This window comes from Cibotium barometz, chromosome 49 (assembly GCF_041138505.1).
Source record: "Cibotium barometz isolate CiBa-2024 chromosome 49, ASM4113850v1, whole genome shotgun sequence".
Lineage (NCBI taxonomy): Eukaryota > Viridiplantae > Streptophyta > Polypodiopsida > Cyatheales > Cibotiaceae > Cibotium > Cibotium barometz.
In genome coordinates this window covers 12,996,645-13,068,733 of record NC_141094.1, presented here as the reverse complement: position 1 = coordinate 13,068,733, position 72,089 = coordinate 12,996,645, and the positions used below count along the sequence as shown (strand labels likewise).

At 38.9% G+C, this 72,089-nt stretch overlaps 1 protein-coding gene across 1 annotated transcript; it reads right to left on the bottom strand.

The window, feature by feature from the left end:
• Nucleotides 1-46,505: 46,505 nt before the first annotated feature.
• On the bottom strand, nt 46,506-47,339 carry LOC147610308 (calmodulin-like). The gene is made up of 2 exons (XM_086786135.1): nt 47,207-47,339; nt 46,506-46,952 (listed from the first exon to the last, which is right to left on the bottom strand). Exon 2 carries the CDS (start codon nt 46,928-46,930, stop codon nt 46,595-46,597), a length of 336 nt encoding a protein of 111 aa, XP_086642261.1. The 5' UTR covers nt 46,931-46,952; nt 47,207-47,339; the 3' UTR covers nt 46,506-46,594.
• Between the last annotated feature and the right edge of the window lie 24,750 nt (nt 47,340-72,089).

Sequence of the window (72,089 nt, the reverse complement as noted above, 5' to 3'; positions counted from 1 at the left end):
AAGACAGTCAAAATGCTTCCCTAGCATTATTGACATAAGATAGTCATTTAAAAACAGGTCATAAATACAGTTTCTATAATGAACTCTCATCTTTCACATTGTTCCACATCTGTCCACATTACTTAATCCATATCCAATTCATATGTATTCCTATTCTCATCCAATCACATCATTTTTCATCTCATCACATCTTTCCTCATTTATCCTCATCACATCTCATCCACTCGCATCTACCCATATTCACATCCCATCACACTTCATTCATTTACATCACATATCATTCATTCACATCTATCTCAATTTACATCACATCTCATCACATTCATTTCACATCTCATCTTATTCATTCTTATCCCAATTCACATCACATCACATCTCATCCATTCATATCCCATATCATTCATTTACATCCGATTCACATGACATCACATCTCATTCATTCACATCCTGATTCACATCACATTACATCTCATCCATTCATTCACATCGACATCACATCATTTCACATACATATCCACATCCATTATTTCACATACACATCCACATCCATTCTTCCACATACACATACACATCCATTCTTTCACATACACATCCCATCCATTTCCATTACATCACATCTTATCACATCTTATTTTCATCTTATCACATCCATTCACATCATCCTATCACATCTCACACATCTTATCGCATCCTGTTTACATCTTATCACATTCTATTTTCATCTTATTACATCCATTCACATCTTATCGCATCCTATTTACATCTTATCACATCCATTTCACATGCTATTCCCATTTAGTAGCTTTTTTTAGTTTGATTCTGATAATGGGACTTTTTCTGAATTTCTACCAATTGCTTGGCCTAATCAAAGGTTCCTCTTCTCGAATGACTATTTCTATATTCCTTCTCAATTCCTCAATTGAATTATATTCAATATTCCCCTTTTGAATAAAAGAATTCATGGGATTTACAGAAATCAATTCTACCCATATTTTCACTTTTGATAAATAAGCATAAATTGAATTATACTAAAAATTCCTCTTCTTTCCATTTAATTTCTTGGATCTCAAATACCATGGGAATTCCTTTTTTGCATTTAATTATTTGCATTCTAATTTCATGGGAATTCCTTTTTTATCATCAAATGTTTCTCAAAAAATAAATTCATCTAAAATAAAATATCCATTATTTCAATATGCTAGGAATTTCTCATTTCCCATCTAAATGATGGAAATCCTCTTTTAACATTTAAATATTTCTCATAGATAAAATAAATTTATCTAAAATAAAATATCCATTATCTCAATATGCTAAATATTTGAATTCCAATATGGTGGGAATTCCTCTTTCATCATTTAAATTTATCTATGCAAAAAGATAAATTTAGCTAAAATCCTTCTTTAATTTTTAAATAAAATATACATTATTTTAGCATCCCAAATTTTCTCTTACTTCATTGTAATACATGGATTTCCATTATCACGGGGATTACTCTTTTGACATAAAAATGAATTACTAGAAATTTCTCTTTTTTCTAATTAACTATTTATGCATAAACATAAAATCAATTTTTCCATGATTACAATGAGAATCATTCAATTAATCTAGGATGATTAATCCTAGAATATGGTAGGAAGTCCTCTTTTCATATTATGAATGAAAATGATTTATGTGTTAATTTTTTAAAAATTTTACCATAGCTCTGCTACTATTACTGATAATTCTCAATAATTTTAAAAGCATAAATTTTAGTAATATCATATGATAGAATAACCATTAATTAGATCACTATCAAATTATGGACTTGATTCCTAATTTTTCCATGAATTAAATAGCATAAAAGCATTAAAAAGCCACTTATTTGGCCTCAATTTGACAAGCATAGAAATTACTTTTAGATTAGAGAATTGCTTCATGACTGAGAAGCTTTATTTGAATAGAGAATAGGTCATAGGAATGACCATTCTTTGGGGGAGAGAGAGAGACATGATTTAAAAAAAACATTTAATTTAAGCATAAATGGAAATTTATGTGTTTTATCACTACAATTCATTAAAGAACTTCAATTGTATTAAAAAGCCATTCAATTGAATGCTTCTCAAGCTTGAGAGGGGTTGAGAAGAGAGAAACATTTGGAGATTTGAAAAAAAATGTACATTGGAAAGTTTCTTTTTGAATTTCTGTTTCAGGGGAAACCATTTTAGACACTAGGAGGATTTTTATATCCAAAAATATCTCAATTTTGGATTACCTCTCTGGATTACCTCTCTAGACATTTTCTCTCTAGGTCAAAACAGAATCTTTCTTTTATTTCAAAGAGGGAAATAATTCCAAGATCAGAAAGGGAGGTTCTTACACCTGTACATCTCAAAAGCTGGAGGGAGGAATCTTACACGACATGAAGTGAAATTCCGTGAGATGGAATTCTGCGAGATTTAATTCCGTGAGATTATAGGTTTTTGGTCATGAAGAGATATTCCGTGAAAGTTAATCCTATGAAATGGTGTTTCTGTGAAAGTGCAGGCCGTGAATTAGAATTCCGTGAAATGGAATTCCGTGAAAAGGAATTCTGTGAAGCGTAATTCCGTGAGTTGAAATTTTGTGAGATGGAATTTCGTGAAGTGCAATTCTGTGAATTGGAATTTCGTGAGATGGAATTCCATGAGATTTAATTCCGTGAGTTGGAATTCTGTGAGATTGCAGGGTTTTTAAAAATATATATAAAGGTCATGAAAGGTTATTCCATGAAATGGCCTAAACCCTGACCCCAATTATTTTTTATTAAAATGATTCTATGGGTCAGCAAGAGCATGACATGCAAGCAACAGGTTCTTGTGCACTTATGCTTCACATCCAGAGGGGTGACAAGAGCATTGTGAGTTTATCTTTGATGCACACATAAGTCTTCGTTTACAGACGCGAGAATTGATTCCTGAATTTTTGGCTCACATGTTATCAAGGTAGTAGATAAGATTGCTCGTTGGTTACCATTGGGGTTGCTTGAACACACAAGCTCTTATGTAGGTGCTGAATGCACGAGAGTGGTTGAGTGACTTGCTTGGTGTTGCTTGCGCCTCCACTCTTATCAAACTTTAGGTGAAGATGTTGGGGTTGAAGTCCGTGTTGGGGAGGTTTTCTTCATGTTGTTTGATTTTGGCAACCATATGATGGGATTACCATCATAGTATGCTTGTTGTTGAAGCACATGCATAGGCACCCATCTTTGATGAACATTATAAACTGGTGGTTGATATGCTTGGTACTGAGGCTTCCTTCTTTGTGCAAGCTTAGGGGACTTTGTGATGCACTTGGGAATCCAAGCTTTGGTATTTTGGTAGTACCCTTGTGCTTGCAATAATCGTTTTGGTACCCACACTTGTTGACTTGGTGGAGTTTCTGGAGAAACTCGCATGGGCTTTTGTGGACGGTGTTGTGGAGTACGTTTCTTTTTCCTTGGCCTTTGAGTGCTACGCGTTGAGGAAGAGTTTTTGACTACTACTGAGGCACCCAAATTTGACTGCCACCTTTATAGTAGCCTTGAACTACAAGTAGCTGCTTCTCCACCCACATCTTGATACTATTAAGATACCTTGATTGTGGTTATCTTGGTAGTTTTCTTTTGGGTTGATGTGGAAGGTTTGGGGCCCTCCTTGACTTTGGTTGGCACAGAGGCTACAGGTTTGAGACTCTTGGGATTGTTGAAGATGATGAGGCTAGAGTCTCTTATGGAGTGGCTGTCAAGTGACGAGGCCTTTGAGAATGTGGTTGTCTCCTTTGGTGAGGTTTATTGATGAAGATGCGTAGGCTCTGGGGGCCTTTCCTTTGAGTTCCTTGTTAGAGATAGATGGTTAGGCTATGGGAACTTGTTTAGGAATAGGTTGATTGTGTGAGGTTTTGGCATCGAACTTTGTATGTGAGGATGGGGTTGAAGGAGTAGATGCTCTAATGGAGTTGGTTGTTGATGCAAATGGTAGGTCATTGTGTAGAGGGGATTTTGTGGAACAGGCTTGTAACCTTTTGCATTCAGCATCATAGAAATCCATTAAAGTTGGATCCTCTTCCTTGCAGTATGGTATTGTCAACTTTTTGTCATTGACCACCATGATGACTTTATCGCTAGAGCAAAGTACAGTGGTTGTTGGGTAGCAATAGTCCATTTATGTCCCAAGATCAAATCTGCTTCCAACACATACTCAACCAAAAAAAACTTGCAAGTAAGGGGGTTAGTTTCAATATACATTGTGTGTTCAAAGTACTGTGACATGAAAAATTGATATCTTTCATTTTCAATTTTGTGCATATTTTGATGGTTTCTCAATGGTAATAAGGTGGAAGCTTGTCCAAGAAGATTGTGGCACCCACAATGGAATAACGGCGTGGTGATGCGACGGCTTGGCGGCTACCCCAATTAACAGCATTCTATCTTCAAATATAATGGTTTTACTTGATTTAGGGTGCACACATTGTAAATGCCACAAGTATGCTTGATAAATACTTTGGTATGGTAGATAGGCTAGTGATGTGGAAAATAAAAGTGGACCTTCATGCTCACATGGATTTTAATTTTATTATTAATATGGTATTCACCATAAGGCTACAAGTTGGGGAGTGTGGAAGGCATGTGGAGGAGTGTGTGTAGGTGCATAATTGAGAAAGATTCTTCTAGAATGCCTACATGGAAGAGGAGAATTCCGCCATGTGTAAGTGGGGTCTCCACCTACATGCCACGTAGACTTGGCTATTATCTCATCACACTTTCAAAGTCAAAAAGTCTTCAATTTAATAATCAATAGAAGACTTAGCCTAAGAGGACAATTGATGGTGACATCTACCCTTATGTCACTGAAGGGTTGAAGATTTTTATGTTGTAATTTGTAACAATGGTGGAAGAGAGGGTGATTCTCCACCTATAAAAGGAGCCCTCCTCTCCCTTTCAAATCAAGGAATGAGCCTCCTCAATTGAGTATTTTGTGTCATTGCCATTCTCTTATCTTTCAAACCCTTATTCAAACACTCTCTTTATATGTGAATATCTCATTTAGCATTAGCTCCTCATGCTTAACCCAATTTTGGACCTCTTTGATGATTCATGATAAGTGAGTTATTATCTTGGTGGTTCTGTGACTTCTCAAGGTAGCCCTTGCCTTATTGCCGCCCTCTTTTGGAGGTACCAATGGTTTTAGCGGTATAATGAGCATGTGGAAAGACTTTGGGGACCATAGGTAAATCTTTATGATTGTCCCCCGCCGCTGAGCAATGTTAACCCTTACCCTCTAGCTTGAATCACGAAGGAGATGAAAGGCAAGAGGCTATGTGAAAATTGAGGTTTCATGCAAAGAGAGGGAAGTGCAGTTTTTGTGGTCCAATACCCAAATTTCAACCGGTAATTACTTATCACTCGGGTATTAATTTCTAAAATTGATCATATGGCTAGGAAGCTCTTTATATGCTCTTTCCACTCATGTAACTAATTTCTTAATCCTTTACTTCATTGATGATCAGAATTTCTCCCAAAGTTGCTAACTTTTAGGTGAATTTTAGCAGTTTTATAGTCTTGTAGTAAAATGCTCATAACTTTTTGCTCGGTTGCCCGTTTTTGAAAGTTTTTATATAGGCGCAAAGCTCTCTTCAAGCTCTACGCATCTATATAATCCTCTCTTACACAACGTTTATGGATTTAAAACTGAAATTCCCTATGTATCTCTATTTTTATAGAATTTTGGCCATTATTTCTTCTTAATCATGATTAATTTCTCCTAATCTCTTATCAAAAGGCAAACCCCATGTGTCTTATCCTCTTGTAAGTGATTGATATATTTATTTTCTTTAATATGTTTCGTCCAAATCGCCCAATTCGAACGGATGAACCTTACTAATATTTCTCGTATGTTTCCGTTCACATAATCCTGAGTCGGAAGATTTTCTTCCAACAAAGAATCGCCCTCTTGTTTGGAGCTGCAAGACTGGTAGAAATCCTTGCTTCTCCTGAGCCTTTCATCTTTCCTTCCATGAATTATGATCTCACCTTTGATGTGTATATCTTTATCTTAACCTAGGGAGAGAAAGGGAGGTGAGGAGGCTGTGAGGTTTCATTCAAGTGTGTTTTGATTCTAAGAAGTGACCGAAGTCCAAACCCCAACTTCGTGTCACATCTTTTGGTGGAGACAGTGGGCAGGTTTTACCTAGAATTATTCTATTTTAACCTCAAGGTCCCGCATGATTAAAGGAAAGTTTTTTTAAAACAAGTAAATTTCCCGTGTTGCTACTCATCTTTTGGTGCAAGATGTTCAACATTCCGGTGTTCCCAGGATCGGAAGGAGAAGACCCGGAGAGTTATCTCCGAGAGATTAACCGAGCATGCCGCTTGACGGGTTGGTCTATGAAGGAGAGGGCAGAAATACTTCCAGATTTCTTGGAGGGTGTGGCCTTAACTTGGCATGAGGCTTTGCTAGAGGAGTCAGGCAATGTGGAGCCATTAGCCCTTCCAGGCAATGTGGGGCTGGGGGGATAGTTTTATTTGATCCACAAGGAAAAGAGGTATGGGCCAAGGGTAGGGAATTTCCAAAGGCTATATCAAATAATGTGGCTGAGTACAATGCATTAATTTGGGGATTAGAAGATTGCATAAAAGATGAAATCAAAGAGGTAGAGGTTAAAGGGGATTCGCAATTGGTCATCCGACAAATGAAAGGAGAATATAAGGCAAGGAGTCCTAATCTCCAAGGATTGTATAAAAGGGCAATGGAGTTAAAAGAAGCTTTTGGGTTTTGTAAATTTGTGTATGTTAACAGGAAGGATAATCAAAAGGCTGATGAATTGGCTACTACTAAAACCTTGGCTTCTTTCAAAGTAGCTACTCTTGCATTAATGGATACAGGTTGGCCTGAGCTCCAAGATGTTCAACACTATTTAGATACAGGATACTTCCCTCCTGGATTGAATCCTCATCAGAAGCAAAGGCTTACCAGGAAAGCTCATCCTTACACAATTTTAGGGGATGTTCTTTACAAGCAAGGTAAGGATAAGATTCTTAGGAGGATAGTGAGCCTGGAAGAATCTAAAAGAATTTGGAATTCTGTCATGAATGTTCAGGTCACTTTGCCTCAGCCAGCACAAGTCGGCGGAGGATCCTTAACACAGGGTATTATTGGCCTTGACTCAGCAAAGATGTCTATGAGTGGTGCAGAAGCTGTGAAGTATGCCATGCATATGGGCATAAGCAATTGCTTCCCGGACCCTTAAACCCTATCCGAGCATATGGTCCATTTGAAAGGTGGAGATTAGATTTTGTGGGCCCACTTCCTCGTTCCTCATATGGAAAGTATTACATATTGGTGGCCACAGATTATGCAACAAGGTGGGCAGAAGCAAAGGCCATGGTCAATAATAAAGCAGTGGTTGTGGCACCTTTTCTCAGGGAATACATATGTGCCCGATTTAGGTGTCCACATTAGAAATCCTTACAGATGGGGGGAGGTCTTTCAGGAATGACTTGATTGAAGCTTTGGTGCAGAAATTAAAAATAAAGCATGCTATGTCAACTCCCTATTATCCCCAATGTAATGGTTTAGTAGAAAAAACTAATGGACTGCTTTATGGATATTTGTCTAAGCTAGTGGATACTATGAAGAGAAAGTGGGATGTGCATTTGCCAGAAGTCTTATGGGCCTATAGGACAACTCACAAACTCTCTCTTGGTTTCACACCTTTTCAGTTAGTTTATGGAATGGAGACTATTTTGCCAATAGAATTGGAAATCACAAGCCTTCGCACATCTTTTGCACGCTTGAATAATAAAGAAGAAACACATGCCCAACGCCTAGTACAATTGGAGACCTTGGTTGAGAGGCGACTTCAGGCACTTCAAAATTTGGAGGCTGCACAACTACGGCACAAGGCAAGGCATGACACTCTCACGAGGAAGAAGAAGAAGCCAGAACTCAAGCAAGGAAGCTTAGTCATGAGGTATGATGGCCGTGTGGAGAAACGGCTAGATAAGAAGCTTCTTCGACGATGGGAAGGCCCCTTCAGGATAAAGCAAAAGTTCGAAAATAACACCTATCTTCTAAAGGATGCAAGTGGCCACCCAAGAGGTTCTCGGAGGTGCCAATGAGTACCGGCTAAAGATATTCTACCCTCGAGCACCATGGCTAGCAGACCCCCCAGACAAGCATGGAGGATCTGCTAGGGGGGGAAGATGTGACATGAAAAATTGATATCTTTCATTTTCAATTTTGTGCATATTTTGATGGTTTCTCAATGGTAATAAGGTGGAAGCTTGTCCAAGAAGATTGCGGCACCCACAATGGAATAACGGCGTGGTGATACGACGGCTTGGCGGCTACCCCAATTAACAGCATTCTATCTTCAAATATAATGGTTTTACTTGATTTAGGGTGCACACATTGTAAATGCCATAATTATGCTTGATAAATACTTTGGTATGGTAGATAGGCTAGTGATATGGAAAATAAAAGTGGGCCTTCATGCTCACATGGATTTTAATTGTATTATTAATATGGTATTCACCATAAGGCTACAAGTTGGGGAGTGTGGAAGGCATGTGGAGGAGTGTGTGTAGGTGCATAATTGGGAAAGATTCTTCTAGAATGCCTACATGGAAGAGGAGAATTTCGCCATGTGTAAGTGGAGTCTCCACCTACATGCCACGTAGACTTGGCTATTATCTCATCACACTTTCAAAGTCAAAAAGTCTTCAATTTAATAATCAATAGAAGACTTAGCCTAAGAGGACAATTGATGGTGACATCTACCCTTATGTCACTGAAGGGTTGAAGATTTTTATGTTGTAATGTGTAACAATGGAAGAGAGGGTGATTCTCCACCTATAAAAGGAGCCCTCCTCTCCCTTTCAAATCAAGGAATGAGCCTCCTCAATTGAGTATTTTGTGTCATTGCCATTCTCTTATCTTTCAAACCCTTATTCAAACACTCTCTTTACATGTGAATATCTCATTTAGCATTAGTTTCTCATGCTTAACCCAATTTTGGACCTCTTTGATGATTCATGATAAGTGGGATAAGGAGTTATTATCTTGGTGGTCCTGTGACTTCTCAAGATAGCCCTTGCCTTATTGCCGCCCTCTTTTGGAGGTACCAATGGTTTTAGCGGTAATGAGCATGTGGAAAGACTTTGGGGACCATAGGTAAATCTTTATGATTGTCCCCCACTGAGCAATGTTAACCCTTACCCTCTAGCTTGAATCATGAAGGATATGAAAGGCAAGAGGCTATGTGAAAATTGAGGTTTTATGCAAAGAGAGGGAAGTGCAGTTTTTGTGGTCCAATACCCAAATTTCAATCGGTAATTACTTATCACTCGGGTATTGATTTCTAAAATTGATCATATGGCTAGGAAACTCTTTATATGCTCTTTTCACTCATGTAACTAATTTATTAATCCTTTACTTCATTGATGATCAGAATTTCTCCCAAAGTTGCTAACTTTTAGGCAAATTTTAGCAGTTTTATAGTCTTGTAGTAAAATGCTCATAACTTTTCGCTTGGTTGTCCATTTTTGAAAGTTTTTATATAGGCGCGAAGCTCTCTTCAAGCTCTACGCATATATATAATCCTCTCTTACACAACCTTTATGGATTTAAAACTGAAATTCCCTGTGTATCCCTATTTTTATAGACTTTTGGCCATTATTTCTTCTTAATCATGATTAATTTCTCCTAATCTCTTATCAAAAAGGCAAACCCCATGTGTCTTATCCTCTTGTAAGTGATTGATTAATTTCTCCTAATCTCTTATCAAAAGGCAAACCCCATGTGTCTTATCCTCTTGTAAGTGATTGCTATATTCATTTTCTTTAATATGTTCCGTCCAAATCGCCCAATTCGAATGGATGAACCTTACCAATATTCCCCGTATGTTTCCATTCACATAATCCTGAGTCAGAAGATTTTCTTCCAACAAAGAATCGCCCTCTTGTTTGGAGCTGCAAGACTGGCAGAAATCCTTGCTTCTCCTGAGCCTTTCATCTTTCCTTCCATGAATTATGATCTCACCTTTGATGTGTATATCTTTATCTTAACCTAGGGAGAGAAAGGGAGGTGAGGAGGCTGTGAGGTTTCATACAAGTGTGTTTTGATTCTAAGAAGTGACCGAAGTCCAAACCCCAACTTCGTGTCACAGTACCCCAAACATGGCATGTTTAAGTCTTGTGTAAAGGGAATTCTTTCCAGATGTGCCGTGAGTATTGGTTGCCCTAACAAATCTCATAGCTTGAGGGTTATGAGATTGTGTTCTCGTGTTGGGTAAAAATGTGCTTGCACTGTGGTGATTTTATTTGAAATTTCCAATCCAACCAGAATCCTAGGGATCTTTTCAGTAAGATATGTTGGAAGTTCTAGCTCCTCCAAGGTCTCTTCCTCCCGTAATAGCAATTGTACATTGCTTGCAGGAGTGTTCAAGGTGACTATTTGCATGGATTCATCTATTGAATACAACGATTCACCTATCCAAGTTCTACCAAGGATGACATCATACTCAAGGGAATGTAGGGTAACATGGAATGTAAATTCCACATCTCCATCGATTGTTTGAGTATCATAGCTAAAGTAACCTAGAACTTTAATGCTTTGTCCATTGGCTCCTCTTGCAAGACCATTACTTGTAGGGATGAGTTTAAGTTGTCCCATTGACACCCAAGTGTCTATTGTCATGATGTTATGACTAGCTCAAGGGCTAATCAATGCACGTTTGTGCTTAACATCATTGCCTGTAGGGAAATCTAACCATACCATGATAGAATCTTCCAAAGGAACCATGGATATTTTTATTTCTGTTTCAACTTTAGATCCCATTTCTATTTCATATTCCTATTCATTTTCATCCTCTGTTTGGCTCTCGGCTTTTTCAAGAGTACCCAATGTGAACACTAGCACACTTGGCCCTCTGACAATTCTTGATGAGGTCTATTTGGAAGTTTGCGAATCCTCATAGTCCTATTCTATGGAGTTCTTTATGTTGCGGATGCTATGTTGACTTTACCACAAGAGAAGAGCATTCCTCCAAATGAGGTTTTGAGAGACTATTTTAGTCTTGTAAGGGAATTATCGAATTCTTCATGTGCTTTCTCAAGCATATAGTTTGCGCAATCTGTCTCAAATGACTCTTCTGTAGAGAGTATGTCTTCCTCTTGAAAGGGGAAGCGGTACTCCTCTGGGCTTTGTATTTTAGTTGCTTTTTTAGGATTGGCACATTATGAGACTCAATCACAACCGGTGACCCTATAAGACATTCAACCAAGCTAAGCATGCTCTCCTCAGCTTGATTTTTGCATTCCACATATGTCATGTGATCATTATTATCCGTTTGAGGTGGTTGGGTGGGTTCTAGTTTCTTGTTTGGTCTATGTGGTGCACTGAATGAAGAGTCAGAACTTGTTCATCCTCACTCAGTGACGTACTAGAACTTGTTTCATTTTCTAACTTTCTTTGGCTTGTCAGTTTTTCATTATGTTTTCCCATGCGACGAGATCAAATTTTCTTTTGGGCTTTTGTACCCTGTGTTGCATATATGGGTTTTGTGGTTTGTGTGGTGGCTTTCATTGTGCATGCTTCCGCATCATGTGTAGTTTTTGGCTCTTTTAGGTTTATGTCCCCTTTTGGTTCTAAGTCCTCCACAGGCTCCTTTTCCTTGTCTTTTTAGTTCACCTTTGGTTTCAATAGTTTGTTGTCCCTAGTCTTTCTTGGGCTTAGAAGGTTTTGTTTTCTCTTTTGGGTTCTACTTTAAAGCATGTTCTACCCATGTTGAGGTATTGTCTTTTGTATTATTTTTTACTGTTTCTCGTGCCTTGGCTTGTAAGCGTGTAAGCACATTCAAGGGTACCATGTTGACAATTGCCCGTTTTGTACACTCAAGATGTTAAGAGTTGTAATTTGTGAGACAAGTTACATTGAAGCAACTCGTCTTGGGAGATCTTGGAACATGTGATCAATGCCACATCGTCCACACATGGGTCACAAACTATCAGTGACTATGGGCATGGAAGTATTCCAAACTGTGCAGTCTGCCACCTTGTGAGGTCCACGACAATAGAAACACTGAAGTGTTTGATTAACTGCTTCCTGAGCAGTTTCTACCCTTTGGACTGTTTCTATTTGGTGCACGGGAGATGGGGGTTTTGAGTCAATTGTGGATGAAGTGGGACACTTTTTAGTATCATGATTAAAGGTTTTACAATATATGTAGTATAGAAAAATAGGTTCCTTGTATGCACAATGGGGATTGGGATGGTCGTAGTGATTGCACTCAACACAAGGCATTTCACTCCTCACTTGTAGAGGCATTAAGGATGTATGGTTTTGAAGGATCTCATCCTCTCTTAGAGATGTTGGCTACAAGGTTTTAAGCAAGGCCGCATAGAATTCTAGGATTGTCAATTCCGAGATCAATTTTTCTTTTGCCACCATTGCTTCACTTCGTTTAGATAAGGAACACCTCGTAGCATGATCATCTTCCAGCATGTTGTCATCTAAACATATTGCTTCGTTACAACATTGATCGAATATTTTTGGATTGGATACAATGATCAAGTTGTGTAAGCTGTTATTCTTTAAGCCCATCATGAAACATCTCTTCAATTGAATATCTTTTAATTTTTTCCATGACTCACATCGTGAGTCCAAGAGTTTTATCTGAAGGATAAAGTCTCTAATGGTTTCATTTGGGTCACTCTCAATTGAATAGAGTTATTTTGCTACACTCCACCGATCACCTTGTTTGGAAAAGCTATGTATAAAGGCTGATTTCAGGGTTTTAAAGTTAGTCCTGATTGTGGGCATCAATGTGATGAACCATCGACCAGCTTTTCCCTCTAAGAATAGGTTCAACGCATGTATCTTGGTGGGACAGTTGGGATTTCCAAAGGCTTCACATCTCTATTCAAACATTTGAATGAATTGAACAAGGTTTGTTGTTCTGTCGTATTTGCCCGTGATTTTGGAAATTTTACGGTCGTATTTCTGTATGAGTCACTCAGGCCATATGTGAGTGCTCTTGTTGGAAGAGTCTCACTAAGTCTTTGGGCTACCCCCCTTCCTAGACTAGTTAGTATGTCCAGGGTTGAAAGATCCCTGCCCCCTCTGCGCAACGGATTCGAGGGTGCTGGCAGCGGAAGTAGCACTCCTTGCGCGGGGCAAGATCCCTCACTCGGGGCCTTGCCCCACGGATATCCGGATAAGAGACTAATCCCTCAGTTCTTCAAAAATCGAACCCGGAAAAACTTCCCTCGCCCAGAAAGCACGGGCGATTCCTCCATGATATTTTTACTAACCAAACTGATCTGACTGAACATGTGAGTCTCTTGGTCAGATCAAGGAAGAAACTTACACTTGGATCATAGAACCAACACTTTTTTTCCCATCGACAGGCACAGCCGTTGATACTTTTTCCATAGAACAATTACTATCCGGGATTTACTTCATCTATCATACTATAACAGAATTGAGTCTTATTTTACAGATCCATCAGTCTAGCCTAACCCCATGGGTTAGCCAACCGTCCAACCACTGTAGTGATGGGATCCAATTAGGAACTTGGTTAGGTTTTATCCCGGGTACCAAGGAAAAGAGTTCCCAAGTCCCCCTAGCCAGATATTCATGCAAATTTAACGCAAGTCACACCACTTACACACCCAATATGAAATTGCCTTTTTCACAAATTCAACTATCTTTAAAACAATCATTTAATGAAACCATAGTGTCACTGATCATAATCCTCAAAATCTCCGGTTGAATCCTTATTTCTAATCACTCCTTCATCGGTGTATCTATGGCATCATTGGCAAAACCAGAACGCTCACCACCTGTTCTTCAGGGGCATAGTACCCGACAATATAATCGCTTATAAAAATCAAGATGGAATCTCCGTTGAAGATCAGCAAGATCAACCAACAGCTCCATATAAAAGAGCCATGGACTCATCCGTTGAGGACCAGCAAGGTCAATCAATGAGATCCATGCCCGGTTTCAGAAAACAACTCTTACTCCTTTTTCCAATATCTTCCACGATGCACGTGTGGGTATCTTCCAATATCTTCCACGAAAAGCCCCATAAAAATCACCTTTCATGAGCTCAATTTCATCCTCCAACTCTCAACCCTATTAATCATCTGATTGAGCCACTAATCTCTATCATTAAGGCATGATCTGATTGAGCCAATATGTCTATCATTAAGGCATGATCTATAAAAATTGGGCTAGGTAAATACTAAAATTGGAAAATTTGGGTTGTTTTACTTGTGAGGATTCATCATTTACCTTGAATCGGGAGTGATTTTCTTGCATTGAGTATCTCAAGTTGTAATCAAGAGATTAGATTGCTCAAGTAGTATTTATGTAAGACCTTAATGGTAACAACCACATCAATTAGAGATTCACTAAGGAAGGGTTTCACACCGGGGCTATACAAATAAAGTATCTCTTAATGGAGAAACTCCTATGGAATATGATTAAGGAAAATACACCTATTAATAAAATTGATGAGTGGGCGATAGAGAAACACAAGCGAAAGTACTTCCAGGTCGTGGACAGCATAATTTCTCTCATGCGTTCTAAGTTTTCAGGATTCATAGGCCACTACATGACCTTCCTGGATGAGTGCACCTCCCAGGGGAAAACCACTGGCATCAGTTATACTACCTCAAAGGGTAGAGAGAAATTCGACAGCTTCAGAACGGGATTGGTTACCAAGGCGGTCTTCAGCTTATCAAAAGCACTCTGGCACCTGGCAGACCATTGAAACGAGATATTCTTCTTGAGAAGATTAGTCAGGGGGAAGCTATGAGAGCATACTTTGGTATAAAAATTCTATACCGACCAGTCAATCCCAAGAATCCTATACGACCAGTCAATCCCAAGAATCCTCTGACTTCTTTCACTGTCTTTGGTTCAGGCCAATCTATGACTACTTGGACTTTTGTGGAATCTAGAGAAATTCCATCTTTGGATACCAGAAAGCCCAAGTATTCAACATGGTCAGTAGAGAAAGTGTATTTGCTCTTTTTTGCAAAGAGTTGGTGCTTCCTTAGAATCTCAAGAACTTTTCTGACATAAGCTTCATGGTCAGCTGCATTCTTTGAGTAAATCAGAATATCATCAAAGAAAACAAGAACAAAATCATCTAAGTATTCTCTGAGAATGTCCTACATTAGGCGATTTAATGTAGCTGGTGCATTTGTCAATCCAAACGACATGACAGTGAATTCATAATGCCCATACCGAGTATTGATGGCTGTCTTTGGGATATCTTACTCATTAATCCCGATCTGATAATACCCTGATTTGAGATCTATCTCTGTGAAGATCTGGGATCCACTTAGCCTATCCAGAAGCTCATCAATTATGGGGATAGGATACTTATTCTTAACTGTCAGCAGCAGCTGATTGAGGCCTTTGTAGTCCACACAGAGTCTTAGCATTCCATCTTTATTTTTCTGAAAGAGAATTAGCACACCACCCCAAGGTGAAACACTGGGTCTTACAAACCCTTGTTCTAACAGCTGTCTAAGCTATTCCTTGAGTTCGATGGCTTCAAGAACTGATATTTTGTATGTGCGCAAGGCTACTGGCTGAGCTCCGAGGGTCAATTCTATCATATGATCTACTTTCCTGAATTGGAGGCATCTCTATTAATTCTGCTGGGAATAAATCATCATAATCACTTAACCATTCAGGTTCTTTAGCTTTTAACTTTGTGTCTACTGGATTCATTTTGACAACATAAATGATCTGCTTCTTTCTAAGTCCTTTTAGTAACTTAGAAGCCTTTACTAACTGCAGACTTGGGGATCCTAAAATTCTGGTTCCTTGAATTTTATTTCCGTGAAGGTCGTGGAAGGAAATGGTTCCATTATGATAGTGAATGTCAGCTTGATTTTTGTGGAGCCAATCCATTCCAAGGATCCCGTCGAAAACTCCCAAAGGTATAACTCTGAAACTAGCAGTCAATTAAATTCCCATCTAGATTGAACTGAATACGATCTGTCTCAAGGTGAGTGAAAAGAATCTTTCCACTGCCAATTCAACTTGCATAGGTCTCCTTGATTTGTGTTCTAAGACTAGCTTACGCAAGCATCCTGGGAAAATGAAAGAATGAGTACTGCCTGAATCAATCAAAAGCTTAAAAGGCTTACCCTGATACTTAGTTGGAGTATGGACGACTGAGAATTGGCGATTTGGCCCTTGGTTTTCAATTGCTGCATAAATCTATCCTCTTTCCTCTTCCACTACTTCTGCTATTGTGATTGCTCCGGCTACTGCAGTCTGAGGCGGAACTCTTTCTCTTTGGTTGCCCCAGTTCTAGGAAGGAGTTCTGAGGCTACTCTAGACATAGGCAGATGGCTGAGCTAGAGTTCTCCTAGGATTGCCCTAATTTTGATGAGATGGACCCTGATTTGACTGATAGGAAGGGGCTGGTCTCTGCACTCTCGGTCCTTGACTTCCCTGTCCCCTTGACATGGTAGGAGTCGTGGGCAGTCTTTCAGCTGGTGACCAAAACCCTGACATCCAAAACACCGGTTCTCACTTCTGAGCTCATCCCTCTGAATCCTTGAAAGAGGTGGGGCTCCTGAGAAAGTGTTTTGTGGGAAGGGTCTTACTTCACTTCTGAATCTCCCAGTATCCTGATTCTGAATTGGGCCTTAGTGCCTCTTTGGGGGTGGAAAGTTTGAAGTACTTCCCGGGGTTTGGAATCTTTTAAAATTAGAGGGTGCAGCAAGCTTTGGCAAAGTCCTTTGCCATTCTTACTGCTTTGGCCATTGAGATAGGTTTGGCATTCTTCACGTTGTCAAATGGCTCGTTCATTCCTCGAATGAATCTGGCCATCAACTTCTCTTCATTACGAGGAATATTTGAGGAGAAGGCCAAAAGCTTGATGGTACTCTTCAATTGTCTGGCTATCCTGCTTTAGTTCCAAGAACTCATTCATTTTAGTTTCAAGGAAGCCCAGAGGACAAAACCTCTTTTTGAGATATTAAGCTTTAAGATCGGTCCAGGTCTGGGTATTCCGATCGAGACGGTTAGTCTCGCAGTGATTCCTCCAAGCGACCCTGGCCGTTTTCACAATCTTTAACTTGGTGAGAGCCATCTTGCGTCTCTCATTATAGCCAGTTACATCAAAGTATTCTTCCATAGCCTTAATCCACTTTTCTACTACTTCACCTAACTACTTCCCTTCACCCTTGAAGGGACCAGGTTGGGATCTGTGCAGTGATTTTTGAACATCTGGATCTAACTCTTCGTCTCATCGGTTAGAGGATCCGGTTGCCTTACACAGGTTGTGCGCCTCATGACTCTGACAAAACGAGATTTTTGTTAACTTAACTTTGATAATAGATTTATGATTATTTAATTTTTGAGATTTATCTTTAAACACATAATTATTTCATCATACTTCTTGAACAAGATTAACCATATTCACAATCATGAAAGCAATTTGGAATTTTTTTTTTTACAAAACCTCATTTATTATCAAAAGTTTTCGATATATACATAGAGCATCACGGCTCCAAAGTCACTGCCTCAATCGCGTACGCATAAAGAAGCGAAACTACGAAGGAGACATGCCATGGTACACACGATTCATTACAGAAAGAGGTGCTGGAATGCAAAGGCTATCATATCCTAACTCTGGGAGAGTTCAGGAATGCCAGATAAATTCGGGGTATCCATCTATAAATTTCCAATTCAATTTATGAGTTTTCAATTTTTGAAGTTCATTCCTTCCCTTAGAAAAACACATATACCAAATGCTCCCTCCAGCATTCTGGCGTAAGACAGTCCTTTAAGAAAACAGGGTTTCTATGCAAGTTTTCAGTTTTGATTTTCTTTTTAATACAATGGGTATATCTTAAATCCGTATCCCAATACTTCTAGATCGCAAGTCTAAAATTCCAACAGAATTTCCTGAATTCTATAACCTTGATCCTCATATCAGAATCAAGGGTCTTAACTTGAATTCAGATTCGGCGTGGGTGATTTGAGTGAAATTTTCTTGAACAGGTCACATCGTCTTTTCTTGAAACTGACGAAGGAGATTAAGTTTTGGTCATAGTCTGATTCAGAGTTTGAGTCTGGAAAGGTTCTCTCTGAACTAACTTTCTTGAAGGGTAATATTTTGATTACTACTTTATTGAATTTCAGTCATTGAGTATTTTGCTTAACTGAATTTAAAACTAATCATGAATTCCTATGAGGAATAAATTAATCATTTATCTAAAATTCTGACTTCAATAGTTTTTCTGATTTTTCTCATTACCATCCTAGAGAATATGAAATGGTAGAATTTTCTCTCATAGAGTATTTACTTATTCATTTACCAATATTCATGGGATTTAAACATAGGATTAAAGAGAACTCTTATTTTGATATAAAAATTCTGTATGCATCTATCTATGCATAGAAATCCTACTTCTATGGAAATAACACTTTTATATAAAAGAAAATCCTTTTATGCATCTATTTATGCATAAAAAATCAATTTTGATGAAAGTAACACTTTTATAATAAAAAAACTCTTTTATGCATCTATTTATGCATAAAAATCAATATTGGTGAAAGTAACACTTTTATAAAAAAAGAAACTCCTTTATGAATCACTTTATGCATCATTTTATGCATAAAAATCAATATTGGTGAAAGTAACACTTTTATAATAAAAAATTTCTTTTATGCATCATTTTATGTATAAAAATCAATATTGGTGAAAGTAACACTTTTGTAATTAAAAAAATTCTTTTATGTATCATTTTGTGCATAAAAATCAATATTGGTGAAAGTAACACTTTTATAATAAAAATTTTCTTTTATGCATAAAAATCAATATTGGTGAAAGTAACACTTTTATAATAAAAAAATTTCTTTTATGCATAAATATCAATATTGATGAAAGTAACACTTTTATAATAAAAAAATTCTTTTATGCATCATTTTATGCATAAAAATCAATATTGGTGAAAGTAACAAATAAAAAATTTATTTTCAATATGCATCTTTCTATGCATAGAATTTAATTCTAATGAAAATCACACTTTTATAATTAAAAATTTATCCAATATGCATCTTTCTATGCATAGAATTTAAATCTAATAAAAATCATTCTTTTATAATAATAAAAAATAACCTATATGCATCTTTCTATGCATAGAATTTAAATCTAATGGAAATAACACTTTTATAATAAAAATATTTCTACTATGCATTTTTCTATGCCTAGAATGAAAATAACACTTTTAGAACACACAAATGGTGGGGATTACTCTTCTTGAATAATGAAAGATAAAACTTATTTCACAAAATTTAAGAAAATTTTGCCATAACCTCCTTTGTATGGGTGACCATTTTTTAAATTTTTCTATGCTAAAGTTACTTAAAAATTATCCCAAATGGTTTAAAGCATTCTAAACTAATCAAATATAACTTTAAAAAGAGAAACAATATGAAAAGTTTAATTCTAACAATTTGATTACTTATCTAGGATAAAGAAAGGTTGAATTTAAGAATGAAGAGAGGGGGAAAGCCTTTCCAACAAGGGGCATAACATCATTTTTTCATTTTAAAGAAAACCAAATTAGAAAACCATTAAAAGGAATAAAGAAAAAGTAGGATTTCTAGCTTACTTGAATTTCTATGAGCTTTCCTGTGGCTTGATGGTTTGAGGGATCTACTCTTGTTTGCAACAAGAGTGGCCACCAATTCTTTGAAGAGGGAAAGGTCAAAAACTAATAAATTATCAATAAATTCTTTGTTTTTGGCTCAGGGGAGGAGTAGAGTAACAGTGCATAAAACACTATTAAGCTTCTACAAAGGGAGAGGCTTCTATTTATAGGAAAAAGTGAGCTTCTAATCAAGCAAACTGATTCTAGAATTTTTCAAATTAGTTTGGTAAATTTTTGACCATTTTTGGGTCAATTTAGCTTACTTTTTGGAACTAGACTTGAATTAGGAGAGAGGAGAGATGAAATATCTCAATATTTGAGAATTCAAAACTCCACCACACATGTGAAATAGGTGCCTCCTTCATGAGGTCCCCACTCTGAGGTGTCAAAATTTTATTTTTTTTAGTATTTCCTTTGCTCCTTAGACCCACTCTTCATCTTATGTGAGTATTTACTCATTTTTGGGGGGGATTTTCTTCATCTTATGTGAGTATTTACTCATTTTTGGGGGGGATTTTCTTTATTTCTTCAATTTATCTCCTCCATACTATAAGATTCCTCCCCAGCCTCTCAAAATGTCCAGCATATTCCCCTGTAATCAATTCCCTCTTCAGAAATATAAGAGATCTTGTCTCTGCCTGTTTTGGCATAGAGAGAGAAAATATTCTAGAGAGAGAATATTCAGATTTTGAATATTTTTGGATAGAAAAATATCTCATCTTATTAAAATGAATTCCCCTGAAACAGAAATTCAGAAAGAATTTTCCAATGTGCAATTGGAATTAATTGGAAATGGGTATAAAGGACCTTAGCCTAAGGGTCTAGATTTTTAGAAATTTTAGATTATGGTTCAATTAAGGTTCCTTTGGGCCAATAGCATCAATCCATGTGTAGGGAGGAGATAAATCCAATTTGTAAAAGAAGATACCCAAAAATGTGTAAATGCTCACATAAGATGAAGAGTTGACTATGTACAAGGTTTATTAGTAAGAAACTATGAGTAATATCAAAAATATGAGATATTTTGGGTATCCAAAAATGAGTAAATGCTCACATAAGATGAAGAGTTGAAAATGTACAAGGTTTATTAGTAAAAAACTATGAGCAATATTAAAAATATGAGATATTTTGAGTATAATGATCCCATTTTAACACATATGTAAGGAAGGGGAGTTCTTTAAAGGAGGTGCATATTTCACATAAGATGAAGAGTTGAAAATGTACAAGGTTTATTACTAAAAAACTATGAGCAATATTAAAAATATGAGATATTTTGGGTATAATGATTCCATTTTGACACATATGTAAGGAAGGGGAGTTCTTTAAAGGAGGTGCATATTTCACATGCTTGAATGAGTTTTAAACTCATAAAAATTGAGATATTTCATCTCTCCTCTCTCCTCATTCAAGTCTAGTTCCAAAAAGTTAGCTTAACTGACCTAAAAATGGTCAAATATTGACCAAACTGATTTAGAAAATTCTAGAATCAGTTTGTTTGGTTAGGAGCTCAATTTTTCCTATAAATAGAAGCCTCCCCCTTGTTGAAAAATATATAGTGTTTATGCATCGTTACTCTACTCCACCTAAGCCAAGAACTGTGAATTCATTAATAATTTACTAGTTTTTGGAGCTTCCCTCTTTCTTCAATCCCCATTAGTGGCGCCATCAACATACTTAACCAATTGATTGGTTGGGGGCCTCTACCGTGAACAAAGAATCAAGCAATTTGTAAGGTAATTAGTGAATTTTGATCATTTTCTATAATTTCTCAATGTTTCTCTCTTCTCAACCCCTCTCAAGCTTGAGAAGCTTAATTGGAATGGTTTTTGAATGCTATTGAAGTTAATTGATGAATGGTAGTGAAGAGTTACATAATTTGATGAATGCTATTGAAGTTAATTGATTAATGATAGTTAAGAATTACATAAATTTCCATTTATGCTTAATTCTAATGGTTTTTATGTAATTTCTCTCTCTCACTCAAGAAATGGTCATACTCATGACCCATTCTCAATCCAAATGAAGCTTTTCATAAAGCTTTTCCTTAATCCAAGATTAATCTATGCTTGAGGTCAAATTAATGGCTTTTTTCTATGCTTTTAGTTTATGTATTTCATGAATATTGATGATTCAACCCATTATTGGGTTAATGATCCAATTAAGGATCATTCTAATCATTTTCTTAATGATAAGCTTTATCCTTCAAAATAAATTGAGATTTATGAGTCATAGTAGCGGAGCTCTAGTAAAATTTTTATAAAAATTACACATAAAATAATTTTATTCAAAGCATGAAAAGAGAACTTCCTACCATATTCTAGGAATTATTATCCTAGATTAATTGAAAGAATCATGGAGAAATTTATTTTTATGTTATGCATAATTGATGATTATTTTATTGTAAAAGTGTTACTTTTATCATATTCGGATTTCATGCATAGAGGTATGCATAAAAGAATTATTATTTTCATATAAAAGTATTTCTTTTATCATATTTGGATTTCATGCATAGAGGTATGCATAAAAGAATTATTATTTTAATATAAAAGTGTTTCTTTTATCATATTTGGATTTCATGCATAGAGGTATGCATAAACAAATTATTATTTTATTATAAAAGTGTTTCTTTTATCATATTTGGATTTCATGCATAGAGGTATGCATAAACAAATTATTATTTTATTATAAAAGTGTTTCTTTTATCATATTTGGATTTCATGCATAGAGGTATGCATAAAAGTTGATTATTTTATTATAAAAGTGTGACTTTTATCATATTTGGATTTCATGCATAGAGGTATGCATAAAAGTTGATTATTTTATTATAAAAGTGTGACTTTTATCATATTTGGATTTCATGCATAGAGGTATGCATAAAAGTTGATTATTTTATTGTAAAAGTGCGACTTTTATCATATTGGATTTCATGTATAGAGGTATGTATAAAAGATATTCTTTTTATACTAAAAGTGTGATTTTCATCATAAATGGATTTTATGCATAACTTAGATGCATAAGAGAAATTCTTTTATTCTAAAAGTATAATTCCTACCAAATTGAATTTATGCATAAGAAGATGCATAAAAGATTGATTTTTAAATTCAAAGTGTCATTCTCATCTAAATTGAATTTATGCGTAGGAAGATGCATAAAAGAATGGAATTTCAATTCAAAAGTGTTATTCTCATCCAAATTGAATTTATGCATAGGAAGATGCATAAAAGATGGAATTTTAATTCAAAGTGTCAATTCTCATCTAAATTGAGTTTATGCATAGGAAGATGTATAAGAGATGGAATTTTAATTCAAAAACGTCATTTTCATTTAAAATGAATTTATGCATAGGAAGATGCATAAAAGAAAATGAATTTATGCATAGGAAGATGCATAAAAGAAAATGAGATGTGATAATATGTGATAAGATGCGTATGGGAAGTGATAGGATGTGATAAGAGGTGTATGAGATGTGATAAGATGTGATAAGATGCACATGGGAAGTGATAGGATGTGATAAGAGGTGTATGAGATGTGAAAAGATGTGATAAGATGTGTATGAGATGTGATAGGATATGATAAGAGGTGTATGAGATGTAATAGAATGTGTTAAGATGAGTTAGGATGTGTTAAGATGTGTATGGGACGAGGTAGAGAGTGTATCTGATGGGATAAGATGTATATGGGATGTGTTAGGGCGAGAATGGATGTATGGATGTAGATACGGATGTATGTATGTATGTGGATGTGGATGTATGAATGAGGATGTGAAAATGGATGTATGTATGTAGATGTGGATGTATGGATGTGAATGTGAATGAAGATGTAGATGTGGATGTATGGATGTAGATTCGGATGTATGTGAATGTGGATGTATGAATGAGGATGTGAAAATAGATGTATGCATGTATGAATGAGGATGTGAAAATAGATGTATGCATGTAGATGCGTATGTATGAATGTGAAATTGGATGTATGTATAATGTGGATGTATGAATGAGGATGTGAAAATAGATGTATGCATGTAGATGCGTATGTATGAATGTGAAATTAGATGTATGATGTGGACGTACGAACATGGATATGTATGTAGAATAATGAATGTGAATGTGTATGTGAAACAATGTGTAGTCTATATGAGTGAATGGATGAGAATGAGTACACATTGATGGAATAGGGAATAAGTAATGTGGTCCGAGAGTGGATAATGTGGAAAGACGAGAGTTCGTTATAGAAACTGTATTTTGTGACTGTTTGTAAATGACTGTTTTATGTCAAGAATGCTGGGGAAGCATTTTGTCCGTCTTGAGGATTAAGATCATGAAGACCGAACTGATAAAGTTGCAACTACTGACGGAGAGTCAATGGAGGACGTCTCGCATAGCAAGGTCGGCCGAGGTCTTGACCAGCCTCGGTTCGATTTAAATGGTGAGCTTCCGGTACGGTGGATTAGGGACCAAGGAAGCGGCCTATGAGTGAATCACTAGGTCACCTGCGAAGGATCCTAGAGGGTGCTGACCATATGGTGCTCGGGCTCTGGGTCGCTGAAGATACCCACACGTGCGTCGTGGAAGATATTGGAACAAGGAGTAAGAGTTGTTTTCTGAAACCGGGCATGGATCTGGTTGATTGACCTTGCTGGTCCTCAACGGATGAGTCCATGGCTCTTTTATATGGATCTGTGGGTTGATCTTGCTGATCTTCCACGGAGATTCCATTCTGTTATATGAATATATTGCCGATTACTATGAGCTAGGAACTATGGAAAAGGCCCCTGAGTGAATAGGTGGTGAGCGTTTTGGTTGCCAATGATGCCATAAGTATACCGATGAATGAATGACTAGAAATAAGGATTCAACCAGAGACTATGAGGATTGTCATCAGTGACATAATGGTTTCATTAAAGGATTGTTTTAAAGTTAGGTGATGCTAAGAAAAGGCAATTTCATATTGGGTGTGTAAGTGGTGTGACTAGTTTTATGTTTGCATGAACTTCCGGCTAGGGGGCCTTGGAACTCTTTTCCTTGGTACCTGGGACAAAACCTAACCAAATTCTTAATTGGATCCCATCACTACAGTGGTTGGGAGGTTGGCTAACCCATGGGACTGGATGGGGTTAGGCTGGACTGATGGATCCGTAAACCGAGACTCAATTTCTATTATTACGATAGATGAAGTAAATCTCGGATAGTAATTGTTCTATGGATAGGAATCAACGGCTGTGCCTCTTGATGGGGAAAAAAGCGTTGATCCCAATGATCCAAGTGCAAGTTTCTTCCTTGATCTGATCGAGTACCTTTATAGGTGCAGTCGGATCAGTTTGATCAGTAATGGTCTTGACTATGTTAGAGTAAAAAGTTGTCCTGGTGGAATCGTTCGTGCTTTCCGGGTAAAGGAAGTTTTTCCAGGTTCGGTTTTGGAAAAACCGACGGATTAGTCTCTTGTCCGGATATCCGTGGGACGAGGCCCCGAGTGTGGGATCCTGGCCCACGCATGATGTGCTACTTCCGTTGCTAGCATCCCGAATCCGTTGCACGGTGGAAACAAGGATCTCACACATACATTTGGATGAATCTGATTGGCCCCTTAGAACCTTAATTTAAAATTTTTAAAAATGTTGTCTTCGGGATGTCTTGTTCCTTGATTCTGATCCGGTAGTACCCGGATTTGAGATCTATCTTTGTGAACATTTGGGTCCCACTTAACCGATCCAGAAGTTCATCAATCCTAAGGATAGGATACTTATTTTTAATTATTAATTGATTCAATCCTTTGTAGTCAATAGAGAGTTTTAACGTTCCATCTTTCTTCTTTTGAAAGAGAACGGGCGCTCCCCAAGGTGAGACACTGGGTCTGATGAATCCCTGCTCTAACAGTTGTCTTAACTGTTCCTTAAGTTCTATGGCTTCAGGGACTAGCATTTTGTATGCATGCTGGGCTACTGGCTAAGCTCCACCGGTTAACTCAATCTCATGATCTTCTTTGCGAGACGGAGGCATCTTAGTCAGCTCTTCTGGGAACACATTTGCATACTCACTTAACCAGTCTAATTCTTTAGCCTTGCATTTGATATCTACTAGATTCATCTTAACGACATAAATAGCTTGCCTCTTTTTGAGCCCTTTTAACAATTTAGAAACCTTGACTAATTGCATCACCTGGGGATCCGAAAATTCGAGTTCCTTGAACTTTATTCCCGTGAAGGTCAAGGAAAGAGATGGTTCCTTTGGACAATGAATGTCGGCCCGATTCTTATGGAGCAAATCCATTCCAAGGATTCCATCATAGACTCCCAAGGGTAGGACTCTGAACTAGCACTCTGTTACGTTCCCATCTAGACTAAACTGAATAAGGTCTAACTCAAGGTTTGTGAAAACAATCTTTCTACTGGCCAATTCCACTTGCATAGGTTTCCCTAATTTTTGATTTAGGACTAACTTACGTAGACATCTTGGGAAAATAAAAGAATGAGTATTGAATCAATCAAAAGGTTGAATTTCTTACTCTGGTACTCTGCTGGAGTCTGGAGGACTAAAAATTGATTGTTATCCCCCTAATGCTCTACTACGGCATAGATCTGTCCTTTTTCTTCCTCCACTTCCTCAGCTGTTGCAGTCTGAGGTGGAACTCTCTCTCTTTGGTTTCCCCAATTCTAGGAGGGAGTTTGGAGATTGCTTTACATGGAGGCTGCAGGCTGAGCTGGCACTCTTCTAGGGTTGCCTCCCTAATTTTGGTGCGGGGGACCCTCATTGGACTGATACTACGAAGGAGTCTGTCTCTGAATTCTGGGACCCTAGCTTCCTTGGCCCACAGAAGGAGATGGGAAATCCTTGAGCTGGTGCCCAAACCCCTAACATCCGAAGCACCTGTTCTCACTTTGAAAGCTCTTCTCTCTACATTCTTGAAAGAGTCATAGTTTTTGAGAAAGAACTTCGAGGGAAAGGTCTTCCTTCATTCTTGAAACTTCCTTACTCCAAATTCTGGTTGGGACCTTGGTGTCTCTTTGGAGGCAGAAGGTTGGAAGAACTTTCTAGTGTCTGGAATCTCTTGAAGGATGAGGGAGTTAGCTTTGACAGGACTTTAACGATAAAGGCTTTGGCGAAGTCCTTCGCCATTCTTACAACTTCTGCCATGGAAATTGGCTTGGCATTCTTGACCAGGGTGTCTAAAGGTTTGTTCATTCCCCGAATGAACCTGGCCATAAGTTTCTCTTTATCTAGCGGTGGTGAGTACTTGAGGAGAAGAGAAAATTCTTGGTGATATTCTTCAATGGTTTTGCTCCCCTGATTTAGTTCTAAGAATTCATTCATCTTGGTTTCTAAAAATCCAGGGAAACAAAATCTCTTCCTTAGATAGGCTTTAAGATCATTTTAGGACTAGGTATTCCTATCCAGATGATTGGTGTCGCAATGGTTTCTCCATGCCACCCTAGCTGTTTCCACAATTTTTAGCCTAGCAAGAGCCATTTTCCTCCTCTCATTGTATCCGATGTATCCGATGACACCCATGGCTTCAATCCACTTCTCCACAACCTCGCCCAAGTTCTCCCCTTCACCTTTGAAGGGTCCTGGCTGAGTTCTGTGAAGAGCCTTGCGAACGTTGGGGTCAAGATCTTCTTCATTAGTGAGAGGGTCTGGCTCTCGGCCACCACGGTTTCCTCGCCTCATGACTCTGCCAAAAATGATACATTATTAAATTTTTATTTTGATTTCGTTCATCATGAGATCCTAAGAATTAAGAGATTCAAAAAATAATTTCTTAAACAAGATAAACGATCTTATTGGAGATCTATGACATATGTCTGAGTAACAGATTTTTCTTCATCAATTCGTCATATAATAAACAATCACTTACACAACAGGGAATTTTTCCATAAAAAATTTCTTTATTTAAATAAAGGTTAGAATATGTACATAGAGCATCTCGGCTCCAGAAAGTCAAAGCCTCCTTGGTAAATGCATAAGATGGCGATATCAAGCGCTACAGACATGCCCGATACAAATGTTCCCTTACTGCCAAGAGAGCTACTATCTTCTCCTTACTACCAAGAGAGCTACTATCTTCTCCTTACTACCAAGAGAGCTACTATCTTCTCCTTAATTAGGAATAAAGCGACTAAGAAGTCTATAGATATGGCAGGAAAGTCTGAAATCTCAAGGCATAGGGTGATATTAAATAACACAATGTGTCACTTTTAGCCTCATCAAAATCATGGCCAATGAGATATTTTGCCTCAGCATCATACACTGGTCGCGCAAGAGGCGTGGACATACTGCCCTGCAAACTACTTGTGCTACCGTCTCTCCGCTGGGTCAAGGAAATATAAATCCTCGAAATGGCCTACGAGTCGGGCTCGGCTTATTCAAGTTTTAGCGGAAGACATGAGATTCTCAAAGACGAAAGCAATCATATCTTGACTGGGTGAGATTGGGAACACCAGATAAGTGTAGAACTTCCATATATAAAACCAAATTCTTTGATTCAAAATCTTCATTAATGAAGCTTAAGGAATAAAAATACAATACGTAAGTTCTCTTTCTGAGTTTTTATTATAAATTTTTGATAAGAATTCATTTTTCCTTATTAGCTCTTAACAAAGCTTTGATACCAGTTGTGAGACCCCCGCCCCCTCCGAGGAAAAGAGTCCCCCTAGTCGTTCAAGCAAAATTTAAGGTAGGCATACCACGTACACACCCAATATGAAATTGCCATTATAACAGATTCGGTTGTCTTTAAAACAATCTTTCAATGAAAATCATAGTATTGTTGATCATAATCCTCCAAAATATTGAGTTCATTATTTTACAAAATATATCATCCGGACTCTCCGTTGAAGACTAGCTGGTCAACCAACGAGATCCAATATCAAAATTCAATCCACAAAAGTTATTCTTTTTAGTTCATCCGAATCTTCCTCGACATATATGTGGGTGTCCTAGCAACCGCGAGCCCGTGCATCACTTGGTCAGAACCCTCTAGGATCCTACTTAGGTGTCCTAGCACTTCACTCAAGGACCGCTTTGTCGATCCTCACCCGGAAGCATACCATTTTAACCATATCGAGGCTGGTTAAGACCTCGGCAGGCTTTGCCGTCGCAAGCGACATCCCTCGATGACTCCCCACCAGTTGTTGCAATGAGCCTCTTCTTATTTAAACACATACCAAATGCTTCCTCCAGCATTCTGGCGTAAAAAAATCCGTTAAAAGAAAATAGAGGTTCTATGCAAGTAAAATTCCCGGTTTGAGATTGGTTCCATAAAACCCTTTTTTCTTTAATCCATATTTTCTTAATGAGAATCATTGATCTCTCATTAGGGTAATCTACCCATCATTTGACTGAATGTCCAACTAGATTCTTGGTGATTTCGGTCAAGGAAAAACTAGGTTAATTCAACAGTAGTCTATTCTTTGTATTAAGAACTAGAATTGGTCATGAAGTTTTTGCTTGATTCAGATCGAGAGATAGACAAGTAGTTTACTGGCCGTCCCAGTTTGATTCCAAGGATTTTCTTCAAATAAACATCTACTGAACTTCTAACCGTAAGAAAATTCCAACTTTATGAATTTCATTCTAACCATAATAGATTAAGAAATGGTTTTATATGAGAATATCAGATTTTTATGAAAATACTCTTCTTCCATTTAATCTAATTTTGGGTGAATATAAATTTGGTGATTTATCCACATAAAATATCTAAAGATATTCTTCTACTAATTTAATTTATCAACCCTAATTCTCTAGGTGGAATTTTTCCATAATTCCCAGTTTCATAAAATGAGGATCCTTGATCTCTCATGAGGGCAATCTACCCATCATTTTGTCCATTTGTCCAACTAGATTCTTGGTGAGTTTGGTCAAGGAAAAACTAGATTAGTTTCGGTAGTCTATTCTTTGGATTTAGTAACTAGAATTGGTCATGAAGTTTTTGTCTGATTCAGATCGAGAGAAGGACAATTAGGTTTACTGTCCATCCCTCACGTACTCTAACCAAATTCATTCGGTATAGTATTACAAGGATTCCCTTCAACTAAACATCTAGAGTTTGGGTAAATATCAATTTAGGGATTTTACCAATTAAAATATCCAAAGATATTCTTTATGCCACATAATTTCTCAGCCTTAATTCATGAGGTAGAATTATGGTGGAAATTCATCTTTTGACACTAAAATTTAATTTAAATCCATCTTTTCTTAAATATCATAAAAATTCTTCTTTTAACTAAAATATCAATACCTATTTTTTTTTAATAAACTTGAAATCCTTCTTTTTCTCATTTCAATGAGTGCAATCTAATTATCATGGGAATTCCTCTTTTACCATAAATTAAATCTACTTAAAATTCTTCTTAAAAATTACATAAAAATATCCATTAATTCCATTAAGCTAAAAATTCCACTTTTCTCATTTAAACATTTGAATTCCAGTATGATGGGAATTCCTCTTTCATCATTTAATCTTATCTATACAAAAAGATAAATTTAACTAAATTTTCTCTTAAAATTTAAATAAAAATCTTCATTAATTCTTTTACACTAGGAATTACACTTTTCTCATTTAAATATTTGGATTCCAATATAGTGGGAATTCCTCTTTCATCATTTAAAATTTATCTATGCAAAAAGATAAATTTAACTAAATTTTCTCTTAAAAAAATAAATAAAAATCTTCATTAATTCCTTTACACTAGGAATTACACTTTCCTCATTTAAATATTTGGATTCCAATATAGTGGGAATTTCTCTTTCATCATTTAAAATTTATCTATGCAAAAAGATAAATTTAACTAAAATCCTTCTTTAATTTTTAAATAAAATATGCATTATTTTAGCATCACAATGTTTCTCTTACTTCATTGGAGTACATGGATTTCCATTGTCATGGGGATTACTCTTTTAACATAAAAAATGGATTACTAGAAGTTCCTCTTTTTCGTAATTAACTATTTATGCATAAATATAAAAAATAATTTTCCATGATTATAATGAGAATCATTCAATTAATCTAGGATTATTAATCCTAGAATATGGTAGGAATTTCTCTTTTCATATTATGAATGAAAATGATTTTATGTGTTAATTTTATAAAATTTTGCCATAGCTCCGCTGCTATTACTGGTAATTCTCAATAAAATTTGAAAGAATAAAGTTTAGTATTATTCATGGGACTAGAAAAACCACTAATTGGATCATTATCCAATTATGGATTAATTCTTAATTTTACCATAAATTTAATAGCATAAAAATATTAAAAAGCTATTATTTTGGCCTCCAATTAGACAAGTATAGAAATTACTTTTAGATTAGAGAAATGCTTCATGAGAAGCTTCATTCGAATTGAGAATAGGTCATAGGAATGACCATTATTTGGGGAGAGAGAGAGAGAGAGAGAGAGAGAGAGAGAGAGAGAGAGAGAGAGAGAGAGAGAGAGAGAGAGAGAGAGAGAAATGCTTAAAAATCATGAGAAATGCTTCATGAGAAGCTTCATTCGAATTGAGAATAGGTCATAGGAATGACCATTATTTGGGGAGAGAGAGAGAGAGAGAGAGAGAGAGAGAAATGCTTAAAAATCATTATAAATTAAGCATAACGGAAATTTATGTATTTCTTCATTACAATACAATAAAGAACTTTAATAGTATTCAAAATCCATTCAAATTAATGCTTCTCAAGCTTGAGAGGGGTTGAGAAGAGAAACATTTGGAGATTTAAGAAAAAGAAGACAATAATCCACACTTTACCTCCTAAATTACTTGATTCTTTGATCACAGTAGAGGCCCCCAACCAATCAATTGGTTTGGTATGTTGTTGGAGTCTCCAAGGAAGATTGAAGAGAGAGAGAATCTCCAATCTCTTCAATTTGTAGAGGGTTTTTAGAGCATAATAAAAAATAAGCTTAACTTAGAGTAATACCCGCATAGTTTAGTTCACAGATGAGAATACAAAGGAATGAGGGTCTATTTATAGGTGAGGGAGGCCACTAACTAAGTCCAATGGAGTTCTAGAATTTTCCAGCTTTAGTTTGGCTGAATTTGGACAAGTTTTAGACTAGTTTGGCTCCCTTTTTTATTTGGTTTGATTTAGGAGAGAGGAGAGATAAAAATATCCTATTATTTTTTAGTTTAAAACTCATCCACACATGTGAAATAGGCGCCTCCTTGAAGGGCCCCCTTTTCCTTACCCATGTGTTAAAATGAATGATTACTCCAAAATATCTTACTTTTTTATTAATACTGCATAATTTTTAACTAATAAACCTAGTACTTAGTCAACTCGTCATCTTATGTGAGAATTTACTCATTTTTGGGTTTTTTTTTTACTCTTTGGATTTATCTTGTCCCAAACTTGGATTAATCTTATTGGTCCATAGGAACCTTAATTGGACCATAATCAAGAAATTTTTGAAAATCTTGGCCCTTAGGCTAAGGTCTTCTAAATCATTTTTAATTAATTTCAATTGCAACTTGAAAAATCTATTTTGATTTTCTGTTTCAGCCGGAGGAAGAATCTTACATCATCCTCTCCCGCTTGAAAAATGCGAGATGTCGTCATCTCGCAAAGTGGGAGTAATCCTTCACCAACTCTTCTTCTTTCTCCCAAGTGGCGTCTTCTAGAGGGAAGAACTTCCACTTTACGAAGAATTCTCTAAGGACTTTGCTCCTGAGAATCTTCTCCCGAATCCTCTCCCACTTTGCGAGATGTCCTCATCTCGCAAAGTGGGAGTAATCCTTCGCCAACTCTTCTTCTTTCTCCCAAGTGGCGTCTTCTAGAGGGAAGAACTTTCACTTTACTAAGAATTCTCTGAGGACTCTGCTCCTGAGAATCTTCTCCCGAATGTCAAGGATTTCCTCAAGTTGGAGTTCCATTTGGCCTTCACTCGGAGAGATCAATTGTTCATCATCCAGCACGTGACTCGGGCTACGTACATATTTCTTAAGCAAACTGATATGGAATACATCATGTACCTTAAGATGAGGAGGTAGAAGAAGTTTCTAGGCTAGATCGCCCACTTTCTTTATAACAACATACGGCCCACAGTATCTGGGAGAGAGCTTCTTGTACTTTCCTAAGGATAAGGAACTTCTTTTTGGTCGTACGCGAAAGAATACCATATCTAATTCCTCAAACTCTCTCTCAGATCTCTTTTTATCTACATACTGCTTTTTCCTATCTTGGGCTACCTTTATATCTTTGCCGATGATTGCATCTACTGGTCCATGTCATCAAGCATTTGTCTGGACATTTCGACTCTGATTAATGGGTCAGACCAAGTCAACGACGTAAGGCAATCTTGTCCATACAAAGCTTTGAAAGGACTCATCCCAATGCTCCGATGCTAAGAAGCATTCTAAGCAAATTCGACCAAATGCACATGACTTAACCACTTCTTGGGTTCCCTGTCGTCGCCGTAGCATGACCGAAGGATATCTTCTATTACCTAATTCACCCTTTCCGTCTGGCCATCGATTTCAGGGTGATAGGATGTGCTGAGATCCAAGAAAGTTCCTATTGCTTCAAAGAATGCAGTCCATAATTTTGATGTGAATTTGGGATCTCTATCACTTACTATCCTCCTGGGTAAACCATGTAATCTAAATATCTCCTTAAGGAAAACTCTGGCAACATCCACTGCAGAGTATGTTTCTTTCACTGGAATTAGATGGGCAACTTTGGTTAGCCTGTCAAACTACCACAAAAATGGAGTTGTAACCTAATTGCACTCAAGGTAATCCAGTGACAAAGTCCATACTAATGCATTCCCACTTCATCTGTGGAATGTCTAGAAGCTGCAGTTTTCCTGGCATCTTGACTCTCTTAGCCTTGACTCTCTGGCACATCAAGCATTTCCGCACCACATGATCAAGTACATCCTTTTTTACTCCTGGCCAAAAGAAGATTTTCTTCACAAACATATAGGTTTTTATAAACCCTAGATGTCCAGCTATCAGGCTATCATGGGCTTCTCTCAGAATTCTTCCCTTTATTCCCTCATCATTGGGAATACATAGCCGATTATTATAATACATGCATCCTTCATCCAATTTGTACCCAAGAACTCGACTCATTTCTTGAGGAGTCTTGCTTTCCTGTAACAGAAAGGTAGCAATAGGGGCAAAGAATTTGTCCTGCATGATTTTCTCCTTTGCTTCATTGATCAATGGATTTGACACCACTGTAATTGCAAGCAAGGAGGCTTTTCTGCTGAGCACATTTGCAACCACATTTTCTTTCCCCGACCGATACTTTATCTCAAAATCAAATTCCTGCAAGGTCTGCATCCATCTCCTTTGACACATGTTGAAATCCCTTTGGGTGAAGATCCACTTCAAACTTTGATGATCTGTCATCAAGGTGAACCTTTATCCCAAAAGATAATGTCTCCACAACTTCAGAGCATACACTACTGAGAGCAACTCCAAGTCATGGACGGCATAATTCCTCTCATGTGTTCTGAGTTTTCTGGATTCATAGGCCACTGCATGACCTTCCTGCATTAGAGCACTGCCTAAGGCAAATCCACTGGCATCAGTAACTACCTCAAAGGGTTTGGTAAAATCTGGCAATTTAAGAACAAGGTTGGTTACTAAGGCTGTCTTTAGCTTGTCAAAGGCACTCTAACACATTATAGTCCACTGAAAAAGTGTACTTTTCTTGAGAAGGGGACGCTATCTGAGCATACCTAGGTATAAAGATCCTATACCATTCGGTTAACCCTAGGAATCCTCTTACTTCTTTTACTGACTTGGGTTCTGGCCATTCAATTACTGCTTGGATCTTTGCGGGGTCAGGAGAAATCCCATCCTTTGACACTATGAATCCCAAGTATTCAACCTGGTCAATAGAGAAGGAACACTTGCTCTTCTTTGCAAAGAGTTGGTGTTTCCTTAGGATTTCCAGGACTTTGCGCACATGATCTTCATGGTCTGCAGCATTCTTTGAGTATACTAAGATATCGTCAAAGAAGACAAGAACAAAATCATCCAAGTATTCTCTGAGAATATCCTGCATAAGACGATTGAATGTCACTGGGGCATTAGTCAATCCAAAGGGCATGACTATGAACTCATAATGTCCATAGCGAGTATTGAATGCTGTCTTTGGGATGTCTTGCTCCTTGATTCTGATCTGGTAGTAGTAAGCGGATTTGAGATCTATCTTTGTGAACATTTGGGTCCTACTTAACCGATCCTCCAGAAGTTCATCAATCCTAGGAATAGGATACTTATTCTTAATTGTTAATTGATTCAATCCTCTGTAGTCAATACATAGTCTTAACGTTTCATCTTTCTTCTTTTGAAAGAGAACGGGCGTACCCCAAGGTGAGACACTAGGTTTGACGAATCCCTGCTCTAATAACTGTCTGAACTATTTCTTAAGTTCTATGGCTTCAGGGGCTGGCATTTTGTATGCACGCTAGGCTACTGGCTGAGCTCCGGGGGTTAATTCGATCTCATGATCTACTGCATGAGATGGAGGCATCTTAGTCAGCTCTTCAGGAAACACATCTGCATACTCACTTAACCACTTTGGTTCTTTAGCCTTGTATTTTATGTCAACTGGATTCATTTTAATGACATACACAGCTTGTTTCTTTCTGAGTCCTTTTAATAATTTGGAAGCCTTGACTAAATGTAGCACTAGGGATCCAAAAATTCTAATTCCTTGAACTTTACTCCTGTGAAGGTCAAGGAAAGAGATGGTTCCTTTGTGACAATGAATGTCAGCCTTATTCTTTTGGAGCCAATCCATTCCAAGGATTCCATCATATATTCCCAGGGGTAGGACTCTGAACTGGCACTTTGTTACATTCCCATCTAGGCTAACTTGAATAAGATCAGTCTCAAGGTGAGTGAAAAGAATCTTCCCACTGGCTAATTCCACTTGCATAAGTTTCCCTAATTTTTGATTTAGGACTAATTTACGCAGACATCCTGGGGAAATAAAAGAATGAGTACTGCCTGAACCAATCAAAAGCTTGAATTTCTTACCCTAGTACTCTGCTTGAGTCTGGAGGACTGAGAATTGACAGTTATTTCCCTGATGCTCAATTGCTGCATAGATCTGTCCTTTCTCTTCCTCCACTTCCTCAGCTATAGTGATGACTGCTCTGGCTGCTGCAGTCTAAGGTGGAACTCTTGATCTTTGGTTATTCCAAACTGCTTTGCATGGAGGCTGCAGGAGGTTGAGCTGGCACTCTTCTTGGGTTACCTTGGTTCTGGCACAGGGGACCCTAGTGACTGAAATGAAGGAGGTCTCTGAACGCTGGGACCCTAGCTTCCTTGGCCCACCAACAAAGGAGATGGGCAATCCTTAAGCTGGTGCCCAAATCCCTGACATCCACCAAAGCATTTGTTCTTGCTTCAAAGTTCTTCCCTTTGCATTCTGGAGAGAGCCGGAGTTCCTGAGAATGTACTTCGGGGGAAAGGTCTTCCTTCATTTTTGAAGCTTCCCGTCTCCACATTCTAGTTAGGACCTTGGTGTCTCTTTGGAGGCGGAAAGTTGGAAGGACTTCCAGGTGTCTGAAATCTTTTAAAGGATGAGGGAGCTGGCTTTGGCGGGACTTTTACAATGAAGGCTTTGGCAAAGTCCTTCGCCATTCTAACAGCTTCAGCCCATGGATACTAGCTTGGCATTTTTTACCAGTGTCCAAGGGTTCGTTCATTCCCCGAATGAATCTGGCCATGAGTTTCTCTTCATCTAGAGGTGGTGAATATTTGAGTAGAAGAGCAAAGGCCTAATGATATTCCTCGATGGTTTTGCTCCCGTGCTTCAGCTTTAAGAATTCGTTCATTTTGGTTTCCAAAAATCCAGGGGGACAAAATCTCTTCCTTAAATAGGTTTTAAGGTCGTTCCAGGACTGAGTATTTCTGTCCAGATGGTTGGTGTCACAATGGTTCCTCCATGCCACCCTGGCTATTTCCACTATCTTCAGCCAGGCAAGAGCCATTTTGCTTCGCTCATTGTAGCCGATGATGTCAAAATATTCTTCCATGGCTTCCACCCATTTCTCCACAACCTCGCCCAAGTTCTCCCCTTCTCCTTTGAAGGGTCCTGGCTGAGTTCTATGAAGAGCCTTGCGAGCGTCAGGGTCAAGCTCATCATCCTCAGAGAGAGGGTCTGGCTGACGACCACCGTTTCCTTGTCTCATGATTCTGCCAAAAATGATATATTATTAAATTTTTATTTTTAATATCATCCACGAGATCCTAAGACTTAAGAGGTTTCGGAAAACAATTTCTTAAACAAGACAAATGATCTTATTGGAGATCTATGACATATGTTTGGTAACAGATTTTTTTTTAATCAGTTCGTCCATAAACAGTTACTTATACAGCAAGGAATTTTTCTCCAAAAAACATTTCTTTATTTATATAAAAGTTTCAATATGTACATAGAGCAGCTCAGTTCCAGAAAAATCAAAATCTCCTCGGGAGACGCATAAGACGATAGTACTGGGCCATAGCCATGCCCTGATACAAACGTTCACTTACTGCCAAGGGAGCTATTATCTTCTTCTTAGGAATAAAGCAACTAAGGAGTCTGTAGATTTGGCATAAAAGTCTGAAATTCCGAGGCGTTGAATGATATAGAATGACACCATGTACCACTTTCAGCTTTATCAGAATCATGGTGGCCAATGAGAGGTTCTGCCTCAGCATTGCATGCTGGTCGTAAGAGGCGTGGACTACTGCCCTGCAAACCACTTATGCTTCCGTCTCTCCGTTGGGTCAGGAAAATATAAATCCTCAAAATGGCATGCGAGTCTGACTTGGTTTGTTTGAGTTGCAGCAGAAGAGATGAGATGTTCGAAGGCAAACGCAGTCTTGCGGCTGGGTGAGGTCGGGAATACCAAATAAGTATGGAACTTCCATCTATAAAAATAATTTCTTTAATTAAAAATTCTTCATTAAAGAAGCTTACAAAATGAAAATAGATTATGAAAAATGCCTTTTCTGAGTTTTTGTTATCAATTTTTGATAAGAATTCGTTTATCCTTATTAGCTTTCAACAAAGCTCTGATACCAGCTGTGAGGTCCCCGCCGCCCTCCGGGGCTCCTATCTCGCCGGCGACGAAAGCGGCATCGGCCTCCTATGCGGGATGGGGTCCACCCACTTGGGGCATCACTCGCAGATGTCCGAGAGGAGAGGCTAGCTCGGGCGGCCCCTCCGAGACGGCGGGCCCGGAAGACTCCCCTCGCCCGGATGGCACGGGTGATTCCGCCAATTGGAAAAAATCTTCTAACAGGGAAATTACTCTAACGAGTCAAGTCTTAACTAGAAAAATTGATCTGACCAAACCTAAAGTCACATGGTCAGATCAAGAAGAGACTTGCACTTGGTCCATGGAATCACCACTTTTTTCCTCGTTTACGAGGCACAGCCGATGATACCCTCCCATAGAAGAAGGTCTTCTCAGGATTTAAAACTAAATAACGTAACTAATTGTATCTAGTTGTTTCTCAAGAATCCTCCGATGATCCAACCTAGCCCATGGGTCAACCACTGAATTGGTCGGATTTCTTTATAAAGATTTAGTTGGGTTTTTGCCCGGGTATCGAGGAAAAGAGTTCCCAGGTCCCCTAGCCGGCAATTCATGCAAAAATCAAGGTAGGCATACCACGTACACACCCAATATGAAATTGCCATTTATAACAGATTCGAGTGGCTTTAAAAACAATCCTTTAATAGAAATCATAATATTTCTGATCATCATTTTTCAAAAATTCCAAGTCCATTGTATTACAAAAATGTATCCTTTGAACTCTCCGTTGAAGACCAGCTGGCCAACCAATGAGATCCAGTATCAAAATTCGGTTCTCAAAAATCTTTCCTTTTTGTCCATCCAAAATCTTCCTCGACGTACGCATGGGTGTCCTAGCAACCGCGAGCCCGTGCATTGCCTTGTCAAAACCCTCTAGGATCCTCCTTAGGTGTCCTAACACTTCACTCACGGACCACTTCGTCGGTCCTCGCCCATCATTAGGACCTCAATGGAAGGCTTCTTGGGCCCTTTTATTTGGCAGTTTAAAGGAGTCAAACCTTTTCTCTTAAGCACAAACGTTTTCTAATTAGAACTGCCAAAACGACTACTTTATTCAAATTTGAATTTTGGGGGAAAAATGAAATTTAAAATCTAGCGGATAAAACCATATCATGTAGCATATCTATGGAAAGCTCTTGATGCGTAGATCACGGATCTGTAATCTCCGCTCAAATCGGAGCTTGTATGTAGAAGTTATGGAGGTCCGAAAATTGTATAATTGCCTCCCCCTTTTTGGGGAAAAAGTACACCCTTTGACCACTCTTACACCTCTCTTAAAAACTGTTGTTGGAGTCTCCAAGGAAGATTGAAGAGAGAGAGAAGCTCCAATCTCTTCAATTTGTAGAGGGTTTTTAGAGGATAATAGAAAATAAGCTTAACTTAGAGTAATACCGGCATAGTTTAGTTTACATATGAGAATACAAAGGAATGAGGGTCTATTTATAGGTGAGGGAGGCCACTAACTGAGTCCACTTGAGTTCTAGAATTTTCTAGCTTCAGTTTGGCTGAATTTGGACAAGTTTTGGACCAGTTTGGCTCCCTTTTTTATTTGGTTTGATTTAGGAGAGAGGAGAGATAAAAATATCCTATTATTTTTTAGTTTAAAACTCATCCACACATGTTAAATATGTGCTCCTTGAAGGACCCTTTTTCCTTACCCATGTATTAAAAATGAATGATTACTCCAAAATATCTCATTTTTTATTAATACTTCATAATTTTTAACTAATAAACATAGTACTTAGTCAACTCTTCATCTTATGTGGGCATTTACTCATTTTTGGGTATTTTCTTTTATTCTTTGGATTTATCTTGTCCCAACACTTGGATTAATCTTATTGGTCCATAGGAACCTTAATTGGACCATAATCAAAAAAAATTCGAAAATCTTGACCCTTAGGCTAAGGTCTTCTAAATCATTTTTAATTAATTCCAATTGCACCTTGGAAAATCTATTTTGATTTTTTGTTTTAGGAAAACATTTTTTTGATATCTGTAGGATTTATTTATCCAAAAATATCCCGATATTGATTTACCACTCTCTAGAAATTTTTATCTCCCTAGGCCAAACAAGGAAAAATAATATTTTCTTGTATTCAGAAACATAGAATGATTACAAGGGATTGAAGTAGAGGCTTAATCAATATTCAGCCCAAGGAGGAATCTTACAGTTTCTGTGAAATGCTCTGGTCGTGAAAGGCTCAGGTGTGAAAGTGCAGGAAGTGTTCCGTAAAAGGCACTGGCCGTGAAAGGCTCATGCCGTGAAACACAGTTTCCATGAAATGCTCTGGCCGTTGAAAGGCTCAGGCGTGAAAGTGTAGGAATTGTTCCGTGAAAGGCTCAGGTCGTGAAACACAGTTTTCGTGAAATACTCTAGGCATAAAAGTGCATGAATTGTTCCGTGAAAGGCACTGACCGTGAAAGGCTCAGGCCATGAAACACAATTTTCGTGAAATGCTTTGGCCGTAAGGCTTAGGCGTGAAAGTGCAGGAATTGTTCATGAGAGTGCAGATAGTGTATTCAATCATCTGATGATTAAGTTTGTTTGGTATATGAGAAAACACCCATTTTTTAAAAAAAATTGATTGAAACGATCGTGAAAAGTCAGATCATGTGTTACCACTTAATGTGTATTGTGTTTTCAAGAACACAAAACGAAAACAAAAACAACCAAAAAAGAAAAAGGACAGAAAAGAAAAACGAGTATCAAGCTCCCACCGCGAAAGAGTAGTCGAGAATCGATGGAGAGAGATGGCGAGCTTGGGAGATGCACAGGGAAGTGAATGCAATGATCACTCCAAGCACACAATGCAAAATGACAAAAAAGGAAAGAAAATCGATTTTATAACGCAGACAGGGCAGCTATCTTAATGAAGAATGCCATGTGGTGCTGCTTGATTGGGTATCAAAAAATTTATTGTTTCATGGCGTGAACTGTTTTGAACTCTTTCACGGCGTAAAACTCTATAAGATGGTTCACGGCATGAACAGCTGTAATGTGGTTCACGGCGTGAACCCTTTTTCTACAGTTTCATGTGGGATCAAGTTTTTCTCATTTTTTTCTTTATGCTCAAGCAGTCAAACATGCACATGATGAGTGAATGATACATTGCTTACCTTGTACCCATTTGTGCACTCATTGGATACCTTTTATTTATCGCCATGAGAACCAAGGGGTCACTTGGGCACTTTTGGGCATTTGTTGATGCAATCATTTTAGTTCCATGTGGGATTTTTTTATTGTTCCTTCCACCCAACTGAACAATTTTGTTGCTGTGTCTAGTTGTGGAGGGCTTCCATCTACATCTCCTTGCTAAATTTCTTTGTTTTTACCCTTAAGTTCCCTGCTCACTTCTATACCCAAAGTGGGTACTTTCGTTGCTTTGAGAATTCCCAACCCATTTGGTTGGGGTTGCTTTTTCCTCCACACAAGGGTTGGTGTGGTGCTGGCTTGAGTTGGGAGTAGATGTTATACGATCTTACCACCCTCTTTTTTATGACTTGACCTGTTTGTGGTATTGGTCACTAAGTTTGTTTTGGGTACCCATATTGCTGCATTACCTTGGTAGTATCCTTGTGCTCGCTGTAAGTCCTTTCGAACCCATTGCTCACGAGCTTTTTGAGGTCTCCTTAGATTCTTGGAGTCCTGCCAATTGGTTTGAGTCAACAAGGTCTGACTTTTGGATTGTTTACAGGCTCTTCTTGGGTTCTTTTTATCATTTATGGTGTCCATCTTGTTTGGTTGATTTGTTAATTGATTCTTGGGCACCCACTTCTGTGTATCCTTAGATGTAGGATATTGTGTGGGTAAGTGTTGTGGAACGGTTGCTAGATTAAGTGGTGTGATCTTCCCAGATTGTACACTAATGGTCTGGATAGTGGCCTGATTCGCAAGTAGAAGTAGAGCCACTTGCTTGGTATGGACAATCCTTGATCAAATGATCAATTCCACATTTAGTACAGGTGAGCACTTGCATGTCATTGGGTGAAGCCGCCACTTGTGGTGGTTGATATGTATGACCCATATTCTTGTTTGGGCACTCGATGACTCGATGTGGTCCTCCGCAGCCAAGGAATTGTAGCGGTCCTCTTCTCAAATTTGAGTGCATGTCCTTGACTTGCCATTGTACCATGGTTTGAAACATAGGCACTGGTGTGTTATTCTATAGGACGTAGTATTCCGGCGTAACCTTAGTTGTTTTCTCATAGTATTCCCCGCTAAGTTCTATTTTCTATACCATGTCAACATCTTCTGACGGCTCTGATCAATACTTGATTGATCTTAGCCTGTGGTGGTTGTGGTGGTAGAATTGGTGGCAGAAAAGGCGAAGCGTCTTGTACCCGGAACATCCCCCTAGGTAAGTAAGAAGAGTTGGGTTGTCCAACAGTAGCGGTGATCTATACAGGTGGCTCTAGTAAAGCCAATGGCTCTAAGTGCTAGTAGCTGTGCAACATTTTGAAACCTTGGATACCTACACATTTAAGTGTCATGATTTCCTAATTTTACACAGTAAGCACAATAGAGTAGTGGCCTTGCTCTTAATTGTGGTGACCTCCTTGACTTTTAATTTCTCTAATATATCATTACTGAGCTCATCCGCCGTCATGTTTCCAATTGGCTTGCTTTGAGTTTCAATTTCTTGGTGGCTCGAGACACGTGAAGTCGTAGTTGCTAAAGATGTTTTAACATCTTCTGGTTGCGGCAATTCTAACATATTATCTTCATATTTGATTGCCACTTTGCAACATGCATCAAGAGTAGCAGGTCGTGCTAGTACCAAGTAATCATGCATTTTGGTCTCTAACCCCCCTCCAAAAACAAGGCAACAACTTATCATTAGTTTGCCTTCCGAATTTTGCACCTCGAATTTAAGTGCTTCAGACAAGAAACATAGTCTCTCATCGACACATCTTGCTTTTGTTTGATATTATGTAATTGTGCCACCACAGGGCTCCATCTGTTAGCACTTCGGGCAAAATTTGGCACAAAGACGTTCTTTAGCCTTGTGAAGTTAACCTTATACTCAAGCTTAAGGGTTCGGAACCACTGATGAGCTTTTCCTTCCATGGTCAGTGAGAAGGCATGTATCATTGTCACATCACTAACCAACCTATAGGTTTCACATGTGGATTCGAAAATCTCAACATGTTGGATGGGATCCTCTTCCCCATAGAAATTTTGGACAAGTTTTGAAATGATATGGGGTTTCATCTGGGAAGGTTGGGATTCTAGAGCACTGCCTAGTTCTCTGACCATCCCTCGGCCCTGCAGGTCTGCCCTTGTGGCTACATTAAAGTCCATGGTTGGATCTATCCTAGGCCATTGAGGAATTGCTCAACCCCTTCCTAGACCTCATCCCCTTCTTGTATTGGCTCTTCTAGGTATTTCGGGTCCATGGGATGGTCTAGCCACGGTACCTTGGAGTGACCCTATTAGTCGCCTCTATACGTCTGCAGAATCAGAAGTTCCATGTCTTGTAGTAGGAATGTAGGGTTATTGATCATCTGCTCAATATCCTTTTAGGTGTAGAGTCATTCCTCTACTTCACCTACCATGCTTGCTAGGTTATCCTCTTCTTCTATGATTATAAACCCTTCCTCCGTTTTGGATTCCTCGTTTATGGGTTCCAAGTTTGGAATCTCTCCCTCACTTCTACCCATAACTATTTCTGGTTCCTTCCCTCGTGTGACTAGAGTGGGTGGGAAGGTTGAGGTCTATAGGGGCCCTTTAAGATGCCATGTGATTAAAAGGTTATTAAGGAAAAGGGCCAATTGTGTGATGCCATGTATACAAAAATGTTGGGTGATTAAAGGTGGTCAAAAGATTCTCTAGAAGATGCCTTTTTGTACTTTTCATTCCCAAAAAGTGGGGAGAAAGTTTTTGAAATTTTGGACATCCATAACTTCTATATATGAGCTCAAAATTTGTCGAAGATTAGAGATCCAAAATTTACTCGCTCGCTGAGCTCTTTCCATAGATATGTCACATGATATGGTTTTGCCCACTCAATTTTAAATTCAATTTTGGCGGGAAACTTTGAAACTCAAACTTCTAGCCATTTGAAGAATAAGAAGGTATCTAAAGTCAAAGAAACTTAACATTTTAACAAAAAGTCATTAAAATCATAATATGGCAGCTTAAAGGGCCCCTATAGACCTCAACCTTCCCCTAATGAAAACTTCCCGTTTTCTTTTGTTCATCCCTCGTCCTCCTTCGAGTATCGAGCTCTTGTTTCCTTAAGCTCAATTCTCGTAGTTGTCATTCTACCTCACTCCGTTTGAGGTCTAACTCTACTTCCTCGGTGGTTGGGAAGAATATTTGACCCGTCCTAGCCGCACTTTCTATGTCTCGTCTTATTCGAGGTGTGCCGGTATTCGACAATCTAGAATTCGACGTTTGGAATGGCACTTCTTGTCATGGACCGAGTCTAGCATTGGTTGACGGATCCCCATGCCCGCAGATTGCGCTTCTTCATCATCTCACTAGTTTGGAGACCAAAAAATCCCTGGGCGATATCAATGATACCACTAGACCTGGTTGGGGAGGGTGGTTTTTCCTCTTCCCCAAATCCAGTATACCTCAGCCCTTCTTCCATGGACTCTTCGCTAACTAGTTTCAGCGGTGGTCAGGTTTCTTAAAACACTCAGGTGTGTGCTTGCGGAATGTCCTGATCGCACACTCTTTTGATAGGAAGATCTTGGGTGATTTAGTGTACTATCGTCAAGCGCAAGCCGATGAGTTTTTCAAATCTTAAGTGCATGTATGTACGATTTGATAAGCTATTTGTCAACCCAATTTTGATTTTGCTTTCGATTCTATCGCTCTGTTTTCAGAAGCCATGAAACTGCAGAGAATGGTTCACGGCATGAACGACTTTTTTGCACTTTCACGTGTTTAAAGAATTTTGCCTTTCGGGTTGGATCCCCTCTTCTTGATATAGGCTAGTCTCCTTAACTGACCCTTGTGGCCTTGGTCTGTCTAACCGTTGGATTTGGCCAACCCGTGAATCTACAGAGAATGTTTCACGTCGTGAACCAGAAAGGATTTCACACTGTAAACTGTTTCAAAAGGGTTCACGTCGTGAATCAGTAAGGGTTTCACACCGTGAATGGTTTCAGAATGTTTCACGTCATGAACGCTTTACTGAACTTTCAGTGTTCAAAAATTAGCAGACTTCACGGTGTCAAAGGTGTCAAGATAAGGTTTTTTATTTTTTGAAAGGCAATCCCGTGATTTTTGGTATTAATTGCGGCACTGATTTCATGAGTGATTCGCGATGTGAAACTGCAGGAAATGGTTCACGACGTGAAATTATGACTTTTCTGCACTTTCACGTGGAACTTCCCGCATCGTCGAAAGTTATGCGATCGTGGACCATTGAGGTAGGAAAAAACCTAGGGTTTACTATATTTCTATTACTTAAGATTGAATAGTATCTTCAAAAACTAATAAAAAAAGTTTTGAACATTTGGTATAATTTTATTTTATTAAAAATATGTAAGATTGCATGTGAATTTAACATAAATGGTTTTATTCTCATGTGGAGTTACAAAAAGTACACACATACAAGGGGTTTCTTAATTCAATAAGTTTAAAAAACGATACATAAGAGATACTTTTACGATCTTAAAATTTACAAAGGGGTGTATCTAAACTATAAAAATATATAGATATGGCCCGTTTTTCAATTACCTTGTGAATGCATGTGCTATATGAGATTATTACGTAGGGACCACACCGAGTATTTTATCCTTGTCCACCCACTAAGCATATGTGTTGCCACTTATTGATATCCTTGTCCACCCACTAAGCATATGTGTTGCCACTTATTGATGCTTGGATATCATTAAAGATATTTTTTTAATGATGGACCATCGGTCTACTTAAAAACTTGGATTTAGTGTATTTTTTATACTTTAAATTAAATTGTTGCCTTAAAAATTTTACAATGGAAGATTTTAAACTTTTCGTATTTAGTCCTTATCCGTCCATTCTACATGGGTTATACATATGTGTCTTCATCCCTTGAGGCTTGGGACATTATTTCCAAAAGATATGAACAAGCTTTTTTATAGTGTAGTGTCATGTGGAGTTGGAATGTTAAAAGCATGCCCTACTTTTAAAGAATTGGATAAAGTCTATGAAATATGCCCTTATTATCAGACAAAATACATGCAAAACGATACGGATTGATTCAAAAACAATAGAGTCCACAACCAATGTTAGCTCTATGTGCCTCCCAAACAACAAGGATTAAGAGAAATATAGAAAAACATGAGTGAAATCATGCCATGATGATCTATTTAATATTTGAAAGGCCCTTCAAATCTTAAGAAACTCGCTCTCTCCCTCTATCTCTCAACACACGCACATACTCTCTCTCTCTCTCTCTCTCTCATGCATGCGCGCGCGCGCGCACACGCACACACACACACACACACACAAAAACTCTCTCTCTCTCTCTCTCTCTCTCTCTCTCTCTCTCTCTCACACACACACACACACACACAAGTTTTGAAAAGTTCTCTAGGTTGGAGCCAATCTTTGTTGGGCAGGTTAGAGCCTCTCTATACAACGTAGAGGGCAGATTTTTTAAGAATCTCGCTCTCCCTCTATCTCTCAACACACACACATACTCTCTCTCTCTCTCTCTCATGCATGCGCACACGCGCGCGCGCGCACACACACAAAACACTCTCTCTCTCTCTCTCACACACACACACACACATACGGAAGTTTTGAAAAGTTCTCTAGGTTGGAGCCAATCTTTGTTGGGCAAGTTAGAGCCTCTCTATACAACGTAGAGGGCAGATTTTTTTAATTGGAAAAAAAAACACACAAATTCAAACTAATGAACTTTAGGGATGTGATCATTTGCACATCATCATCACCTTCACAAACTCCTCATAGTTGATTTGGCCATCGCCATCTTCGTCTGCTTCACGGATCATTTCATCTACTTCCTCATCAGTCAGCTTCTCCCCAACGTTTTCCATCACTTGACGCAGCTCTGCAGCAGAGATGAAGCCATTCTGGTCCTTGTCGAATTCTCTGAAGGCCTCCTTGAGCTTTTCCTCGGCGTCCATCTTACAGGCCATCAGATGGACAAACGCCGGGAAATCTATGGTGCCGTTGCCATCTCCATCCACCTCCTTTATCATGCCTCGAAGCTCAGCCTCTGTAAGGTTTTGCCCTAATGATCTCATCACGTTCCCAAGCTCCTGGGTGCTGATACACCCGGATGAGATTAAATAATCAGTAATCCACTATTGTGATCTCTGAAGCATGCTTAAATCATGTAAATGGCGATTAAGCGATGGTAAGGCGAAGGTCAGAGAGACGATACAGAGCCCAAATGACCAATGAATAGTTGCGAAAGGCCACAATGGCAAAACCCTAGAAAGCATTAACCCAGAAAAAAAAACATGAACCCTAAAAAGCATGGAGGGGCGCAAGGAGCTGAGGAAAGGAGACGGGGATACCATCTCCATCTTTGTCGAAAAGGTTGAAAGCCTCCTTGAATTCGGAGATTTGATCCTGCGTGATGGTGGTAAGACCGCAAAGATATCTATGATGTTGCAGAGGCATGAGCTGCAGTCACTGCAACTGGTGTGATAAAAGCATGGTGAGGCTGCGGTATCCTGCAACGCATTAAGATAATACCAACCCTAACTGTGATGGGGGAGATGAAGAGGTGGCCCGAGCGCTCAAAAAAAACGGCAACAAATCTATTTCGTATCGGCTGAAATTCTCAATAACGCCATCTCATGCAGGTTCCCTTATGTGAGAGAGACTTAGACGGAGTCGCTTAACGTCGACTTAGAGGGTTATACACCCAATCAACGGAGAGACTTGAACCCCCAAGTGGGTTCATGTCATCCCAAGGGCATAGAGAGAGAGAGAGAGAGAGAGAGAGAGTCGTATATAGAGAGAGACTCTCTCTCTCACACACACACACATATATATAACTTGAAATTAGGGTTTTTCACAATATGTTTATGTTAACAGCTTGCCAAATGACATGTGTCGTTGGGTCTTGCCTTTCGCACCGCAACGTAAGTCCCCGCCTAGCTCATTCCTCGGGGGGTACACTACTAAGAAACCCTATGTATCACGTGGGTTCAAGGGATACTAAAAAAACCCCTTACCTGTGAATTTTTCATGAATAAAATGACCCCTTTTTTATGGACTCACAAATTTTTTTCAAAATACCTTAAAATTTTGAATTAAAGAACCCCTTCATTTGAACTCACATGATAGACTTACATATTTGGAGGTGCACCCCCAAAGGCTCATTCATCTCGTTCTTACTCCATTGACACACCCGAATTACTCATTTGTAAATGGTGTGAAGGAAGAGCTCCCTATGCCTAGATGGAGGCAATAAGAGATAGCCTTCATGATGGTTCTCTCTCACAAAATGTGGACTGAGAAGAGGCTAATAGAAGAGGGAAACCTCAAACAAACGTGTCTCATATACTTCCATCATGCATCCATGAAATCAAGCAAGATTCAATGACATACATGCAAGCAAGAGTGGAGAAGAGAAGAGCTCACAACTTACAAGTATTCTAGTGCAAGGGAATGAATGTATATTGCTTAGTGTCAAAATTGACTTTTATACAAGTGAGCAGTTTTCACACTAAGCATAACAAACTTAAAAATGGTCTGACCACTATTATTAATCTTAAGCAAGTATATACACAAAGTACTTAGACTTTTCTTATTAAGCTTAAGGTAAGACCGCTTTATATGTTCCAGTATCATCTTACAAAAGATAAGTACCTATTTGAGTAGGTAAGATGGCAAAGCAAGATGACAAAGTGCATTATCATAGGTCTCCAAGCAGGTGGAACCATGTTACCCTATGAAGTGGTTAACATGCCCTCCTTCCTAATAGGGACCATGTCCTCGCATCCAGATCATGGTTAAGATGTTGTCGAGCTAGAGAGGTGTGGATGGTCTAGGATACACCTTGAATCAATGTTAAGCGGTAGATCAAGACCACTCTGCACAGTGATGATTGGATTTGGGTAGCCTCGATGGTAGTTATACAGCTTCTCAAGGCAGCATGAATGATAGGTGTGCAGTAGAAAAGTTATTCATGTGTGAAAGTAGGCTATTGGTAGAAGCAACGCAAACCCATTGATTAGTGAAATAAGCACTAGGACCACCAATGAATGGTTTACATGGGTAGATGATAGTCTGAACCTTCTTGGTGTGTGATAGGAAATTATTCCTAAACTTCACAATGTGATGCTTAGAGAGTGGGCTTCTTTGTAGTTAATAAATCGGCCAAGGCAATGAGGTTAGGTTATGTTGAATTGGAATCGAAGCAAAGGCATGTATTGAAGATCTTTGGAGGATTGATGGTATCAATAGTATCCATGCGATAGGTCGTACCACAAGGTTGGCTTGCACCCGCCACCCATGGTCCCCCTATCTAGAGATGTACCTAGAGGATTGAGGTTTTACCAAGTTAGTTATAGGTGTGTGTGTCTATGTTTGCGATGAGGTGCAATATGTTTTAAAAAAATGTTATTTTCTTTGTTTAGGAAAGTTGTCGCTTTATAACAACAAGCATTTTCTTCACCAAGGAGTACAATGCCCTGTCTAGAGTGTGAAAGCACATTGAACGTGGGAATGGAAACCTCAAAGGTGGTCAAGCCCTCAAGCTCTACCAATCTAATGCTTGGACCTTCGTAACTTAATCACTCATTAGGGAGAAGCAAGTAAGCTCTCTCTCTCTCTCTCTCTCTCTCTCTCTCTCTCTCTCTCTCTCTCTCTCTCTCAATCATGCTCCACACTTAGTTAACACAAGCAAGAATCAAGTAAGCTTATCTCAAGCACACACGCACACATGCAAGCAAGCAACTCATCAAGACTCCATAGCTAAGAAAAACTTAAACATGAAAGCATGCAAAGAATTAAGAAAACATGCAAGAATAAAGGAGATCCCAAAGCTTAAGCTCAATGTTAACCACATATTGGTTAACACATTCCGATTACAACTATGTTCGACATTCGTACACTTATGTAATGGGCACCGACACTATATTGTAAATCCCATCATTTGATGAGGGAAATGTCCTAAAGACGCTCCCAAGTATTGAGCTTCAAAGGACAGACTTGTAAGAGGATCTTGGTAAGTTGGCCAAACCATAGAGAAAAGCATTGTAACTATGTTTTGGGCACCTCAGGCCACTTACTCCCAGGCAACCCAGTGGAAAGGCTTGGAACTATAAAAGCCAATTTCTCTTGTTTATAACTAATTCTCCCATTTGTGCAATAGAAGTGGAGTGTTCTCTCTCCCTCTCTCTTGCAACTCTAATCTAGCATGTGTGGTGTGATTAGAATTAGGATTTGGGAGTGATTAGTGCTAATCACTTATTTTCTCATGCTTCCCTCTTGCTTCTTCTCTCCCTCTTGCTTGAGTGATTATGCTCCTCATGATCGTCTTTCATGGGGATCCCACGCGACCTTCGCGAGAGAGGTTGCACCACCCGTTGGATTAGAGCAACTGCCTCGGTGTGACAACGAGTGTGGGAGAACGGCGCGACGAGTGGCTACAATGGAGCTCTTTAACATTTCTCAAACATGGCGGATAGGCAACTTCCCACAACATGTTAGGATGACCTTAACATCTGTGGTGTCGCTGCCGAGAAGCGCAAATCCGCTACTTGTCAAAGCCATCTTTAATTCGAATCCGACGAAGTCTCCATAGCCCGATGCTAGGTAGCTCTTTGGCATGTAAATTTTTGATGTATTTTAAGGTTTAGCTTTGTGTTTAGAGTAGGATTACTACATGTTTGAGTGAAAAAACTTGAGATTTGGGTGTTTAGAGAGCCCAATAAAGAGGGTTTTGCTTAAACCTAAACTATTTTTCTTCCTTTTTAGCTTAATCTTGTTTCTTTTGCTTACTTTGCATAGGTAGGTTAGCATTGTTAGATAGAATCCTAATCCATCAAAAAACCTTTAAAAAAAACTATAAACTATCTCTTATTTTTTATTAATTATCACTAATCTATTGGTTAGTGTGATTAGTGAACTTAAAGAGAGCAAAAAATCAAAAAATTGAGCCTAATTGCTTGTAATTAGGCTAATTGGAGTGGCATAAGTGTTGTAAACACTTGTCTTGACCCAAATCCATGTTTAGTCCACTCCCATTAGGCCTTAATTAGCGAGAATTAATACTAATTAGGTCTCATTTGCCTAATTTTTCCTCTTTTGAGTGGGTTAATTAGATACCTAATTAGTGAGATTAATTAGGGGTGATCATATCATTGGGTTAGCCTAAACATTACTAATTCACCTATCAAATCTCCATCCCTAAACTCCTCACCATTTGAAAGTAATTAGAGGCAAAGAAGAGGATTAAAAGATGATTAACAATAAAATTAAGAAAATTTAATCATTAGTTAAGTTAGAGTGTCTCTAAATTAGTCCCACTAATTTAGATGTAACCTCTATCTTTAGCCTTTTCCCACCTACCTTACATTAATGAAGGGATCTTATTTTTCTCCCACTCACTTCCCTCCAAGTTTCAAATTCAAATTTCAAACTTGCCACGATCGTTCACACCAAAGGCCACGGGCGTACACTCATAAAGCGTATGGATGTACCTTCTAAAAAAAAACTTTTTTTCCAAAAAAAAATCACCACGGCTATACCTTTGTAAGCATACAGCTATACCAACCTAAACCATATGAGCATACCTTCCTAAGCATACGGACGTACCATCGCCCCCCCAAAAATAAATTTTAAAAAACTTTTTTTGCCATGGCCGTACCTTCCTAAGTGTATGGCCATACCAACCTAAAGCATACGTACGTACCTTCCTAAGTGTACGAACGTACCATCCCAAAAAAAAAATTCTTTTTCGAAAAAAAAGCCACGGCCATACCTTCCTAAAGCGTACGTCTGCCCCAACCTAAAGCGTACAAGCGTACCTTCCTAAGCGTATGATTGTACCAACCTAAAGCGTACGGGCATACCTTCCTAAGCGTACAATCGTACCAACCTAAAGCGTACGGGTGTACTGCCCAAAAAAAAATTTGAAAAAAAACGATCGTACCTTCGTGAGACCACGAACATACCTTCATAAAGCCACGGATGTACGCTTCTAAAGCATACAGACATACCTTCCCAAAAAAAAACTTTTTGCTCGATTTTTTTTTGCCACAGCCATACCTTCATAAGGCCACGGATGTCTAAAGTGTAACGGGCATACACTTCTAAGCGTACAGATGTACACTTCTAAGTGTACAGACATACCTTCCCAAAAAAATTTAAAAAAAAACTTTTTTACCACAACCGTACCTTCGTAAGGTCACGGACGCACCTTCCTAAAGTGTATGGGTGTATGCTTCTAAGTGTACAGGCGTACCATCCAAAAAAACTAAATTTTTCAAAAAAATATAAAAAATATAAAAATTTACCACGGTCGTATGCTTCTAAGCGTACGGAAGTACCTTCCCCAAAAATTAAAAAATTAAAAAATTTGCCACGGTCATACCTTCGTAAGACCACAAATGTACCTTCCTAAAGCATACGGGCGTACGCTTCTAAGCGTATGGATGTACCTTCCCCGAAAAAAAAACTAACATTTTAAAAAAATTCAAATCTTCAGTGGTACTTAGAGTCTACCTCCCCAACTCACTAGGGTTGTTTTTACATGAATAAAACCCCTCAAAATACCATTTTTTACCCTAGGGATGCCCACCATTCACGCACAAGGCAAAAGAGAGCCAAACCTCCTATTTTGGACCCACGCACATAGTTGAAGCTTTTCTAAGCTTCCTCGCACAACACGGACACCTTTCGGTCATGGTTGCATGCCCCTAGTGCCTCCATTCCATTCGGCAGCACCCCGGCCACCATTGCATATTCACATGTGGTTGCCATGCCAGACATGTTTGGTCGTTGAGGGCAAAACAATTTATGAAGAGCCCTCCCCTCCATACATGCACCCCGACATGGATAGACGCCCCGAGCACACTCACGTACCTTCTTCTCTATCCATGGATCTATTCTCACCCCCTAGCCTTGCACCACCTCCCCTTGAATCACAACTCGACATTCCAAGCTTAGCACAAGCTCTAAGAAGGGGAGTGTCCCAACAACTTAACATTCAACATGGGAAGATATCCACTATCCCATTGAATGTCATCACACGGTTGCAAGCCAAGAAGGCCATATTCCAAAAAGAAATAATGCTCTCTAAGCACAATGGCCAAGGTGACAATCGGGTGAGCATCCGCACTACAAAGACCACATCGTCCTCTTCCCAAAGTGATGATCATGCTGAAATGCCACTCCCCCATGCAACCCCTAAAAAACTCATAGAATAGCAAAAACAGCTAGCCGCATATCCCAATGCCATCCTCGAGAGAAGAAAAGTCTTCAGGAGGCCCAAGCATTGTTGGTAGAGCACTACTATGCTCAATTTGAACCACCGCCCATTTTTGTGACCTTTGACCTAGTACCTGAGTGCGTGTCATCCCCCATAGAACCTAAACTTCCGCACCAAGTACAGTAGGAACCCCCGCTTATGCTCAAAGCCACAAAGATCCATTTGCCAGTGACATTGATGAACAAAGATCTTGCCCCCCATGTGCCTCCTAATCCTCCAATTCCTATTCCAGAGGCGGCAAGCCCAAATCCAACGTTCACATCAAACAACTCAATGTGAACAATGACACTGAGGCTGATAGAGACTCACAAGGTGCCCACACAAAATTTGTTGAGGTATTTTACCCTCCTACGGCACCCAAATCTTGACCTCCACACCCCTGTCCAATAAGGACAAGGGTGGAGGCACTTTACCCTCCTATGGCACCCAAATCTCGACCTCCACCCTTATCCAATAAGGACCACATTGGACTTCCATATAATATTGCTGGTCCACCTTATGATCAAGGCCTAGCACCTACGGCAGAAGCTCCTCATCAACACGACCTTACCAATCTCTCATCTTTCCTTTTTTCGCAAATCCAAATGCCCATTGGAACCTTGTTAAAAGGTAATCCAAATTTATGGAATGACCGTCGGGATTGGATAGAACAAAAACTACAAGCTTCTGTGGAGGAGGGAGCTAACTCACATTCCTCGAATGCATCTGAGCCCCATCATCCTAAACTATCCCATAATCCTAAACTATTCCATCACCATAACCCACAACCCAAAGGTGCACCAATAATTCGAGTAAATGCGTTGGGCCACTACTTTAAAGGTGATGATGCAAATGCAGCCCTGTCCATTTCCTATAACAGACATGTGGTCAAAGGCATCCTAGATGGAGGTGCTGGCGTAAGCATCCTCACAAGAACATGTTGGGAAAATTGGGGCCAACCACACCTTGATCCCATCACATTGGTGATCAAGCTTGCGGACGGCAAATCTGCAAAACCTCTAGGCTTAGCGCATGACCTCAAGGTAAAAGTCTGTGACATGATGACTGGGACACACATCGTGTCTATCTCCACAAAGGGTCTCAAATGCTCAAAGTTAATTTATATACCTGGCACTCATATCCCATGGCTAGAGGTCCCTTTGTCGCCAAAGACTCTATGACCACCATCAGGAGCAACGATCTCTTTGTTTTTTACGATGATTGTCATCAAGCCCTTGATGATGCACAAGTGCCATAAATGGTCGCTTCTATCAATAATGACGAAGTCGACCACAACTGGCTGAAAATCCTTGCTACAATTGATACCCTCCCAGATCGCAAACTCGGCACGTAATTCATGCTCCCCAACAGCCAACCCTACAAGGCCCTTGCCTCGCTGATTAACACTCTAAGTGTAAGTGTAGATCCACAACTTGAAACAACCACCCTTAGGTTCTAGATACATTTTTCCTTTGGTAGAAATATGCAAAGAAAGTGTGCCTTGTTGTCTCCCACAGCTAGCCACAATCTTTTGCCATCATGGGAAACTTGGGTCTCCCTAGGCAAACCATCTCTTAAAACTACCAATGCCAAAATTCAATTGCCTAGTGGACAATGTATACAAAGCCTTGGGTCTTTTACACAAACTGTACATATTGTCTCTAACCCATTGGTGGCTTGTAAGTTTTATGTGGTCCCATAGGTGAGACCAAAGAAGCAGTCATCCTTGGAGGAAGCTAAGTCCAAAACGCTACAAGTACAATCAACTCAGTGGACAACACATCTACCCTCAAGCTTCCCCATGGCAAGGTGACGCGATGATCCTCTAAGACGGGGAGTGCATCAAATCGGATCCTCTTCCCACACCAATTTCTTCCACAAAGAGTACTCTCTCACCCCCAACAATAGTTGGTAAGTCTTCCATCGCCCCTAAACCCACCAAGAATATGGATTAAAGTCCCGACTGAGAATGGTCTACAATGGTGGCAAGCCCACATATATCCTATAGTCCACACCAGCCTCATATTCTTGGAGGCGTGCAAAACTCTTAGAAAACCCACACTTACACAAGAAAACACTTACATTCAAATTTCACATGAAATGAGTTTAATGAGTGTTGGGTATTTCATTTTTGAAATTTCTATAAGAAATAACGAGTTGGAGTGCAGATTTCATGTCGTAGATGCAGGAGCACTCCAAGGCCAGATTATCATTGCCACTCACTGCCAAATCAATTGGCGCGAAGAAACTGCCACCATGGAAATCAACGGCAAAAAGGCCACAGTTCTCTTGTGTCCCCAAGAGGAAAACATACACACACCCTCACCACCGACTGCCATTTTCCCTCAAGCATCACCGGCAATCTCCCATGTTCCCACACCCCATGCCTCACCAAAGCTAGTAGCCAAAAGGCCATTGTCGACACCATCTACCATTAACAATCAAGCTTCGTTCGTCGACAAACTCCCCCAAATTTAAACCCTCGACCACCCACACTACAAGCACCCCAACCTCATACCTTTATCATGACAATCAACACCAAGAATCTTCTTGCCACTCATGGCTTATATGATGGCTACACAAAACTATGGATCCCCAAACAACCATCTATAAAACCCAATCACAAGAAGCCCACTAAGCTAACAAAAACCAACCCCAAGCCGTAGCATCAACGTTGGCTAGTCCCCGCCCACTATGAAGGCAATACTTGTCTTTCGCTACCCAAGAATGCTGCCGATGCTCATATACCACACCAACTCCCCAAGAAGCCATGACAAAAGGTCTCACAGCCACCACAGGTTAGGCAACCCCAAGAACATTGAAGCTAACACCGTTGGGTGCCTACCAATATGCTCAAAGCTCAAGGCTTCCATGAAGGCACTGTGGCTCCCATAGACACGATCAAAAGCTTATCCTCCTCAAGATCGACAACCTACTCCTCACTCAAAGCCTCATCGACAAAAACCCAAGAAGCCTTGTCAACCACAACAGATGTTCGTCACTCGACACAACTATGGGTGCCCAAGCACCTCTTAGATGCCCAAGGCTTCAATGATGGCAACTCCCCATCATTTGGCTCCCACGGCATAACCCTCAGCAGCTTGCCCAAACCACACCCACCAAGCCAGTACATGTCCAATCGCGGATGACAATGGTTTGGCAAAACCAATGGGCAAGCAAGTCCCCTCTTCCTCAACTCAATCCTATGGACTTGCCCACACACCACCCATGGGCACTCAAAAGCTTGATTCGCCTAGCCCTTTCAACCCCCCACGCCTCTACTACACAAACTCCACCATGTCCCTCAACTTCGTCTCACCAAACCAAGGGACAGTGCCACAAATGGTAGAGCTTATCCAACCTCTCCAAGATAAACTCAAGGGTAAGCTCACAAATCTCGCCAAATGGGCCACTGAGTACAAAACCCTCTTTAGGGGTGCTGACCAATAAACACATGTAAGTCCTCACCCACATGAGGACCCAAAAAAAAAGAGTCCTTTGGTGATTAGGAATATCTAGGTGATTAGGAACACCGGCAAACCTTTTGCCCTTGCCCTTACCCATGCACAACACCTGCAATTCTCACAGGGGTCTGTCCTATGCACACACACCGCACAAAGATTCATCATTGACAGAGCTATCAAGGTACATCTCTGGATGGGAGGACCATAGTGGGCTCAAGCCTAGTCAATGATTTGACCCATCTCCTATGGATATTCTTAATCACCCCCACTTCACCCCAATAATTGTGCTTCATGCCTAATCCTAACTACCCATAACTTCTCCTGTGGATATTCTTAATCACCCCCACTTCACCCCAATAATTGTGCTTCATGCCTAATCCTAACTACCCATAACTTCTTCGGCTCAATGCCTATGGATCCTCGCCATTAACTACCACTCCTATCAACACAAGATCCTAGAGCTCCAATGTGAGAAGAAGACAACCCACAAAAAGAAAAAGAGAGAAACCACACCCTGATGACTCAACATCCATGGGAGCCAAGATACCCATTACGGTGTCTTGACAAAGATGCTAAAGTTTCATGAACATCGCCATCGTCATTAAGTATTCTATGTGCTAATCTACTCATTCAAGTATTCGGACTATTCTAATGAGGATGTCCTGTCGCAAAGGCAAAAAAAAAATAGAAAACCACCAAAAACAAAGTAACGAAAGTACTACTGGACACATACAAGAAATCCAAGTCATAAGAGCCCCTAAGACTAGCGGGATAATTAATCACTATAGTACTCCACTAACTTCTTTCCACTTTACTAACTCTCTCAACCCCTCTCATTTTCGAAGAGACAACAGAACCAACCAAGTGCAACACTTCCCCACGTGCCTCAACAACCTCTTATCGATCACAAGGACATGATCGAGCTTAGGAAGGGGAGTATGTTAACACATTCCATAAGCTCTAGCGGGTTTGGTTACATGTCTCCCACGATATTTCATGACTAGTCTGATAACCCAGACTGTTATCTTGCCCTTCTGCTGAGAGGAAAATCAGCTAAAAACACCTAGCGATCCTGCTAGGGCACTCTATTGCAACTCCACTAGAAAACTCCCACTGAGGGAAACCTCCACCACAACTAGGCCAGGAATCTCTCCTTTTGGAAAATCATGGCGAAGCAGAAAAAACCTTTCACCACACAATTCAACCAGCAAAAATGGATTCAAGCATGACTTCCACATGATTGTGAATCTAAGAATGGAGAAAAGTAATGCCTTCCAAGAAACCCTCTAAGAAGCTCGCAGCTCAGAGTGTCTCACACCGTTCCAACCAGGAAGATAGTGCGAAAACTTCTACAACACCACACGAGAAAGAGGGAGTGTCAGGGTTCAAGGATGATTTGGACCAAGAAAAGGAGTGCCAAGAGCTAGAAGCTGTGCCTAGTCCAGGTCCAGGAAGCCCAAGAAGGGTAGAGTAACAAAAACCAGAAGAACAACCACAACAACAAAACCCCCGAAAAAGGTTTAAGGGAGCCATGGCATCATTAGCCAAAAATTTCTTTGTGTTCTCGAGAGAAAGGGGAAGATGCAAATTTGCATGTAAAGAGGTTTGAGAGCAATACTGGAAAGTGGCCAAAACCTCAGGATGTGGAAGAGCCAGAGCTGAGTGAAATCTGCAAAGTTGCTTTCATGAACACCTTCAAAGATAGCCATAGAGTGGGTATCAAGATACCAAGAAAACCATTTCCAGAATTATGAAGAGGTCATGTGACAACTTTTTTGGGAAGATTCCACAAGATCTATGATCAAATGAGAGAACTACAACCAGAAGACATGGATGTAGAAGCCTATGCAACAAAACTACTAAGCTTAAGGCGGAGAGTGGCAGAACAAACCTGACCCTCAATGCAAATAGTTACATATTGGTTCGTCCAAGGGCTCAATCATCCTGACATCCACGCAGCCGGTTAGCACAAAACAGGCCAAAACTAAAGAGATTTGGAAGGCCCTCGTTGTTGAGACATGACAAAGTTAAGTAGGATTAGGGAAGAAACAGAATCTCCATCAGAAAGGGGAAGCGAAAAAACCAGGTTGACCTTTTAGGTGTAAGGGGATCAGTAAAACCTACTCAAAGGCCAGTTCATGCGAAAACATTCAATATATCAGAAGGCTTTGATGATGATGAAGAGGATAAAATACTCCGCACATCGGTGCCCTTGTACATGTTACATGTAGATGAAATGATGGGGCACTATGCAAAAGCAAGAGATGGAAAGGCGGAAGAAGCAGCCAAAGAAATAAAGAAAAACGAATCAAATTCTGCAAAACCAAAGGGCTCAAGAAGAGAAAAACCATGCAAGAGAAAGCCTCAGAACAAGTTGAATGGGCCCGAAATCTAGAGCAAGAGGAAGAAATGCAAGAGATCCACAATTGGGTGCATAAGCAAAAAGAGAACCAGAAGGGAAATACCACAAAAGTAAGCCTAGACAGACTACAAGAGGTGAATCTGAGAAATGAAAAAGAAGAAAAGCTGATGAAGGTTAGACTGGAACTAGAAGAAGAATTCAAGCAAGAGTTGGTATCCTTATTAAAAGATTACCAAGATGTCTTTGCTTGGTCATATGAGCACATGGAGGGAATTGACCCTAAATTTTTCTAGCACAGCATCATTTTAAGAGAAGGAGCCATACTAGTCAGACAGGCGAGGTACAGAATGAACCCTAACTACACCAAAAAAAGTCAAAGAAGAAATTGACAGACTACTAAGAGTAGGTTTCATTGAACCCTAACTATGCCAAAGAAGTCAAAGAAGAAATTGACAGACTACTAAGAGTAGGTTTCATTGTGCCAGTAGAGAGCTACTTGGATATCCCCAATTGTGGTAGTCCCCAAAAAGAACGAATCTGTGTGGACTACCGCAAGCTGAATGCCGCAACTACCTCATATCCCTTCAAGGACTCCTTGCTAGATAAGGTGGCTGGGAAGGAAACGTACTCATTTCTAGATGGATTCAGTGGGTACAAGTAGGTAAAAATGGCGCCAAAAGACAAGGAAAAAACAACCTTCATCACTGAATGGGGTGTCTTCGTGGTTGGGTAACTATCATGATGTTCGACCTGAAAATGCACCGGCTACCTTTCAAAGAATGGTACAGTAGATTTTCTATGATTACCTAACAGAATTCATGAAAGCCATTGCGGATGATTTCAGTGTATCTAGGGATAAGGCAAAGCACATCTATAATTTGACGCTATGTCTACTGAGATGCAGAGATACAAGGCTCAAGCTAAATCTAGCCAAGTGTGCATTTGCAGTAAAATCAGGAACACTGTTATGACACATAGTGTCAGCCCAAGTGTTGTGTAAGATTCCTCCTCCCCAGCCCCTCAAGATGTCCAGTTTCTCCCCCTGTAATCAATCCCCTTTTCAGAATAATAATAGATCTTGTTTCTATCTATTTTGGCCTAGAGATAGAAAATGTTTAGAGGGAGGTAATTCAAAATTGTGATGTTTTTAGATATAAAAATCCTCCTAGTGTCCAAAATGATTTCCCTTGAAACAGAAATTCAAAAAGAACTTTCCAATGTGCAATTGGAATTAATTAAAAATAGGTATAAAGGACCTTAGCCTAAGGGTCCAGATTTTCAAAAATTTTTGAATTATGCTCCAATTAAGGTTCCTATGGAGGACCAATAAGATTAATCCAAATGTAGGGAGGAGATAAATTGAAGAATAAAAGAAAATCCCCTAAAAATGAGTAAATGCTCACATAAGATGAAGAGTTGACTAAGGACAAGGTTTATTAGTTAAAAAAGAAGAGATATTTAAAGGAAATGATGCATTTTTGACACCTCAGTGTGGGGATCTCCCCTCATGAAGAAGGCGCCTATTTCACATGTGTGGAGGAGTTTTAAACTCAAAAATAATGAGATATTTTCATCTCTCCTCTCTCCTGTTTCAACTAGATCCAAAAAGTAAGCTAAACTGACCTAAAAATGGTCAAAAATCGACCAAACTGATCTGGAAAATTCTAGAATCACTTTTCTTGGTTAGAGGCTCACTTTTTCCTATAAATAGAAGCCTCTCCCTTTGTAAAAGGTTAATAGTGTTTATGCATTGTTACTCTACTCCTTCCTAGAGCTAATTACATTGAATTCATTTGATAATTCAATTGTTTTTTACTAAATCCTCTCCAAAAGAATTAATGGCCACTCTTGATCCAAACAAGAGTAGAACCCTCAATCCCTCAAGCCAAAGGAAAGCTCACAAAACTCCATGTAAGCTAAAAAAATTCTACTTTTTAATTTCTAATCTATGGTTTTCTTATTTCTTTGCTTTTTTTAGTTGATTAAAGTGAATCTTGATGTTATGCCTTGATGAAAAGGCCACCCCCTTCTCTTCCTTAAGAATTCAGCCTTTCTTTATCCTAAAATGAGTAACAAATAAATTGATTTAAACTTTTCCTATTGTTTACTCTTTAGAAAGTGAAAATTAAGTAGATTAGAGTACTTTCCTTCAAATTGGGATTAATTTTAAATTGATATTAGAATGTAAAAATTGAGAAATGGTCAGCCATACAAAGGAGGTTATGGTAAAATTTTCTCAAATTTTATGGAAAATAAAGTTTATCTTTATGTTATTCTAAAAGAGTAATTCCCACCGTTTGTGCATTCTAAAAGAAATATTTTTATTTACTCCATATACATATTCACCTATGAATATGCATGGATATCATTGATATTAATTATTGAAATTAATTTCTATGCATAGAAAGATGCATAATGGAAATTTTTATTATAAAAGTGTTGTTTTCATTGAATTTAATTTCTATGCATAGAAAGATGCGTATTGGAAATTTTTTTATTATAAAAGTGTTGTTTTTATTGAATTTAAATTCTATGCATAGAAAGATGCATAATGGAAAATTTTATTATAAAATTGTTGTTTTTATTGAATTTAAATTCTATGCATAGAAAGATGCATATTGGAAAAAATTTTATTATAAAAGTGTTATTTTCATTGAATTCAATTTCTATGCATGGAAAGATGCATAATAGAAATTTTTTATTATAAAAGTGTTATTTTCATTAGATTCAATTTCTATGCATGGAAAGATGCATAATAGAAATTTTTTTATTATAAAAGTTTTATTTTCATTAGATTCAATTTCTATGCATGGAAAGATGCATAATAGAAATTTTTTTATTATAAAAGTGTTATTTTTATTTAATTTAATTTCTAAGCATATAAAGATGCGTATTGGAAATTTTTTTATTATAAAAGTGTTGTTTTTATTGAATTTAAATTCTATGCATAGAAAGATGCATAATGGAAATTTTTATTATAAAAGTTTTATTTTCATTGAATTTAATTTCTAAGCATAGAAAGATACGTATTGAAAATTTTTTTATCATAAAAGTGTTGTTTTTATTGAATTTAAATTCTATGCATAAAAAGATGCATATTGGAAGTTTTTTATAATAAAAGTGTTATTCTCATTAGATTTAATTTCTATGCATGGAAATATGCATAATAGAAATTTTTTTATTATAAAAGTGTTATTTTCATTGAATTGAATTTCTATGCATAGAAAGATGCGTATTGGAAATTTTTTTATTATAAAAGTGTTGTTTTTATTGAATTTAAATTCTATGCATAGAAAGATGTATAATGGAAATATTTTTATTATAAAAGTGTTGTTTTCATTGAATTTAATTTCTATGCATAGAAAGATGCATAATGGAAATTTTTATTATAAAAGTGTTATTTTCATTGAATTTATTTTTTATGCATAAAAAGATGCATAAAGGATTTATTTTTATTTCAAAAGTGTTATTCTCATTAAAATTGATTTTAAGAATAAAGGATTTATTTTTATTTCAAAAGTGTTATTCTCACTAAAGTTGATTTTTATGTATAAATAGATGCATAAAGAATTTTTATATCAAAATTAGAATTCTCTTAAATTCTATGTTTAAATTCTATGAAATGATGTGAATCAGATAGATGTGAATGAAGGGATGAATAGATGTGATGTGAATAGAGGTGATGAGATGTGAGGTAAATAGATGTGATGAGATGTGTGATGTGAATCAAATAGATGTGAATGACGGGATGGATAAATGTGATGTGAATAGAGGTGTGTGAATAGAGGTGATGAGATGTGATGTGAATCACATAAATGTGAATGAATGAGTGTAAATGGATGTGATGTAAATAAATGTGATGGACGTGAATTGATAAGATGTCAAGATGTGAATGAATGAGATGTGATGTCATGTGAATCGAGATGTGATGGACGTGAATGAATGAGATGTGATGTCATGTGAATCGAGATGTGAAATGAATGAGATGTGATGTAAATTGGGATAGATGTGATATGTGATGTGAATGATTATGATGTGATGAGAATGGGAATACAGATGAAATAAATGAGGATGGATGTGGAACAATGTGGAAAGACGAGAGTTCACTATAGAAACTGTATTTATGACCTATTTTTAAAATGATTGTTTTATGTCAAGAATGCTGGGGAAGCATTTTGATCGTCTTGTGAATAAGGTCGTGGAGACCTAATCTGATAAAGTTACAATAGCTGACGGAGAGTCAATGGAGGATGTCTCGCGTAGCAAGGTCGGCCGAGGTCTTGACCAAGCTCAGTTCGATTAAAATGGAGAGCTTCTGGTACGGTGGATGAGGGACCAAGGAAGCGGCCTATGAGTGAAGTGCTAGGTCACCTGCGAAGGATCCGAGAGGGTGCTGACCATACGGTGTTCAGGCTTTGGGTCACCGAAGATACCCACATGTGCGTCGTGGAAGATATTGGAACAAGGAGTAAGAGTTGTTTTTTGAATTTGGGCATGGATCTCGTTGATTGACCTTGCTGGTCCTCAACAGATGAGTCCATGGTTCTTTTATATGGATCTATTGGTTGATCTTGTTGATCTTCAACGGAGATTCCATTTTGATATGTGAATATATTGTCGAGTACTATGAGCTAGGAACCCCTGAGTGGACAGGTGGTGAGCGTTCTGGTTGCCAATGATGCCATAGGTACACCGATGAAGGAATGATTAGAAAAAAGGATTCAACCAGAGATTTTGAGGATTATGATTAGTGACATTACGATTTCATTAAATGATTGTTTTAAAGACAGCTGATTCTGTGAAAAAGGTAATTTCATATTAGGTGTGTAAGTGGTGTGACTAGTTTTAAGTTTGCGCATGAATATCCGGCTAGGGGGCCAAGGAACTCTTTTCCCTGGTACCCTAAACAAAACCTAACCAAATTCCTAATTGGATCCCATCACTACAATGGTTGGGCGGTTGGTTAACCCACGGGACTGGATGGGGTTAGGCTGGACTGATGGATCCCTAAAATTGAGACTCAATTCTGCTATAATAGATGAATTAAATCCCGGATAAAAATTGTTCCATGGAAAAGAATCAACGACTGTGCCTCTCAATGAGGAAAAAAGTGTTGGTCTCTATGATCCAAGTGCAATCTTTCCCTGATCTGACTATGGGACTTACGGGTTTGGTCAGATCAGTTCAGATAGTTAAGGCTTTTGACTACGTTAGAGAATTATCCTCGAGGAATCGCCCGTGCTTTCCAGGCAAGGGAAGTTTTTCCAGGTTCGGTTTTGGAAGAACCGATGGATTAGTCTCTTGTCCGGATATCCGTGGGCGAGGCCCCGAGTGAGGAACCCTGCCATGCACAAGAAGTGCTACTTCCACTGCTAGCACCCCTGAATTCATTGCGTGGTGGGGACAGGGATCTCACAACTGGTATCAGAGAAAATTGGCTAATGTGGATCAACCGCCGAGAAGCCAAAAATGTCAAAAATCTATGAAGTAGCAGTAAAAGGTTGTAATTGTGTGATAAAATTCATACAAATTTATATTCAGACTAAAATTCATAAATTAGTAATTAGGTCTTCAGATGGAAGTACCGCAATTACATGGAATCCCTAACTTACTTGAGGCCTAGACATCATGATATTTACCTTAAAATTCCAAGGACCGTGAGACTACCCGTATATACCGAGGTATAACTGTAGCTCTTTACTGGCTGTATATATGAGTAAATCTAAGACCTTGAAATTATAAGCATAAATGCTATCCAGATGATGAATTCGAATGTGGTTGATATGATTTTTAAATTCTAGTTGAGAACTGATGAGTTGAATTGGATTCTGATTAAAAAATGATGATTCTTGAATTTTGATTGAAATGTAATAAGCTGAGCAAAACCATAATGAGGATGAATGGGATGAGTCCCTGTGATGATGTTCGTAACTGGAATGACGATAAAGACTTCAAAAAATCACTATGAGATTAGTGGATTGTGCTGACAAATTGCTACTGTTAACACTTGACCTAATGGATCAAGTTAAGGGATGACAAATTAAAAATCTGTATAATCGAGATTCCCATGGAGGACTGTTTAGATGGAAATTTTGGTCTAATGGACCATTAGATGAAAATTTCGATCTAATGGACCATTATTGTGTTAAAGATATGAATGATATGTTCTGAATGAATTGTTATCTGATAATAAGTTTTATATGAATATCTTTATCCCATGATTCTATGAGGAACTGACCAATCTAAAGAACCCCAAAATCATTTGAATCTAAAATTGGATTTGAATCATAAATAAAGGGACTTAACAAGAATTTTTCGTATTGAATAGGAACATGGATCGAGGTCATCGTGGTAGAAATGATAACCCCCAACTCGATGAGGAAGAGCTCGACTTGGATGTTCGTAAAACTCTTCATAGATCGTAGCCTGGACCTTTCAAGGGTGAAGGGAGGAAAAACTTGGGTGAGGCTATGGAAAAGTGGATCGAAGCAATGGAAGAGTACTTTGATGTCATCGAGTACAATGAGAAGAGCAAAATGGCTCTTACAAGGCTGAAGATAGTAGAAATAGCCAGAGTGGCATGGAGAAAGCACTGCGAGACAAACCGTCTGGATCGGAATACCCAGACATGGAATGATCTCAAAACTTACCTAAGGACGAGGTTCTGTCCTCCGAGCTTTTTGGAAACAAAGATGAACAAATTCTTAGAGTTAACCCAGGGGAGCAGAACTAATGAATTATATCACCAAGCGTTCGCTCTCCTCCTCAAATACTCGCCACCGCTGAATGAAGAACAGCTGATGGCCAGGTTCATTCGGGGACTGAACGAACCTTTGAATCTTGGTGAAGAATGCTAAGCCAGTTTCCATGGCTGAAGCAGTGCGGACGGCAAAGGATTTTGCCAAGGCCTTTGAAGTCAAAGTCCCACCGAAGCCAACACCATCACCTTTCAAAAGGTTTTTAATTCCAGAAAGTGATTCCAACCTTTCGCTGCCTAAAAGATATCAAGGGCAAGCCCAGGATATGGGAAGTTCCAGAATGAAAGAAATGTACTTTTCCTCCCCAAACTCAATCCCTTGGAATCCAACTTCAAAAGTTCCACCCTTGAACAAGGGAGTGAAATGCTATCTATAACTGTCAAGGATTTGGACATCACAGTATGGATTTCCCAACTCCTTTTGGATCAAGGTTTTTGGGGGCAAGGAAATCAAGGATCAAGATTCCAGACTCCAGCTCCTTCCTTCCAGAGTAATCAGGTTTCTTTCCACCAAAATCAAGGAAATCCCTGAGGTAGACCCCGCAGTTTCAATCCAAAGTAATGCAAGACCTTTGCCTCATAATAGGGGAAGTCAAAGAGAGATGTTCCCAAATCGGCCGTCCACTTCCAAGGCAATAACGCTCGAAGTGATTGAAGAAGAAGAAGAAGATGAAAGAGATCATACTCCACCTACGAGATGAGGACATCTCGCGTTTTTTAAGTGGGGTAAGATATAAGATTCCTCCCCAGCCCCTCAAGATGTCCAGTTTCTCCCCCTGTAATCAATCCCCTTTTCAAAATAATAACAGATCTTGTTTCTATCTATTTTGGCCTGGAGATAGAAAATGTTTAGAGGGAGGTAATTCAAAATTGTGATATTTTTGGATATAAAAATCCTCCTAGTGTCTAAAATAATTTCCCTTGAAACAAAAATTCAAAAAGAATTTTCCAATGTGCAATTGGAATTAATTAAAAATAAGTATAAAGGACCTTAGCCTAAGGGTCCAGATTTTCAGAAAATTTTGAATTATGCTCCAATTAAGGTTCCTATGGAGGACCAATAAGATTAATCCAAATGTAGGGAGAAGATAAATTGAAGAATAAAAGAAAATCCCCTAAAAATGAGTAAATGCTCACATAAGATGAAGAGTTGACTAAGGACAAGGTTTATTAGTTAAAAAAGAAGAGACATTTAAAGGAAATGATGCATTTTTGACACGTCAGTGTGGGGATCTCCCCTCATGAAGGAGGCGCCAATGTCTCTGTTTTAAGGAACATGCTTTCTGCCAGAGAGAGAGAGAGAGAGTAAGAAAGTGACTTAGCAGAGTGAGATTAGAGTGTGAGTGTGTGAATTTCCAAAGCTGAGTTATGTTCTGAGTGTCCCCACCATGACCACTCTAGAGTTGGTGTTCAAATCCAGAAGCTCAGGCGGGTGGCTGCATGTCTCCCATGGCATCATCTGACTAGTCTAATAACCCAGACTGATGTCTTACCATCCCGTTGTGGGAGGAAAATCAACAAGAAACAGGGTACCTAAATCATGTTCTCGTAAGAACTCAAGCCTTACATGGGTCATCTTTTGTTACAATGGTAGGCCTTTGGACATGTACAATGTGAAACATGTAGGCTAGGGCAGGGATTACAAGGAGTGTATAGAAAAGGAGTAATAAACCCCCTACCTATGCTAGCTTCCATCTCCTTGGGCATGGGTGAAAAGTTGCAGATGGCATCCTATCCAAGAAGAGAATTGATTGGAAAAGGACATGCCACACTAGAAAAATTATGTCATAAAGTATTCCTCAAACATACATTGGTGATGAGATAGGAGGTAGCAAACTCGCTCATAGTAGCTGTAAATTTTCCTCAATTGAAGGCTAGCTTCTACACTTTCCTTTCAGAGTATATGTGCCACCCCCTGGTGCTCTTTACTTCATTGAAACTTGTGGGAAAATTGACAATGTGCGGAATATTTTATAAGTGGTTTCGACATGTAGATTCTCGGAATCCTTGTGTTCACCCATGAAGAGGCTCATGACTATTTAGTGATGGCTTCACCTTGTGTGGCAGAGAGGGTAGCTTCAAAAAAATGATCAAAAAGGAGTTGGTGGCCTCTTATTCAAAGTATGTCCTCCATGCATAAATCCTCTTAACTTATTATGGATCTATTAACTGCAGGGTTGGAGCCTTATGGTATGTGTCCATGTATTGTGGGACTCTTGCCAACCATATTAGCTGCCAGGCTGACTGGTTTTTCCTCATGCTTCATGTGAAAAAGTTCTCCTTTTGTAGCCTACACTAGCCCACCCTTTCATATTCTATGTGATCTATGTTCCATTGTGCTTCATGTGAAAAAGTTCTCCTTTTGTAGCCTATAGTAGTAGTCTACCCTTTCATATTATATGTGATCTATGTTCCATTGCATCCATCTAGATTCCAAGTACTCCTTTAGTAGAGGTAGCTCCATCTTATAGATATCTAGTGTCACTAGAGATTGCATTCCGTGGTATTGTGTAGATAAAAGTGTTATACCTTTGAATTTCTATTTTGCACAACAAGCTGACTTTTGAACTCTTGAGAAGTTCCCCCTCATTGAACTTTTCTCTCCTGCACTTTCTTCCTATTCTAGTATTATCATGCACCAAGGGATTGAGATTTTTGACCATGGTTCTTCAAGGGGAATAACTATTAGAAAGGCCTTCGGGATTTTCAATAATGTGGTTTACTCGGGGTAGTGTCAAGGTCTATGCTACTTTCTTTGTAGTTTCTTTGTAGGCTTGTAGAATGAGGTAGATCTTTGAATTCAACATGTTGGGGTTGTTTAGGTTGTTCTCCTTCCCTTGGTTGTTTGTTATGTTTTCTAGTCATGTTTAATCCTTGTGTAGCTCTATTTGTTTGGTGGCCATGGCTTCCTTCGAGCTAATTTTCTTTATTTGGCTGGCCCTAGGTGTCTTCTTTTGTCTTTGGCTCTTGTCCTCTATTGTCTCTTTGTCCTCTTGCTTATCTTCCTTTTCCTTGTCTTGATCACCTTCACCTTTCCTCTCCTTAGAGCTGTCTGACCCTTCTATTCCTTTGTTCTTTTCCAAATTCTCTAATTCTTGGAGGAGATCTTCAACTTTGCCTTGCTTTTCTTCTGGGATTGTTTAAGGATAGGCTACATACTCTATTCCAAAGAAACAAGCATTTTCTTTGATTTAATTGAAGCTGTTGATGGACATGCATATATAGTAGTAGAAAGTTTGCACGTGCATATGTTGAGCATGCCATATCCACAAGATTCTTATAAGTTTCTACTGTCATCATCCTCTTCCCCATGCCCTCCAACCATGTTAAATTTGCCTTGCATATGGCCATATCCATGGGCACTCTTACTATGTACTTGTCATTGTCAGTTGATGCACTCTTCTGCTAAGTTAAGAGGTGCTTTTTCAAATAGAATATCCATGTAATGTAGTTGGTGACCATGGGTGCATTTGGGCTTACAAGTTAGCAAAATTCTGCAAGGCTAGGGTTCCTTGAGAAAACATCATTGTTACACGTGCCGCCAGAGCCTTGGGAGACCTACCAACATAATCTAGCAAATTGCAATAGGGAGAGTGGCTCATTGAGCATCATCCCTTAGTAAATGAAATCCAAGCCCACGCTATATCTTATGAGCTTCATTCTATTGGCAAGGGCTCTCCGCTATCGCACAAAAGGTTAAGAAGCATTAATGTTATTTCCTTTAAGGTTTTCCCCCTTTCCTCATGGGCTCTCAGTAGGAGTGCAAGGAGTGAAAGGAGTGAAAGGCTCTGTAGCCTTCTTCTGAGCATCTTTGGGCATTTGTAACTCCTCCTCCACAATGCCCTTATGTAGTCATCCTTGTCCTGTAGATGCAGCATATCCGTAGTGTTTTGCTCCAGAGCTCTTTGCATTGTATCTACTTTAACTTACATCTCAAATTCCCTAGAGCGTGCTTCTACACTGCATTTACTAATGATCTAATTCTTCTATTGAATAGTTCTGTTAAACTTGGAGATGTGATCATCTATCTAGTATAGCTATTTTCTGTGAAAGCTTTGTGGATACCTTTTCTTTTAATTGCTACCTCTGCTTTTAGTTGTTGCATCTGATTATCTAGGATGATTCTGTGTTGGCATCTTCTACATGTTTATGCCCATATTCTTCTGCTGAATAGTTATATTAGACTTGGAGAGGTGGTCATCCAATATAGCTATTCTTTCTATGTAAACTTTATGGATACCTTTTCTTTAATTGCTACCTCTGCTTTTAGTTATTACATTTGATCATCTAGGACAATTCTTTCTACCCGCAGGGTCTTGGCATCTTGTGCATGTTTATGCCTTGCATCTTATGCATCCTTTAAATCATTCTCATACATCTATATCTTTGTTGTGTGTGATTGCAAAATTTGTAGCGTATTGTAGATAATGTTTTCTACACACCCCTCTTCTATGCTTAGGCTTGGCAATGCTACAGAATCTACATCTTCATTTATAGCTAGCTAAGCTAAGCTATAAATGAATGTTTGGCATTCTTTGAGAGTCTGTACGACTGCTTTTCTATCTACAACTCCATGAAAACTTTAGAGGGAGTGGCTCGACTTCACGTAAGTGGTGGTTGTGTTAGAGGTTGGGGGTAGATTACGGTGATATTGGAGCTTGTTGATGTTCTTCTACCTTAGCCTTTGTCTCCCTACCTTCTTTGACTAAGCCTTTACTCTTCTTTGTTTCCTACTAGGAATCCTTTTGTGCTTCAATGTCAACCTCTATTTCTAACCCAAATTTAATAGCTATATTTCCATGCTTATCAATAGAAAATTTGGTCTTCTTGGGCTATGGTTGTTCACTACAGTCATCTTTTGGTCTCTTGTCTTTTCTCTCGTTCTTGTCCTTGTTTGGGAGGTGTGCTTGTCTTTTCTCTCATTCTTTTCCTTGGTTTATAACTCATGTGAGTAGGAGAGATTCCCAAGTAAGGGTCCTTAGGGTTCTTTAGTGCCAACACCCGTGTGATCTCTCCATAGATTAGCTCTGCCTAGTTTTCTTTTGCTTGAAGGGGATTGGGTCACAAGTGAGCTCTATTAAATTGGGTGAGTAGCCCTACATCCACCTGGGTTGTGTGATGTGGCTTGTAAAAGGAAAAAGATGTGTAGTAAAGCCTTCATGGCATCACCAGATGGGGTGATATAACATCCTCCCAGTGCAGCTTATACTTGTCCATTTGGAAACACGCAACATTCTCCATTGGCTTGTTTAATCTTTTGAAGTACCATTGCCTAGTGACCATGGGCAAATTGAAAGACTACCTAACCAATTCCTATGTCAACTTCACAATCCATGGTTCATTACTCTCTATGGTCCTAATGGTGTCTATATGACAAAGGTCTCTATTCTCTTGTTAAATGAGTGATAGCTTGGCAACATCAGGCTAGGTCCATTCCCCAAGGGTGTAGCTCAAATAAGGGCAACAACAATCTTTTGCAATAGTTACCTTGTGGGAACATCCTTTATAGCCAATCTACAACATTCTAGTGTTGGGAGATGGCCACTAAATGAAGGCTAGCCAATCCTAGAATTGAAACTTAAATTAGGATTGTGTCACCCATGGCTTTGAGCTTGTGTAAGAGGCAATGGCAATCTATAAGCCATATACAGTCCTTGCTTAAGCCAAGGGAATCTTGCAACCTCCAAGTAGCTCTCCCTAGCTTCAAATAGATCTAGGGGCATGTAGGGCTTAGGCGAGAGACCTTGTCTCTCCTCCACCAACTTCTTGCCTTTGTTGAGATATCGAGCTCTAGTCAGGCGGTGGACACTGATGACCCGCCTGGGGGATAGGCCCCACACTTACACCACTGGCATGGTTGGTGAGATCTTGGGTGATATGCGGCCAGTGGGATGACAGGCTATGTGACAGCCATTCTAGAGACTGGCATAGTTATAGCGCCAGCTCATTTAGTCGGGTTTACACTATAGAGAACCCGTGTATGTATTGGTTGAGTACCTTTCATATTATGAGTACTCTTATTCTTGTATATGGTGTGTTGAGTGTTGAGTAGAGAAGAAGAAGATTTTCAGCCTCTCACCTTGTGTGTTCTCTATTAGGGTTTTGTGAGTGTGTGTGTGTGCTTGCAAGAGCTCAAGCTCTCTTCCCCCTGCATCTTTTCAGCCTTTCCCTAAGTAGGGGTGCCTAGTTGTACCAGCATGGTATCAGAGCCTGGTTTGTGCTAAGGGCTGAGCTGCAAGCAAGAGAACCATAGGAAGCGGTACGAGGGTAAGAGCTTCAACTACTCTTCCCTATTGTGTTGGTGACTACACCCTTGTCAGGAGCTCTACGGGAGGCACCGGCAAACGATCTCCGATTGAGGAGCTTTCTTCGCGGGAGTGAAGCTATAGGG

Bases quoted from the DNA above. Each gene is read 5' to 3' on its own strand.
- LOC147610308 (XM_086786135.1), bottom strand. From the start codon at position 46,930: ATGAGATCATTAGGGCAAAACCTTACAGAGGCTGAGCTTCGAGGCATG.